The following is a 72,089-nucleotide window of genomic DNA, read 5'->3' as shown; positions in this document are numbered from 1 at the left end:
TGGGCATTGGTAGTGGTTCCAGTAGTAGTAAGGAGCCAGAAACACCTGACTTCTGATTAGGCACAGATGTAAGTTCAGGTGTTTCACAGAGCGGCAGGGACAGAATCACAGCACTCTACAGTGGCAACACCACCTAGTCTTATCTGCAGAGTAGGATCAGACAAGGTACTGGGGACAACTGAAGCAGGCATCACATGGATGCAGGAAAAGTTGTGTTATTCTCTGATGCTAACATGGGCATGCCTGCTGGGAGCAGGACTCTGATCCTTTCAGTGTGACGCATGCACGAATGGAGTGGGCATAGGTAACAGTTAAAGCCAGGTAAACTTCCTTTTGGCTGTATCTCACAGGGGAGAGTAGGAAGAGAACGTATCGGGTGCTAGCAGTTTATCTACAGACATCTGCATTAGTTATTTTCTGTTGCTGTGATAAGGCCACTTACAGAAGAAAGTTTACTTGGGCTTATGGTTCTAGAGAATTACACTTCAGCATGGCAGCCAGCAGTAAGCATAATAGTGGGAGCAGAAAGCCTGTGGCTCACATCTTGAGCTACAAGCGCCAAGCAGAGAGAGAGAGAGAGAGAGAGAGAGAGAGAGAGAGAGAGAGAGAGAGAGAGAGAGAGAGAGAGGGAGGGAGGGAGGGAGAGAGAGAAACTGGAAATGACATAGAATCTTTAAACTCTCAAAGCCTGCCTCCAGAGACATACATCCTCTAAAAGGACCACACCTTCCAAAGCTCCCCACACAGTACCCCAAATGGGGAATACAAATTTAAGTCTCTTAGCCTATGGGCTCATTAAATCCTCTACAGTGTTCTTGGAACGTGTGCCTGGTGGGCTTTTCCTCCTTGTCTATCATTTGTAGTTCACTAAGGATGGAATGGGTCACAGCTAAGCTGTGTAAAACTCTTCAGGTCTCTTCAGGAGCAAGGAAGAACAGAACATAGTCATCCCTGAACCAAAATTTTCTCTGAAGCTGGGCTCGTCACAAGGGTCACAATGGCATCTCTCACTTTAGTCTCTGCTTTGGCATTGAGCATTGCCTGTGGATGGCACTGGGAGAGAGGTGGTAGACAATGTGCACATTATCCATGGAAAGCCATGTGTGGCTTAGCCACTCCACCAGGTCAGGGAAGGCTCCCTCAGCCCTGGTCCTCTGCTCTGTCCCATGCAGTCCTCTCAGTGGTTTTGCAACAGTCACTCCATCCAGCCAAGCCTGGCCAGTGTAGTCTGTGGGGACTCAGAAATGGCACTATGCTGTCTGAATTCTCTTTAAGATGACTCCTGGCTACAGTACCCAGACTGTTGCTGGGATAAGTGAATTTCTTCTCCAAAGCCAGACTATTGGTCAGATTTCTGGCGTCTTAGGAATTTAGACTGTAGATGTATAAAAGGCCATGAGCTTCTCCACGGTTAGGGGTGCCAGTATCTGAACTGACAGTTTCCGGTTCTCTTCTCTCTATATCCCTTCACACTCAGTGTGGAGCTGCAGTGGCAGCAGCTACAATCTTGTTTCTCTTGCTGAGATGATATCCCAGGTCTCTGGATTTTTAAAACATTTCTGTTTCTGTACGGTAGAAGCCAAGAGCTCCCTGTGGCTTCTGAGCTGACTATAGTCATATCCTAGTTCTTTGGTTCTCTTTGTAAAGGAGCAGAGGAATGATGAGTTTGTCTTTGCGGACATCTTGCCTCCTCTAATATGGCAAACAGATAGTGTCAAATATCTTGTCCAAAACAATATGAGAGATTGTTGAATAAAGTCAGTGAGTTTCATATCAGCAAGATTAAGTACAAATCAAATATTTTCAACATTAGTGTAAAGTCATAGTACATTAAAACTTCCAGGGTCTCAACATCTGGATTGGTAGCAAACAGTGACACTAGTCTCAAGCCAAAACTATTATTATATGAAGATATTTTCTCATTTATGCATAGAATCTTGTCTTTATATAATGATAACTGCTTATACTCTCTTTGTCTCCTTCACTTGTCTTACTGCTCTAGCTAAGATTTCAAGCGTTATATTGTAGAGGAAAGAAGAGTGACTATCCATATCTTGTTCCTCATTCTGGTGGAGATGCTTTGTTTTTCTGGTTTAGCATGATGCTGACTGTGAGCTTGTAGTGCATTGCTTTTGCTGTGTTGAGATCTGTCTCCTGTATCCCTAGACTTGCCAGGGGTTTGTTCACATAGTGGATTACATTTGTTCATGCATGAACACTGAGCCATCAGTGCATCTGTGGTGTGAAGCTGATTTGATCATGGAGAATAAGCTTTTTGCTATGTTTTGGGATTCAGTTTTCAAGTATTATTTGAGAGAATTTGTATCTACGTTCATCAGAGATATTGCCCTATAATTTTCTTTGTTTTTTGTTTTTTTTTGTCTTTGTCTGATTTTGATATCAGGTTAATATTGGCTTTATAAAGGAACTTGGGAATGTTCCAAGACAGTTGCAGGCTTTCTGTAAAGTTAGAAGATTCTCACAGCCTCAGGGATCTGGAGAGGTACTTGGGATTTCCCAGGCAGCAAGAACTTGTAGAGTGGGTGATGGGAGTCTCGGGTCTAAGCCTATAGAGGGGGATGGGTGGGCTGCAGGGATGGGTAAGGTTTGTGGTGGTTGGATCTTTGCCTGATAAAGTGGAACTAGAGAGGGAGGCTGATGGAAGGCGTGAGATAGCTAGTCTTCTGTCAGGCCTTGGGGCTGGGTGGAGTTGATGGCATGAGCCCAGTGTCCCTACCTAACAGGGGTTGAGGGAGAGCCAGAAGGCAGGTGGGAGATGTGTGACCCACAGGCATGTTGAAGTGTATATATTTTTTTTTTTAGTGCTTTGTATTTTGTTTGGATTTTTATTCACTTTACATCCCAATATCAGTCCCCTCTCTCCCCTCCTCCTCTGAGAAGAGTGACTACCCATGCATCATCACCCCAATCACCCAGTGCTTTGTATTTCTATAGCTAAAGATTCATTTTTAATCAAGTTTCTAGAGTTACCATCATTTACAGAGCATGTGTAAGGGCATGGGTCATTTAAACAACCATGGGAAGCAATCAACATGCTCAAGACTGTAAGACTGTTCCCAAGAGAAGGGACATTCACTCATCACCATGAATGCAGTGGCTGAGGAGCAAAGGAGACGGGTACAGGGAACCCATATGCTAGAACAGACATAAGAGAATGTAAGCCCACCACAATTTATGATCCCATTTAACACTGATTCTAAGAGTCCCCCACTCCCCCCCCCAAAAAAAAACAAGAAAAAATGGGAAAGAAAATAATTGCTTTTCTGTTTCTGTTCTAAAACACCATGACTAAGGTGATTCATAAATGACAACATTTAATTGGGGCTCAGAGTTCCAGAGGCAGAGCAAAGGCATAGCGGCAGGAACAGCTGAGAGCTCACACCCCAGTCCAGAAGAAGGAAGCAGCTAACTCTGTAAAGGAGAGAGAGCCGACTTACAATGGTGCAAGTCTCTTAAAACTTCAAAACCTACCCCTGTGATATACTTCCTCCAACAAGGTCACACCTCCTAAATCATCCAAACAGCCACTAACTTGGCCCCAATATTTAAAATTAGACCCTTGTGGAGGGCATCTCCTCCCAACCACTACAGAAAATAAGGGAAATGGGTGTAAAAATTAGATATTTAATATTAAAATTATAATCTTTGGTGTGTGTCTTAGTTAGGGTTTCCATTGCTGTGAATAGACACCATGACCAAGGCAACTCTTATAAAGGACAACATTTAATTGGGGCTGGCTTACAGGTTCAGAGGTTCAGTCCATTATCATCAAGGCAGGAACATGGCAGCATCCAGATGTGGTGCAGGAGAAGGAGCTGAGGGTTGTACATCTTGATCCGAAGGCTGTCAAGAGAAAACTGACTCTGGCAAGACTTCAGCGTAAATGTGAGACTTCAAAGCCCACCCCTACATTTCCTCTCACAAGGCCACACCTCCTCCAATCAGGCCACACCTCCTGAGAGTGCTATTTCTCATGGGCCAAGCCTATGCAAACCACCACAGTATGACAATGAAATTTGAGGTTTCATTTAGAATAGGGTTTTCTTACCACAAGAATCAATTAATACTTAAAAACAAAAACCTTGCTAGTCATGGTGGCACATGTCTTTAATTCCAGCAAGAAGCAGAGACAGATGGATCTCTGAGTTTGAGGCCAGCCTGCCCTATAGAATGAGTTCTGGGACAATAAGGGCTACACAGAGAAACCCTGTCCCAGAAAAAAACAGACAAATACAAAACAAACAACAAAAAAGCCCTTAAAATAGTTCTCACCAACCTTCCTGAAGAAATGTACTACCAGATGGATGAGTGACTTATTTTTTAAATCTGTAAAAAGCCAAGGAAATAAAATCATAGCACAACAGAATGAAAAAGTCTATTCAGGGGACACCTGGAAAACTACATATTGCTCGAATTCTTTTAGTTTTCTTACACAGAGACAAAAGTACTGGTTCAAAGGACAAGTCATCCATTCTTCCTGGCTAGCATGCGTTTGAGCAAATGTGCGAACTCATACAAAAGGAACTGAAGGCAGCTTTTCTCTGAAGAACTTAGCAGTGTATACATCTCTCTTAGACAGAAACTCTCAAGCATAACCTCTCCCAGTTCTCTCCAGACATATTTCTGTTGGAACCTAGGTAAAATAGTAATGCCTAAGTAAAATGGTAAGGCCTAGGTAACAGTTACCTGGCTAGCCTGCCACTATAAGGAAACTTTCTCATTTGTTTCTACTGTTACCAGGAAACTTTCTAGTGCTAAGATTGATTCCATGTTCTGTTATGTTCTTTGCACTTGGGAACCAAGCATGATAGAAGTCAGTAGAACGGCTTTGTATAGTTACCCATACTAAGCTTGGACCCGAACCAGCCACACAACAGTACTTCCTGCACCTATGTATGAGCTTTTATGGTATTTACCTTTATAAGCTACCCCTGGGATGGACCCTAACATAAGAGAGATACCTGCACCAATATAAGAAACTATTTGATATATGACTTGCATTTTGAGTAGGGGTCGAGTAAAGTAGTTCCCAAGACCTCCCTGGGAACTGACATCCTGCTTGGCAGAAAGAGACATGTATGTGGGTAACAGACATCCTGGTTGGCAAGTTAAGACATGAATGTTAGACAAGTCCCATCCTGGTAGCCAAGTTAAGACGTGAATATCAGACAAAGCAAGTCCCTTGCTACAGTTAAATACCCCAACCAATGGGGGCAAGAAAAATGTACAACAAAGACAGGTTTCCAAAGAAATCCCCCTTCCCTAAATCCTGATTGATGAAATAACTTGGCACAGATATTTGTGGATTTTGGGCTTAAAAATCCTGGGTCTTAACTCAGGGTCATGGTTCAGTTCCCAGATTGATCATGGCCCTGGTCGACCAGTCTTGTGGTGTATGCTTGATAAACTATCCCTATCTGACTGAGATTGGAGTTCTCGTAGTTTGTGAGGTAATTCTTGGACCCCAACAGTTTTGTCTATCTCTCTATTCTACAATCTTTAAAACACTCCCTTAAGTAAAGCTGGATCAGATGTGATGCTGACTGAATAGCTCAGCAATAGTCACATGACTTCACGTATTCCACCTTAGAGGGCACAGTCCAATGGAGGGAGTTAGCTTGTGTAAGGCTGTCAGCATCACCAGAGAGTGAGTATGGCAGCTTCCCCAAGTTCAGGGCCTGACTGAATCCTCTCAGTGTCTTGCAGTTCTCAGACACCAGAAAGTCCCTGAGGGAAGGAAGCCTGGGAGGAAGCCACTGGCTGGCTCTTCTTACGTAGGTAGATGGCTTTGCTCCAGAGTCCAGGCAGACTGGCTAAGATGCACTTTCCTCCCTTGCTCGGTTCTTTGCTGCCCCGTTCTCCACAAGCTCAGATGAACCAGGAGCAGTCTGGTCCATTGTGTTCTCTTTGGCAAGTTGATTCTGTGGACGTATTTTCTGCCCTTGCTCAATGCTGTGGCCATCAACTGCCTGAGACATGGTTTGAGAGAGACCAATCAAGCCATCATATTGCCTCCTTCCAAACTGTCCAAGTCAGCAGCCAAAGAAACTAAAAATAACTGGAAATGCTTTGGCTAGTCTGTCTCAAGGGTGTGGGTCAGCTGAGGCTCCAGAAAAAGGAAACATGGAGCCTGGCAATCAAGAAATGCAGTTGCCTGTTCCCTAAAAGCTGTGTGTGACTTCAACAGAAGAGCAACAGATATGAACCCACTTAAACACTTACAACTGTGTGGTAATATGCAGACACGGCACACAGTGGCCAGGAATCTCATAGTAGGGCAGAAACTAAGTGACATCTGTCTATAGGTTCACAAACATGTTTCCTAGAAGGGACCTCCTGGAGGAAGTGACAAGAAAACCATATCTGGAGTGAGATGCTACATGTGGACAGTGAGGAGGAACCGTCTGCTCTGACCTGGCTGATGAATACAGTCAGGACCACAAGAGGCAGGCTAGGAGTCAAAGGGCCCTTCCTGACAAACTCTTTTCTAGGACAATAGGAGGAAACGTCAGTCTGGAATTTCCCACAATATGCAGATGAATGGCTGAGCAGTTGCTATTAATGTTATTGTTCTTGTTGTTGTTGAATTGTCTTAAAAAGCACCAGTTTTTGGTTTGATGAATGGGGACTTGGGGTGTACTGAGCAGAAATAGAGATTGAATCGTGGCTTGACAGTGCCAGGTGGGGAGGGGGTGGTGTGAGGCAGAGCTCTGAAGAATGAGCCTCCTCTGTCCAATATGTGACAGCTGAGTGGCTGTGTATGTCAAGCCCTAGCGTAGACCCCAGGGCACATGCTCTAAGGTAGCGGGCAGAACCGGGCAAGGGCTTGCCTAAGAAATAGTTCCAGCCAATGAGTTAGAAGTCTCACTCATCAAGTTAGTGACTCTTGGCTTAATAGCTCTGAAATAATAAACTATTCACAATGTCTGTTATGTGTACATATATAGTTTTCCAAAAATTTTAATAATTTTTCTGTCCTTTGTTTCAAAACCACCTGAGAGGAATGAAGTAAAACTACTCCTCCCATCCCTGTCCCCTCTACTGCAGTCTCATACACACAAAATATGAAATTCAGTTGTTTAGTTTGTTGCCTGTCCCCGCCCCACTCCCAAAGTGGGCAAGTAGCCCCAGATAACAGAAAGCCCAGCTCATCCAACACCAGCAATCAGAGACACTCCTCCTTCCCTGGGCATGCCATCATCCGACTCAGCACTTGCGCTTGGGCAATACTGTTTTCCTTGCTTGATACTAAAAGCGATTCTTTTAAAAAAGATATTATAGAGAATAAAAGTAACTCAGAAAAATCTAGAATTTTTTTAATGCATGTAAATTTTATGATATAACTGCCTTAGAGTCACTGCGAGCAAAAGACAGGACTGTGTTTGGACTGGTCAGCTTTGCAGTCTGGAAATCATGCGAGCTGTCTTTCTCAGTTATCCTCTTGCTTCCTGTAGGAAAAACACAGTGGCCTTTCCATCCACAGGCGGGCTAGGGTGTTGACAAGTTTTATGAGCCTCAGAGGACCATTCTTGGCCATCTCCTGCTGAGCCTTGTTCCCTAAGCAGGGCAGATAACATTGCTAACACAGGGGAAGACAGCATTGGTCCCAGGGGTAAAGTCCTGCCTTAGTGCTCGGGAAGCAGTAATCTGAGCATCCTTTTCCATCTCCCACCTATCAGTGAAAGACTAATACACCCCACACAAGTGTGCAAAAGGGACGGAGACTCAGACTGCAGAAGCATGAGACCCTAGAAAAATGGTGAAGATCAGGTGCTGTTTCTCAGAATGCATCTTTTCCTGCATTAACTACCCTCTGACATTTCCGAACATGGCTCACCGGAGAAGAGAGGGCATTGTCTGTGTAAGCTTTACTCTCCCCAAGGCTTGGTAAATACGCCACAGCCTGGTGTTGGAATGCTCTGTTCCTTTTGGGTGCCACACTTTGCTGGCACACTGTTCTGGGCATGAGTGACGTCAGCAACCCTGGACACATGAGACATCTGACCACAGGAAAAGTACAGCTACGACTGCAGCCAAGTGCTCCTTTAAAGATGTTTCTAGCTCCGTTTTGGATGTGGCTTCCATAAATGGCAGAGTTTTAAGACTTTATTTTGTAATGCGTTTAGGGGTAACATGGTTCACATTATGTACACTAAATTCATGATTAATCTTGCTTATTTGGCTAATTGTTCCACCTGCTTTTTCTCATTTATTTAAAAAAAGCATGCAGAATTTCAGCTTTTGGTGTTGTGATAGAACCCAGTTTATCCTTCTTCTTGAAACTGTTTTAGTGGGAACAAGGTTGTCTTAAGAATGACTTCCCTTTCAGACAATGGCACCTGCTGCATCTGCTGAAGTAGTCATGAACTCTTTCCTTAGAACACGTTATGTTTTGGCTTTCCCCAATATTTTTATTAGCAAATGTATGAAATAATGAGTTCCTACATTTCCATGTGCTCACCACTGTACTTTACTTAGATCTGCACACCCCATCCTGTGCCCTCAGACACCCTCTGCTCTTCCAGGTTCCCACTTTCACTCTTGTCTGGATATGACTTTATTTTGCTGAAGGTTCATTGAGATTTCATCTTTAGATAGCTGCTTCCTCCAGTTCAGGTGAATTCTGAAACCGTATGAAAAACAAGGTATGGCCTTGGAGTCTGTAAATGAGAAAGAACTTTCCTTATCTGTCCAAACCTGATCTATTTTACTTCACATAATGCTTTCCAGTTACATCCATCTTCCTGCTTGATGTCTGTTGCTCTTTATGGCTGAATCAAAAGCCATTGTGTATACACACATACCACATCTGTTGTGAAGGAACACCTAAGATCATTCCATAGCTGGGCTATTGTAAACAGTGCAGCAATAAACATAAGTGTGCAAGTACATTTTAATAATGATGGTGACTTTGATTATATACCTGACTGGTAATTTCTATTTAAAAATAAAAAAGTGTATAACTCCCACCCTGCCTTCCACAGTGGCAGCACTAACTTCTATTCCCTCCAACAGACTCCCCTCTTCTTTCCCAGCCCCGCCCCCCGCCATCTGTTAATGTATCTTTGCTAATAACCATTCTTCCTAGGATGAGATGGACTCTCACCATGGCTTCACTTTGTATTTCTCCAATGGCTGAGAACAATGTCTTTTCCCCTATGCATTTATTTATTGGCGATTTCCACTTCTTTTGAAAAATCTGTTCAATTCTTACTTTCTGGGGAGTTATTTTCTTGTTTGTTTTCTGAGTTCTTTGTATATTCTGGATATTCATCTCCCAATAGATGAACAGCAGAGAGCCCCATTTGTAGGTCCCATGCAATCCTTGCTATTTTTCTTGGGCTCCCAAGTCCTACTTAATGTCTGTGCCCGCACCGTCTAGTGTTTCATTTCTACTCTCTTACATGGAGGTCTTCAATCCATTAGTTTATTTCTATACAGTTAGGGAAATATGATTCCATTTTTTTCTACACTCGGGCATCCCATTTCCCAGCACGATTTGCTGTCTTCACTGTAGATCATGTACTGCATGGATTTATTTCTGGATTCTAAATTTTATCCTTAGTCTGTTGTGTCAGTATGTCTGCTGTTTGTATGTATGTGTATGTATGTATGTATGTATGTATGTATGTGTTGTTTGTGTATGTATGTATGTGTTGTTTGTGTATGTATGTATTGCCACCCCAGTTTTGCTGAAGTCTAAGTTTTTAATATCTTCTACTCTTCTTCCTGCTTCTAGAACATCCTTAAGACCAATGTTGGATCTTTTTCAGTCTGTTTGCTTTTTTTTGTTTGAAGTTAATTCCACCTCTTCCTATGCGGAACAATTCCTTCAGAACCGCGTCCTAAGTCATTGGTCTCTTCTATGGCATGTGCATTTTAAAACTCTCATATGCTACCAATCCTATTTTCAAATATTACATCATTTAAAGTCTCATTCCTAGCATCTGTTTCAAAGTAATTTTTTTTTTTTTTAATTTTAAAGAACATGGGCTGGAGAGATGGCTCAGTGGTTAGAGAGCACTGATTGCTCTTTCAGAGGTCCTGAGGTCAATTCCCGGCAACCACATGGTGGCTCACAACCATCTGTAATGGGATCCGATGCCCCCTTCTGGTGTGTCTGAAGACAGCTACAATGTACTCATTACATTGAATAAGTAAATAAATAAATCTTTTTTAAAAATTTAAAGAACAGAGTAGTCTGCCATCACTCTGTGTCTGAGGCCCCTGCTTTTGCTTGTGGTATTTTGAGGTTATTCTGAGCTGCTCATTATTTCTCAGAGCATTGCTTTTACAACTCACGAGGCTATGCTTTTATTCCTACCATCACATATGGGATTCTGCCCATCGAGGTTAACCTGTGTTCCTAGACTGATGTTCTCATAATATGCAAGAATGTGATTTGGACTACAGTGGCAACTTAAGTTTACTTATTATCAACCATCTATCTATCTATCTATCTATCTATCTATCTATCTATCTATCTATCTATCTATCTATCTATCCATCCATCCTTCTCTGAGTATAAGCAGCTTTCCTTGGAGTGCCCCAGGGGCTGAAGTGTCTACTGGCTCATCTTCATCCTGAAGAGGAGGGTAGAGTTCCAGGGATCCTGCTTTAGAGCAGTGTCGTCTCTCTATATCATATCCATCCTGGCCCTCAAGACTGACTTCACAGCCTCCACCTTGGTGAACATCCCTAGGCAAGAGTGCCTTTGCTGTCTGATAATCTTTCACCTATTACCTAGATTTTGACCTGGTAATTTCTTTCTTCTAGTTCAGTACTCAGAAAATCATGCAAAGCTTGGTTCCGCTTATTTGCACAGATGCCAGGTTTCTTGAGTCTCTCCACATCATTTGGTCAGATTTCTTTCCTTTCTCAAAGGGAGGTTTAGACAGGATTTCACTAGGTAGCCTTCCCACTCCACCTTTTTAGTGCTGAGATTCCAATGGATTGCTTCTAGATTTCTTTTTTCAACTCTTGACCTTGATTTCCGTCCCTAATGGCTATGATCTGAGGCATGTGTCAGTGAAATCAGGAAACTTGAGAGTTTGTAAATTGTGTTTATTCACAAATAAGAATTTTTTAAAAAGATTTATTTAATGTATATAAGTACACTGTCAATGTCTTTAGACACACCAGGAGGCATCAGATCTCATTATAGACGGTTGTGAGCCGTGATGTGGTTGCTGGGAATTGAACTCAGGATCTCTGGAAGAGCAGTCAGTAATCTTAACCTTTGAGTCATCTCTCCATCCCCAAGGATTTTTATGAGAGTCCACAGTTTCATCAAACCCAAACTTGTAACTTGTGAGAAGTTAAAAACTGCTGAACTTCATACAAAGTAATTATGGACATATAATCCCAGTTTTATTCCTCTTCTATATGCTTATGAAACTATTTCAGGAGCTTAAGAATGTAAAGCAAAGCGTCTCTAACCATGCTTGGAACTTCCTGACTATCTTGACTGGCAGGTTTATCCAGTTGATGTCATAAGCATGTGCCAAGCTTACCCAGCCTTTTCTGGGTGCTGAGGATTTGAACTCAGGTCCCCATGCTTGTGCAGCAAGCTCTTTCCTTACTACCCTTTTACCATCTCCCGAGATAGAACTTTCCTGGGATTACACTGACTTCCTTTCTCTTTAGCTGATGCTGATCAGTATCCTCTGCTTGCTTATGCTCTGCACTCGGCCTTCAAGAGTTCATCTCAAGGGCCCTTCTTTATTGGCTTGATATTCCTTTTCTAGAGCTGTAAAGTAGTACACTATCTCAGCTTTGCAGGCTCTGCTGCTATAGCATGAAAACAACGGTGACCACTACTAAGTGAATGGGTAGGGCTATGTTCCAATAAAACTATCTACAAACCAGATGTGGGCTGGACTTGGCAGCAGTGAGGGTGGGCTGTCTCCTCTAGCATGTCCCCAGGGTGTGCCAACCACACTCTAGAGCTGTCTCCTCCTGTGTGTCCCCAGTGAACACCTACACACACACACACACACACACACACACACACACACACACACACACACACCCCACACTGTACACGTCTGGAGGCCCCTCTGTATCCGACTCTGTATTCTGCAGATACCTATTTACTCTTTGCATTTAAATGACTCCCAAGTCCCCTAAACCTGTTATCCTCCCAGCACTCTTAGAAACTGGTACTGCCATCCAGAGCTGCTGAAGGTGGAAAACAGGAGCCATCTTCGCCACGCCCTCCTCTCATCCTGATTCTTTGGATACCTAGAAGAGGTAGGTCTGGAAATGGCATCTGACACACACAGTCAAATTTAACATTTCACTAACAGAACTAAACTTTATTTCCATGTTTATTACATGTTTGTCTTTGATGCTGAGTACATATTAGAATTGACTTAACATACAACTTGGGAGAAAGTCTGATAGTCTCTACTGAATGAGTTAAAAAGGAATGTAAAACTACAAAACGCTAGTTTAAGTGTGAGTTCTAAGGTATGGTAAATACAACATCAGACATCTTGCTATTTTTTTTTCTAATCTTCCAAGATGGATTTCACTATAAAAGCTTTTTTTTTTTTTTCATTTCAAGAAAGGAAGGGCTACTCATAAAAACCTTTTACTTTAAATAAGTATAGGGTACAAATAAGTCTCAACACAAAATTCTACCGCCTACTTAAAAGTTATGAATCGAGGGGACTAATGTCAACTGCAAATCTAGTGTCTTAAGGGTTAGTCCAATCTAAGGGTGACACGCAAATACAAATCCATTTGACATTCATGTTATCTGTTTAGTACGCAGAATGGGGATGGCCAAATACTGCTTAGTGACAGAAGTCCAAAATGAATCCGTTCCAAGGGGACCGGAGCCAAGACAGATGACTCATTCCATCTCTGGACCCACACTGTGCACAATCAGAAACTACTAGTTTATACTACATGTTTCAATACAAAGTTGGCATGTGCAGCTAGCTGGTGGAATTCACATAACACAAAAACACTGTCTGAAGTGTGACACCGATGAACTTTGTGTAGTACTCTACAAGCCTTTGTGAAGCAGTACCTGTCCTTTCTGTGAAGAAACACAAGGGTCTATATAGCTCAGGCTGGTTTTGAACTTAACAGACCTCTTGTGTATATATTCTCAAGTACTGACTACACCTACACCCACCCAGGACATGTCTCTGCAGTATTACTAATCTTAGGTACATTTTACTTTTCTGGAGCCAGGTAGCACAGGCTAGCCTAAAATTTGCTATGTAGTCAAGTATGATGTTGGTTTGCAATCCCTCTGTGTCTGCATCATTTCTGGGATTATAGGCATGTAGTACACCATGACCACACTACTCAAGTTCCATTTTTAAAAATCAGTTTAAGACATGATTTTTCATGTGTTACTGAATAAACATACTAAAAATGAGTAATGCTTATTGTTCTAAGTTTTAGGATCACCTGCAAACCCCTCTAATTCACCTCATATATTTCCTCACAAAATTGTTTTACATGATTTATGGCTTTTAATATTCTAGCTTAATGTCAAGTTGTTAAAACTTTTCTAAATCAGTTTTCTAGTATCAGATTCTTAAATGAGAAAGAACAAGAGAAACTCCATAAAATTCAACTTACTTCCTTCCCAGAAAAACATCTCTCTTAAAATGCAAGAGCACGCTCCCTTTCTTAGACACAGGCTAGCGAGCTCTCTGTGACTGTGTTTAGTGAACATTCTAGGCTTTGAGAACTATTTGGTCTCTATTGCAACTACTTAATTTCTGCCACCAAAGTGGGAAGCAGCCTTAGACAGTGTGTAACTAAAAGTGAAGAAGCAGTGTGAAGTTGGCCAGCCCTGGCTTAGAACTGTGTAGTGTCACCTACAGGTGACATAGGAGTCACCTCAAAGAGACTTGTGTCTTGTTGAGTGCAATGGCTGACTTAGGACCTAGCAGTAAGTCACGATAAACATTTTGAGGATGAGTATTTTAAATTTAGCTAAATTTCTGCATTAAGTAAGATTCTTCTATTATGAATCATGCGTTCCATTGGGGATAACATTAAGAACTTGCTTAAGTATTAGTTACTGAGGGTTTAATTTGAAATTAATAAATGATGTCCATACAGTTTAATATCCAATTTAATTTTTAAAAAAACTTAATGAAAATATAACAGAATCAAAACATTTAAAATAAGCACACTCACTACCCACTCCAGCAATTCATCTAAGTCATACCAACGATAGAATAGGAAAAATAAATTCAGAAGTGTAATTACTTTAAAATACACTACTTCCACTTTCAATATTTTACATTTATGTATATATTCTATAGTGGAAGCAGAAATTCTCTCTAAAAACATTATCTTCTTAAAATCTTGAGGTGCATATTAGAGCCACAGGCAATATCCGACATATAAAATTTCAGAACAGGCCTTTGGGATTTGGCATCACTGGTACAATACAATGACCAGGGCACAGAACTGTACAATGCCTAAACATTCGAGTAAGAACCATTATTCTCTTCAATGGAGAATGATTCCTGCATCTCTACAAGGGCAGTGATGTTAGTAATTCTGTTGGGTATATGTCCTGACATAATTTCCAAATGTACAACAACACAAACAACTTTGTTAAGGCCATGTTTTATTTGCTGATTAATGGACAAAAGGCAATGTAATTTATTTCAAGTATTTTCTTGAAAGTCTGTGCTCATAAAAATCATGAAAAGTTGGAAACAGACTGTTAAATCACTGAAACTTTAAATATATCTTACACAATCTCGTTTGTACAAAAATACAAGTTAAATATAAACATAAAGCAGGCATGGTAATTTTATGCAAATCTGTTTTATGTGATCTGTAGTTATATATAAAAGTTTCTTGGTTCTGTTATTTGTGAAAAGATCAACACCAGATTGAGTTACTATCTATTAGCAAAGGACCCTAAAAAGCTCACTTCAGCATTAATCTTGTACATGGTTCTAAGTGTTTCCTAATTGGAGATCATCTAAACACTGGGGAAAAAATAAAAAGGGCAGTATGTCCATAAACCAACAAATAATCTGGCTGCGGTGTATCATAAACACAAACCCACACATCTGTACAATGAACATGTTAGTCCATACGCACAGGCGCACACATACGCACATGTTTGTACACACACTGCACACGTAACGACCCAGCCACAGAAAGCCTAACGAGGCGCCGTGGCCTGCTCGATGTTCAGCTGCGCATTTTTTCTGACTTCATCAAACGAGTAGCTTTTTGTCACCTTCCCATTCTTGAAAACCGTATGGAGAAGATCCTGCAGAATGTAAATTTTGTTATTAAAAAGACCATCTACCAAATATTCAGATCATGATTGGCCAATTTACTTAAGAGGTCAAATACACAGAGCTGTCGAGATGTCAACTTACGACAGTGAGATTATGATAAACACTCTTAGACTCGAAGCCAAACACCAGACTCCTGATCTTTTCTACTGCTGAAGAAACATGTCTGCTTGGGAGAACTGCAAGTAGTCCTGGTAATTATTACTCAGAGTCTGGTCAGACGCCTCAATATTGCTTAGACCCTCCAATCTACAAGTTTAATAAATTTGTTAGCCATTAAATTTCGGCCTTAAAAACAGATAAAATCTAAAAAAAATCCAACCCAAGACAGAAACAGCAGGTATTGATTTTTGTCTCCTTTATAGTGACCAATTACATACAGACTGTAACTGCAAAGCCACAGACAAGACTCAACAGAGGATGAGGACTCACTTTCCCTAAGGCCCTTACAGTCTAGTTCCTATAGGAAAATTCTACTTTATTTCATCTTAATTTTCTTTCTTATAGTACACATGATGTTAGCTGGCATCGTGTGTGCTCCAAATTAGTGTTCTAGATGTAGCATTTTCTTTTCTAAGTTTCAATGTAAACTACCAGAAAATGCTGGGTTTTATGAGTTAGCCAAACTGTCTTGATGATCGCAGAGACGACCATCAAGCTTACGACTGGACACTAGGTTGGACAGATACTCTCGAGCACTGTTCAATCAATGTTTCCTTTGACTTAGTCTCAATTGGTTTTGCTTCATTTGAGGTGGCCCAATACAGCAGAGCCTTGGTAGTCCCAATTGCTTTGTAAAATCTACTCGAAGAATTCCTCATGGACTACAAAGAGATTTAATTCTAAAAGCCTGATCTACCAGTTCACATGGGTTTCACAGAAGGATTATTTTATTCCAGTCCCAAGTCTTAAAAGACATAATGAAATAAAGGTAACTGCTGTAAGCAGTCAGATTTGCACAGTATCAAAGCACAATAATAGCAGTAAATGTGTACTTATATTTGAAGAGTATACTCATGAAAAGTTCTTCCTCTTAACTGAAGCCTTCCTCCCATCTAGTGGCTTGGAGATCAGTAATCTTTTAACCTTTTAGCAAACAAACGTTAAGTGTACTCATGCTGAAAACCATCAGATCACATGGCCTATTTCACCAGACATACTATGTTCTTTCCAGTTTGGCTAACTAGGATCAGAAAACTCAGTTATGTAATCTGAACAAAACACTCCATTTCTATGATACTAAGACAATTTCCTTTATCTATTTATTTTTTAAGCTCAGAATTCCCTGAGAATCAATTAAGACTAAAGAAACACTTCCCTTCAAAATGTTTGGAATTTAACTAGTTAGTCTATTATGAAGTTACAATATTTTACTATAATACAGTAAGTTACGTGAAGTCCAAGAGTAACATCTAATCGTATTCTTTGCTATGCTTCTCCAGAAATTAGTCACTGCTAACTGACAGTAAGAGTAAGACCAAATATACAAAACCCTGTTAAAGGCTATCAGTATCTATCATGATGGTCACTGTGGAAAAAAAATTATTTCACCGTTACAACTGTTCTTAAAACAATTTGAAAGAATAACACAAACCTCCCTTTTCTTAATTTGCAAAGCCCCTTCACTGCTGTCAAATCCCCATCAATAGACACTTACATGGCCATACTCCTCAAGGTCGCCTTTCCCTTCTTCAAGTGTAACAAAGGTCCCCGCTGGTGTCCTATGTAAAGAGAGCCGGCCCTTTTTCGACCTTTTGTTGGGATCAGCAACTGGGTCCTTAAAGACATTAACCTGAGAAATCCAAATTAGGAGAAAAATGATAAAGAATGTCTCTAAAAACACGGATACAGCTCAATGTGGGGACTCTCACCGGCACACACAAAGCCTTGGCTTGGACCACTAGCTAGACTCAAGTTTTGTTGTTTTTTTTTTTAAAGTGTATTATATACAGGTTTTAGAAGTCTATAGTGTTGAATATGTAACTACATCAGTCTACAACTGGCTGTTAGAAACACGAATCATTAATTAGCCTGTTTCCTTCAAAACAGTCATGCTGTGGAAACCCAAATCTTGGTTATCTTTTATAGGACGATTTAGAGAAATGTATCAAGTTGCCCTTACATAACAGATGTTCACAAACTTAGAGAGAACTAGGGTGTTTAAGATAAAGATACCTTGTCGTATAATCTTCCTCTTTCATTACCTCTTACCTTTAACCTAGTAAGAGGCTGGGATACAGCTCAGAGGTGGGGTGCTGGCTTAACATGAATGAGGCAATGTAAATGTGTATACACATAGACACGCACACAGACACACATACACACACAGCTGGAGAATCTGCTGGACATGGCGGCACAGACGTGTGAAGCACAGACAAAGGGGCTGCTATAAATTCTAACCCACCTGGGGTCACACCATGAGACCCTGACTCACTAGCCCACCCAGGGTCACACTGCAAGACCCTGACACAGAACAGTTACAAAAATGACTTCAAGAATCTGAAGACAGTACAATGTGTACTTTAGGACCAGAAAGGTAGGGGGTAAACTAAGCAGATGGCACCAGCAATGGAAGAGCAAGAAATAAGACCATCTTGGGACTCTCCAAAGGAAGGCAGATGTAGCACAAAGGGCTTCTTCAGGAGTTACTTATATTTACTGTTTACGTATGTGAAGGTGCTCAAAGCACAACTCTGTGGAGCTGGTTTCTCCTCCACCTCTATGTGGGTCCTGGGGATTGAACTAGCATGGGAAGAAAAGCCATCTCTGTTCTTCAGGACTCTTAAGTTTCCCTGACCCTTACTCCAGACTCCTCACTCAGCCTTTAAGAGGTGATGAAAGATGAAAGGAGTGGCTGCCCAGCTACACTTCAGCCACTGAACATGATTCTGGTATCGAAACCAGAAGCTCAAACTCCACCCTCATAATAGGGTCTTGACAGTGACATACTTGATCTTCTTTAGTATGTGATGACCATGTGGGCTGACAATCTTAATCTTACCCAAACAGAACCAACTTTTCATACAAAGGTATATATAATACCCTGGGACTGACTATCAACATCCTGTCCCTTAAATCATTCAGTTTATTGGTTCCCTTTCTCTTTGCTACTAGTTGACCTTTCTTCCCTGTTTCTAAGTTAGGTAGTGCCCATCAACATCTGACAGCCCTCTGACTGTGGCCCTCACTGCACTCTTCCTAGATACACACAAGCAAGGAGAAGGAAAGCTGAAGGACGTACCCCAAGGCCGTTGGTTACAACATAGCTGCACTTGAAGGAGCAATTCAAGAGGTCTCTGGTTAACTTCTGTAGCAGAGCACCGCCGGAACCAAAGGAGACATTCTCAATACTCCACTTCTTTTGTTTCATTCCCTCTACAATCTAGAAGGTTGAAAACAAAGATGCTGGAGGTTATTCTCAAAGGCCAATACTGTGAAACTCTTACAGCTGTTCTGTATCACTCAATACTTAGATACTTACAGGCCTTGGTTAGATAACATAACACGTTCTCTTTCTAAAGTCCCATTCAAAAGAGAAAGGCGTTAACATGGGTGCATGGAAAGAGGGGACTTCACTTGCAGTGGCCACTGTGGTTGGGATGTGGGGGTGAAGAGGTATGAGAAGACTGGCTGTATACACTTAAGGCTCTGTAAGCTCTTTCCTAGCCGCCTCAAAAATCACTGCCCAACACCGTAAACAAGGCTGAAATAGTTGTCCCAAATTACTATACACACTAGGGATTTCTAATCATCACAAGTAAATCCCAGTGCATTGTGTTACTATGTCTAACAACTATTATAAGCCACGGTAATGGATGTGTAACTGGCAAGAGCATGTAATACTTGCTTGTAGGTAATAGTACTGACAATCACCAAGTCATTTCAACTTGCCTGGTGGTCCAGTTATAGCCTTAAAATGAACCATTTTCACATTCTCCCCACATGTCATTTATATGTTTTCCAAACATACTAAGTCTCAAATTGATCTTTTCTCTTGATTTTCAACATCGTAAAAGGAATGAAAATCGCAAATAACATCATGTGTTACTACTAGTCCAACACAGAAGCATAATCATTTTTAAAATTCCAACCATCTATTTTTTTCTGTGGGTTTTAAAAAAAACTCAATGTTTTCCAGTTAAAAATTAAGGTAAATACATAGTTGATTTTACTGAAGTGATTCCTTTAGCTTTAGCTTTATACAAATTTGGTCTTGTGTCTATTTATTACTGTGCTCTGCAGGAGGCATGGAGGGCCTGTGCTCACAGAGAAGCACTAGAGAACCAGGCATGGAAACACACAGGGTTGTCTCTTCAAAGGGAGAGAAGTACATCACCTCATTTCTGCCCAGAGGCCAGGAGCAGATGTGGCTCATAGCCTAGTGACCTCTGCACTTCCTGTAGGGCTGAGACCACATTGGATCCTCTCTCAGACCCTTATAAGCCTGACAATCTACAGAATTTCTTTATGACAATTTATAGATCCCATCTTTATGGAAGATGTCACAAGCACTTTACAAACAGTGTCTTAAGCGTTATTGTACACACAAGACTGAGTTAGTATCGCCAGAAAAAAATTCCCCAAATTGTGCTGTACTTAAATAAGGCCTAAAATACTCAGAGTCAGACTCTTGAAGTTTGAATCAACAACTACTTAGTTGTGCTGAACTGATCTAGCTTCTTGCCTCCTGAGTTACTGTAAGCTGTGGTGGTCACAAACACCCTTCACCCCATTACCCAAACCCAAAGGTATCAAGGCCTCTAAACAGAGTTTGCACTGAGATGACCATGAAAGAAGTGAATTTCAATACAAAAGAAATGCAAGCAGAAAAGGGAGAAGACTGCTTCCCATGGAGAGGCAGGAGGAGAGTAAACGGCTTAAGACTCACCACCCAGCGTACAGCCATGAAAAGGAGAGCTGGATTTCACATCACTGTATGCCAGCTAAAGTTTCTCCACTCAAAGTTATAAAAAGTCAAAAAACACCCACAAATAAGTCAAAAGGAAAAAAAAACCAAAACAAAACAAAGTGTAAGTAAATGGGCAAATTATCAGTCTTATTTCATAACCCATTTTCGTATTTCATACAGAACTTTCATACATATTTAGGTTGGCTCAGGAACCCTTAGGATTTACTTATCATTCACGTAAGTTTTACTCCATTGTATAAGTGCTTTTCACATGTTATGTATTTATGTATGTCAAAAAAGTAACTGTTCTTAGCATTTATATCAAAGTTGTAATGCATAGGAACATCCAAGAGATGTAGGCAGAAGGGTTCCAAGATAAGCACTCGGGACCGCTGAAGGGAAGGGAAAGCCACACTGACCCGATAGTGCAGTAACAACAGAGAATAAAAGCCTTGGGAAACTCTTAGACTTCAAGGAAATCTAGGAAAAGGAGGCTTTTATGAGCTTTGAGGAGTCAGTACTATTTTAATGACATTAGGAAGTCATTCTAGTGGAGAGAACCTGAGGGCAGCCAAGGAGATCCAGTCCCAAGAACAGAAACAGGACACTGTATTTTGTCTACTAAAATGTGATTTTTGGCTTCTTTACAGTAGAAGCTAGAGCAGGATGCTGCAGGAAGAGATGACTGTTGACAGGGAACCTAAGGGTGAGGCTGGCAGTCCAGGAAAGGCCACCATTTGTTAGATAAAGCACCCCTCCCCATTTTTACCAAAACTAAAGAATCTCTTTAGCATATGTTGAGAGAAACCTGTTAAGATGAATACCATTTCCTGTGTCTAAAAACACGAGACTTAGTTCCAACATGAAAACCTCAGGCATTACCCTCTACATGTGGATTTCTTCCACCTGCTTTGCTTTGAGAACCAATTTAAGATATTCTTCCTGTACCTGTAAATGTATTAGCATCAACAGAAAACAACTTGTCACAACCTTCAGTTGTCATCCTGACACAAGCCTAGAGTTACAGGGAGAAGGAACTTCAACTGAAGAATTGCCTATGGCCAGGTCTATGGGACATTTTCTTAATTGCTAACTGACGCAGGAGGGCCCATCACACTGTGAACAGTACCATTCACAGAGAGATTGGCCCAGGCTATGCTGAGAAAGGTAGCTGAAGAAGGGGTTTAGAACAAGTAAATGTGGCAGCCCCAATTTCTATACTCAAGGTTCTCCGCCATTCCCTGTAGGCTGTCCTACCAATACTTAGTCCTTCTCACACAACAGCGTCTAATGTCCAAAGACCCAGTGCCTTGAAGCAGAGGGAGTTCCCATTTAAGCAAGGTAGTCTAGTCTGGGAGAATAGGGAGAAGCATTTTCATTCTGTTCCTGCAAAACTCCAGAGACCTCACTCTGGAACATAGGAGTCCGTAGAAATATCATTATACATCAAAGCTCTCATTTTCAAATCAATCTTTTGAAATTGATGTAATCTGGATACTGACTTGAAGTCACACTACCTTACAGTTTCTTTGTCTGCTGTAATAAAAGAACCTGAGAAAGCAACTAAAGGAGACAGGTTTATTTGGCTCACAATTCCAAGTTACCGTTCCTCACCTTGGGAAGTCAAGAAAGTACAGGACCTAAAACCAGAGAATTGTCCACAACGGGTAGGTCTTCCCACCTCAATGAATGTGATCAAAATACCACCCCACCAGTCCATACACAAACCTGACCTGGATAATCCCTCACTGGGACCCTGTTCCCAAGTCAATCTAGCTAGATTCTGTCATTCTAGCAATGAACACCAATTCTCATACATACTCTGGGCTCTTCAAACTAAAGCCTTTATTTTTCTTTAGAATCCTGTCAGAAGGTAGCTAGTGAGGCCTGGAGAAACAGGCTTTGGCTGCTGTTTAGTATTTTAAGCTAATATTATTTCTAAACCTTAAATACTACACCAAAAGTATTACCATTATAAATATTTAAATAAGACAATTGCATTTAAAATGTAATGGGCTGTTTATGAATAAAGAGCTGTTTCAAGAATGGGGATTTCGTTATTGGGACATTCGTGTAAAACACAAACCTCCTGTAAAGTGTTGATATCCACTCCATCTCCTTGAATGACTCTAAGATACGGTGGCAGCAACTTGTAGCCTTTTGAGTTCTCCGTAACAGGAAACTTCTTGCCTAAAATATCTAAGACCTGTGTGAGAAAAACCCATGACATAAGTAACTAAAATTGGGGCAGGCTAGGGGGTGCTCCCCAAGCTAAAAGAAATATTTTTCCTTGTTAAAACAATTTTGAGAAGTAAAAAAATTCTATTATTTAATCTTAAACCATGTATAAAATTATTATATAAAGTTTGTTCCCAATACTTCTCTTCCCTAGTTAATTTATGCCATTGAAGTTGCACAAAATCCTTTCCATCTTTCAAATTATGATTCAAGAAAGAAAATCTGTAATATTAAACCAACATATATTTAAAGAAGAATGTAGGGAATGACACAACAAATTCATAATTATGCCTTTGATTTGGGTTTATTCTGCTTGGCTGACATGTGTCTGACATTTGGGTCACAGTGCTGAGAGAAATGCAACCGTCACGTTAAGAACGAACAAAGTGTATATAATGTGTAGTTGCCTCCCTCATGCTAACTCATGTAGTGTTTAAGTCACTTCTCAAGCCGATGACTGCTGCTTAAGACTGGACAGCAGCTCAAACACGTAACACACATTTGAACTTGTTCAGGAAAACTTGGTCAGACGGAGAAGACCTATTGGACACACTCCTTTCAGACAATAACTACTCCCTGACATAAATTGCTTAAAGATCCTAATAATAAAAAAAAGTCCAGGTAAGTGGCTTTATTTATTCTATGCCTATCACAGTGGAAATGTAAAAGCTGTTTTGTTTGTCAAAAGTGAAATACTTCAGGCTAAGGCATTGACACTGGGCTGTTTACAGAATATAAAAAGACCTCCGGTAATCTATGCTTTCACGTCCTACAAGTGAACAGTGACATACCATCTGCTCAGCTGACGGGCCTCACTGGATACTACGACTCCACTCCACGTTCCTCAACCTTGTCAGGTCATTTCCTCCTTTACAACAGAGATGGTGAAAGCTACCAGAGGCAGGTAGGCTGGCTTGCTTCCTTTCTTTCTTTCTTTTTCCTTCCTTCCTTCCTTCCTTCCTTTTTTTTTTTGATAAGATTAAAGCTAACATTTTGGTGTAAAGCACCGCACAGTTCTCTAACAGAAGGCATCAATCAACTCCTGCTGTGAATACTCTGTAAAAGGGAAATCAGGCCCTGAACACCAAGGCCTTTCTCTCCTTATTAAGAAGCAGTGTTATCTCCAGTCACATATAACTTGAAAAGCAGTTTTGAATCATCTGTATTCCTTGGTACCCGGAAGATGCTTCTGTTCTAACAATGACTTCTAATAAACGGAATGAGCCACGAGCAGTCTGACTGACGGCGATGCTGCCAATTCTGAAGGCACGTAAGGAAGTAGTAAGCAGCCCTTAATTGTCTACTTGACAATATATAAATAAACTAACCTATCCTTTCTCTGCAATTAATGTGTGACCTTGGGCAAATCTTTTGCTCTCAGTCTCTTGAGTTAAAACTCTGAAAACTTGAAGACTTTTCCAGAGAGCCTTGAAACAATGTATATATAAACGAGTAGTAAAGCAGCTGGTGTCCAGGCGTCCTAATAATATACATTACAATTTACCTTCAATACAGTGTCAAGCGGATTTCCAGAATCAGGTCTGATGATTAGCGGTGCCTCTGTACTTCTCGATACGATTAGATGTCTCAGGTCTTCACCCCATATTTTCTCACACGCATTATAAATGTCATAGCTATCACTGACCACAGACACAGGCACTGATGAGAACTGCGTTACTATGTGTTCAAAAGCATCTTTTTCATGGTCTTTCCCCCAAGCTGTTATGGTACTAGAAGACAAAATGAAGAGACAGACTTACTGAGGCAGACATATGATCTATTTCTGAAACATCATTAACCACTTGTTCCTTCTACCACATCTCCAGTGTTACAGGGAAGGAGCTCCCGTGCAGTAAGTGTACATCAGAAGGCAAATGAGATATTTGGGCCAAAGCACTCCTTGGCCAATTTGTTTTTAATACTAAAAGTTGATTATATTCAGCTTAGTAGTTAGTATTGCTTAGTTCTTAAATCAATAGTTAATCAGTAATAAACTGGTTTTTGTTTCAGAATCCTTCAATCGACTCAATAAAAAGCATGTGGAGCTAGCCCTCTGTACTTCATGCCAGATGGTGAACAGGATGATACACACTTCCAGTTTTGCTTGGCAATGCTAGCACTTGGTTCTTTTCTATGAATTTCTGAAACGGTATACCAAAAGACATATATGTTTTTTCTTTTTAACCTTGCAAAATCTTGTATTTAAAAGCAATTATCTAATACTTTATCACAGTATATACATTCAAATAACTCTAACTATACCTGTTATATCTTAAAATGTACAGTAACAGGCAGCGATGTAGTTAACCTATAGGTTTTTTGCTTATTAGTTGTGCTCAAGGAGCGAGAATCTTAACAGTTGGTTTGAACATAATGTAATTTAAGAAAGAAAAGAAAATGTAAAAGTTTCTACTAGGAAGCCGTATTTCGTTCATCCTTAAGTTGATTTTCTCAGGCACTCCTTGGTGAGGATGGAAAGCCAACTAACAGAACTAACTACATCATTTAACTCAGAAGTTGATATTTTATATTATTCTTTTTATCCTTAAAGAGCTAACTAAGGTAAATGCCTTTTTTTTTCCTGTGAACAGCTGTTAGGAGTAGCTGGAATGTGCATTTGAAGACTGTAAGACTACACTCGTTGAAACTGAGAAAGGCCTGTTTATACAAGTCATGTCATAAAGAATGCTCTTCTTAACAAACCAGGAACCATATCACATCTCTACTTCATGCAGTTGTCTGCACGCTACAGGGACGACACAGATGAGAAGCCTGCTTTCATCAGAACTGCTCTGTCCTAGGACATTTACGTCAGAGAATTAAGCTCAGTGATCACCAGCCTTGGAGAGATTCACAGCGCAAGAAGCAACTCCTACAGTCCGGCATCACTGCTTATGTAGCTCAACTTGACTGACTCAGTCTCAACAGTATAAGACTGCTATTCATGTGTACAGGCCTTTTACCCTGTCAATCTCAGTCACTCTCACCAGGAGGAGTTTGGGAATTTCTTCATCTCCCTGCTGCTCTCCGTTCTCCTTTATCCTCTCAGGAACCTGGCTCTGTTACAGACTGGAACTCTTTATCTACTCCACAGACCTGCTGTGTGGACAGCACTTCTATGATCACAGCCCTGTGTTACTGATGGCATTTCCCCAGACTCCTGTCATCAGATTAGGCTGACACTGTTCCAGGATCCGAGGGGAGAAGGTGCGTAACTGAATCACAGTTTACAGTAGCAGTAATGCTTTAGAGCTATTTTAGATGTTAGATCATTTATTCTAAACGGCCTTCTGTTGTAAAACAGTAGCTTCTCCTTTTGTGTGGTTGAATAGAGGAACGGAAGGAAAGAGAGATAAATTGTGCGCCCAAGGCTACCTACCCACTGTGTCAGCTGTTAAGTCAAGCAGGCTTTTAGTCAAATACAGAAAATATTACAGGATCATAAACCACACCAGACTTCCATCCTGTGCATGCATGCATCCTTTTCATTTAACCCAGAAAGAAGCCCTAGGAGACTAGACCCATGATATACTCATATGCTTATTACTTCTAAACTTACTTACTAGATAGCCAACTATATGATTACTACATTAAAAATTTAAGAAACATGAGTATAGATAAATAAAAACACAAATAAGTTTCATCAGCTAACACCCATAATTTTCTGTGGCTTAATCTTAAAACTTTTATGAAAAAGGACTCAACGTGCCTTCCTATACAGCAATGTCCTTAATGTTAGCCAAGAATCTATTCTGTGTCACAATTCAAGTAATCTATTTTAGTAATTTTATCTTGATTATCAACTTCTTTGTATTCATTTAACCACTTAGCTCCAGACCTAATCTTAGACTGTTTCCTACACTACACTTCCTAGAAATCCTAGCTTCTAGTGTTTCTATTTTCCTGCTACCCAAATGACCTAAAATCTATCTCTAATATATCATTTGCTCAAAACTTCAAGATCTACTTCTTTTTGAAAATGTCTAATTAATAGTAAGCTAGAGCTGAATATAATCACAGCACTTTGGAAATGGAGACAGGAGATTCAGGGGATCAAGTGACATAACAAGTTCAAGGCCAGCCTGGGCTACAGGAGACCCTGCATTAACAAACAAACAAACAAACAAACAAACAAACAAGCATGAGGTGCACAGTTAACATTCAGCATTAAGGTTCCTAACAAATCAACTCTCACTCAACTTCTCAACCTCTTTCAATATACTTGTTTCAGCCCTTAGTCCCTAAAGCATGCATACACTCCATCATAATGCTTGGCAGACAGTAAAACATGAAAAAGTATTACTCAGAAAATGTTCAACCAAATTTTATTATTCCCTTATGAAGTCAAGATTCTACATATTGTCCCTATAAAAGCTCTTTTGATCCGGACAATGGATATGAACCTTTCTCAACTTGTTTGAGACTACTACACCCTAATTGTGCTTCTTTAAATAAAAATGCTTAGCAAACAGAGCAGACTGTTAGCAGTGTACTATTTTTATCTTGAGAGGGTCAGCTTTGTATCTTTCTGTCCCTAGCAGCACCAAGCAGACTGCCTTGTACATGAGAGCCAGTGAGTTAATATGTATCAGTGATAAAGCTCAGTATGTAAGATATACTAAGTATATATACTGGGTATATAATAACTTCCTTTTAAATTATTATTAGTAAAATGGTTTTTTTATCTAGAATTGAAGATATAGGGTCTAGATGACAATTTCCCGGGCAGAGATAAGTGAGATCACATAGAAAAGCAGGGAAAGTAAACAGTACTCATGGTGGTCCCAGGTTCTAGTTAATGAAGAAAAATCTACCTGCATACTCAGTATAGCAAATGAACAACCATTCCTTAAAATAAAACCTATATGGCAACTGTTAAGTGTTACGAAAGGTCTTCAATTCTTTTACTGGAAAGGTTTGAAATTCCTGCCCTGCTGGATACTAATCTTTGTAAAAAAATGTGTGCATCCAATTTGTACTGTCTGTGAAAGTTTATTTAGCATCTGGCTGTGTTGTCAAGTAAGGTGTTGCTGAGTTACAAATAACAAATTCAAACAAGTTTCAGAAAGCAATTTTTGTTTGTAGGGACAGAGATAGAACCCAGAGCCCTGTGCATGCAAGGCAAGTGTTCACACAGCAAACAGGAGGACGAGAACAAACTCAGTTTTACCTGTGCTCTGCCGCTGGGACAGAATAGCCGGGAACAGGGTCTTTTGTCCCATAGTACTTTTTAATTAGAGCAATTCCCGCCACAGTATCTGTTCCTTTGAAGTTAACCAAATGAGCAGAGGCCCCTATGCCAGCAGTCTGGAAGATCAACCACAAACTGAAATTCAGAAAAGGAACGTAACATCCCATTTGCCTCATCCCACTTCTGGACCTCTCCCAGGGTCTTTACCCTTGCGTCAGCATCTGCTGCACCTGTGTCTACCCCTCCATCTAATACATAAAAACTGGAACATGTGCTGAGAGGTATATTCCATGTACCAGGAACAGGATGACACACAATAGGTATGCAGCTATCTGTTGCTATGCCTCCAGAACTGGAAAAAATGGCCTACTTAAAAGCAAGCTCGGTCCCAGTGATAATTCTAGAAGTTGAAAATGGCCTCTCACTGCAGTGATTTAGATAAGAATGTTCCATATAGGGTCAGATATTTGAACACTTGGTCTCCAATTGGTGGTGAGCTTGGGAAGGTTTAGGAGGTACAGCCTTGCTGGAGGAAGTGCATCACTGCAGGAGGCTTCCAGGCCTCATGGTATTTCCAGTTTTCTCACTCTGCTTCATGCTTGTATTTGAAGCTGTACGCTCTTGGCTCCTGTTCCTGCTGTTCCACCTCCTGCCACGAAGGCTCTCCTACCTTTCTTCCATCTGTTGCTTCTGGTACTGATACTTTCTCATAGCAACAGAAGTAGCTAATACACCACTGACAATTGGCATCGTATTCCATGAGGCTCACTGGTTCCTTACCTCTTGTGAAGAGACTCCTCTGTAACCAAAGTCATGTAACTTGTATTCCAGACCATCTAAGTTACCAGAAGTTTCTAACAAATATTTGGCCAGTATTTTCTTCTGCTCTCTTGAATTTGTGGCCACTGTAATTGGATACCAGGACTGAACAAGAATAGTCTGTAACAAAAAATAACCACATTGTTAACACAAAATATTGGGCCCCTTCTGGGGGAATCATAGCTTTCTTAGAAGGTACATCCTGTACATCCAGACTCTTAGAAACTTCACTGGGCTCTGAGGCAACAGATAGGATGTGCACTACAGATGTAGCCATCTGAGGAGATAGGATATATATTACAGATGTAGCCATCTGAGGAGATAGGATGTGCACTACAGATGTAGCCATCTGAGGAGATAGGATATACATTACAGATGTAGCCATCTGAGGAGACAGGATGTGCACTACAGATGTAGTTCATTGCTCAGTTACTGTAAGCAGAGACAAGTGAACTCTCTAAGCCTTGAGGAGACAACTCCAAACAAAAGTTTTGATTCAAAGCTCCACAGAAGCAAATCATATTTTGAACGTCTGATGAGGAATCAGTTAATACTGAGGCAATATCACATTGTCCTACCGTCCCTAATGCTTGTTCTTGATTTCTTTACTTGTGTGGACCTGCACCAAATAGGGCCACAAACCAGCTGTGACTTATGCACTAGACTCTACTAAGTAATCATTTAAAGTAGTCATGTCTTTACTCCTTTAGACTGACTTGGTTCTAACAGGGCTACTGATATTAGACAATTCTACTTAGAGACCCATGCTTAGCTTTTATCAAAGCTTGTTATAAGAAAGCTGTGTGAAACGTTTATGTGAGGAAGTGTTAGAATTCTTAGGTTCTTACTTTCTAGTAAGAACTATTCTTCAGTTTCACATTTTTTCTTGACTGCCAGGAAACTAATTCCAAATTCAGGCTGATGTGTAACCACTGGAATCATACTAGTGAATTTGGCTTGGGAACTTATTACACTTCATTCTAGAATGATAAATTTCCATTTTTATGTTCTAAGCCTGATAGTATACTATCAGATGCAGCCTCCAATCTACTTTAGAAGAAGCTAGAATATTACTAAAATGGTAATGATTTCTGAGCTGGATAAAAAAAAAAAGAGTTCATTTCTGATATAAATTTTATAAACCAAACTTACTAAATATAAGTTAAGTGATCAGTAAACAAATGGAAAGAGATTATTTCATCTTAGACACGACAATCTACTCATCTAAAACAAACAAACAAACAAACAAACAAACAACAAAACAACCTACTCCGGCTTTCGACTCCTATGGTTAAACCAGCATGGCCCTCCAGGCTCTTCCCATTTGAAGCTCATTCCTTGATTCTTGGGCTATGCTGTGATCAATCATGTCTACCTCTTGTCTCTGTCCATCCCTCCGTCCCTTCTGTCCCTAGGCCTGTCTGCCTGAGAGGCTGCCTGGCTTAGCTGAATGCAGGTGTTTACATCCAAGCAAGACCCGAGGAACATCTGGGGATCATAAAACCACATGGAGCACTAGTTGTGTAAAACTACTAAGTCTGGGAAACTTTGCTAGACAACGAAGCTGAAGCAACGCTCACCTCTGACCCATCTGCTCTCAGAATGGCTCTTCTGATCCCACTGCCAATCATGACCTTCCTAACTCCAGGTGCTAGCCTCTGTGGCCTGGGCTTCACACTGTCACTGGATATCATTCCAACGTGAGCTTAGGCAGGTTTTATCATGCTTGACCCTTATGGTCTGACTCCCCCTCCACAACACCCTCACCCAATACCTGTAGCCATTTTGTCCCTGTCTGCCAGCTATTTCATATAGATGGTGTAACATGCCTGCCAGTCATTGACAGAGAGAAGTGACTTGGCTTAGAGCAAGGACATCCTGACCACATATCCTGTCTTGTTCCGTACGAATGTTCTGTATGAGATTTGCTAATCTTAAGAAATTCCACAAAGCTTTATGTAGGACCCATCAAATCAAAGGTCAATATGAACCGTTATGTCTAAATATCTTGAGTCAGAGCTGACTACCGGGCAGCACTTCCTACACCTATGTATGAGCTCACTGTGGTTCTTGTGGCTGACACTGAAGAATGCTACTAATAAGCCAAAAGGTTATGATTACAATACTCATGCTCTGTTATCTCAATGTTCTGCTATTCCCCTGTCCACCACCCATCCACCACCCCCTTCCTTACTCAGGACCAACCAGTTTAAAGGTTAGCTGATAAGACTTTGCCTAGTAAGCCAACTGCTCCCCTCCTTGCTCTTTAAACTTTTGAACCTGTTTTGTCCTATAGAAAGCTAACCCCGAGAACTGACTAGTAGCACAATTAGTCCTTTTTGCGGTCCTGAACATTCAGTATTATTATGGTGTGTGTTCAGTAACTATTTTCATTTAACTGAGATCAGTGTTATATGGTTGAGTGGTGATTCCTGAACCTCAACATTTACTAACTAGTTACTTTCAATTAAGACAGGATCTCCCTGTGTTGTCTAAGTTGGCCTTGAGCTTGTTACAGTCCTGCTTCTGCCACCATGTCCACTCCTCACAAGGGTTAACTACCATTTGCCTGCTTTCTACGAGGTATGGGAAGGGATGACAATTCAAATGGACGGAGGTCTTCTGGTCTTGCCATTTTACTGCCATAAGCATTCCTCTCACCGTAGCTTTCATTACACCGCCGCCTTGGCTGAACTATGTCCCTCAGCTCTGCCCCCCCCCTTATTAAAAGCCACCCCCCAATTTTATAATTCCTAGGACAGAACTACCCATTCTTCTAGTACCAACTCAGCAGACATTTTCCATGAGACTCATATTCGTGGTTAACTAACAAGCTGCAACTCTCCCATAAAGGACCTGTATAAGGTATATCTTCCTCTAATTTTTGTGCCAAGCATTGTGTTGAGTGATAGGTGGACAGATGGATTTAATTTACTTCTTGGATCAAATTTAATCAGCTCTACATTTGTTTGTTTTTTTCCTAGAGTCTTGTGATGTAGCCCTGGCTGGCCTTGAACTCAGAGGCCTGAGTGCTGGGATTAAAGGCACACCTGGCTCACCTCTGTATTTTAATTAAGCTCAGTAGTCAGTTCTCTCCAGAAATATGACAAAGATAAATAAAGCACAACCTGAAAAACTCTAGCTGAGTTATCCCACAAAGACTGACCTTAGCCCTGAAAGGAGAGAAATTACTATCATACAGTGATCCTGCACGGAACCAGCTTAGTACACTGCTGTGAAACCACCCCCTTTACAAAAGACCCTGTAGGGAAGAAGCAGAGGGGGTGAGGAAGGAAGTTAGTTTGGGCTAATCCAAGTCTACTAAGTAGGCAGGCCTTGATGGCAGCTTCTGCAAATAGCAACATCCTCACACAGATCAAGACTGTTTGATAACTTTTCCTTTAGTGCTTATTACCATGTCACTTACATTAACTGAAATGGTGTGGCTGTTCTACCTGGTCACCTAGCAGGCCTCGGTTTCTCCATCTTTGAAATTATCTTTTAGTAGCAGAAACGATTCATTATGGGTTTTTTTTTTTGGGTTTTTTTTTTTTTTTTGTCAGCAGGGAGTATCTGGCCTAATGTGCTCGTTCCTCAGCCCCTCTGTATGCCTGAGATGGTTTGCAGAGCTCCCAGCTTCTCTTAAACTAAGCTGGACATCTGGTCTGAAAGGATTAAGGCTTCTCCTGGTACCAACGCTCATGCAGGTGAGTAGCCGTCATGAGGTTATTCATGATTTCACATACATACTCCAAAACAGAATTGAACCTCTTTGGTGTTCTGTTAAATGTTTTAAAGGAAGAGCATATTCAAGTTCGTAAGTAGTGTTTGCTGTGTCTGGCAACAGATTTTAAGTACACAGTGGGAAACTATGCTGAGGACTGGTGAGAGTAGGGATGAATTTCTTCAAAGATACAGTGACTTCACGTCTGTTTAGCAATGTGGGTGCCTTTGTGGAGGCTGGCTGTTCTCTTCTATCCTCTGCTTTGTCCCCTTGAAGAGATGGAAATTTCTCTTTTGAAGTTGGAACCCATTGATTTTTGGTGAGGCTGACTGTCAACAAGCTCTAGCAATTTCCCTGTCCATCCTCCCTACCCCCACCTCTAGCCAGCACTGGTGTTGCAGGTGTGCATAGCCTTGCCAGCTATTTGTGTGGTTACTGGACAATGGGCTTTAGATTCACACTGGTGCAACAGCAGATACTCTTATTAACCACCACTCTAAGCTGACTGATTTTTTTTCTTTCCATCTTCACACTGTAGTTTCTTTGTAAAATACACCAAACAGTCATTCTCAGAAGACGATAAAGCAAAGCTCTAAAGGGCAAGGTGCACTATTTAGTCATGTTCCTCCCCGTTTCAAGTTTTCAAGTATGTGGAGTATGTGTGTGTAGGGTACCTGAGCTCCATGTTGGGAATCATCCAGGATTGCTCTTCCATCTTATCCACTGAGACAGGGTCTCTCAATCAAACTCAGAGCTAGTCTTCCTGACTAACTTGCTCTGTGGATTCCCTATATCTGCCTTCCAAGGCTGAAATTACAGGTGGGCTCTCAATCCCACCTAGCATTTACACGGGGTCTTAGGATCTGAACTCCCATGTTTTGAAGATCGTGAGGCAACCACTTTAACCACTAAGCCCCTCCAGCTCCCATTCCCCTACTCTTTACCTACCTTTGGGGAAGTCCACGTCATCCCAGGACTTACTGATGGACTACTCAGTTGCAAACTAAAAGTGATCCTTGTGCTTGGTTGGCTTTGAAAATGAAATGCTCATCTGAATGTACAAGCTGAGATAGTGGTTGAGAACCATTCTACTATAAGGTGGGGGGACACAGTTTAATGCAACAAGTATATGTTTAGCAGGTACAAGGCCCTGTGCTCTGGGTTCCATCTCTGTACCACCAAAACCAAATCTCCCAAACCTTTCTCTTATTTTTGTGGTTTTATAGTCTTTCAAAATCAAAATCTCTGAGCACAAACTAAGATTCTCTGTCATTGACTTGCAGATCACAGTTCATTCCAAGTTTTACTATATAGTATAGACATTACTTTCATCAATACTGAAATGCTGGTGTTAACTGTGTAAACACCATTTAGCAATGTGGTGGGGTTTTTTTGGTTTGTTTGTTCTTGTTTTAAAGAATTATTTTTCATATATAAGAGTAGTGCACTGTAGCTGTCTTCAGACACACCAGAAGAGGGTGTCCAGATCTCATTACAGATGGTTGTGAGCTACCACGTGGTTGCTGGGAATCAAACTCAGGACCTATAGAGAACAGTCAGTGCTCTTAACTGCTGAGCCATCTCTCCAGTCCCCAGCAATGTGGTGTTTTATTGTTGCTTGCTGGGTTATTTCCCCCACAGATAACTTTATAGTAATCCATCTCAAGAAGCCAGTATTATCATCACCAAAACTAAACCGTGGCAATGTAGAACCACTTAAGGAACAGCCTCCCCCCCCCAAAAAAAATACACACACACACACACACACACACACACACACACACGACTACATATATGCCCCTCTCTTAGATTTAGAAGTTAAACAGTATCATGTCTATATTTAGAAGCTGAATCCCCCCCCCCCGTCTCTCTCTCAAAATCAGTGAATGAATTTACTCTAATTGGAATAGAATGGCCACCAGAAGTCTGTAGTTATTAAGCTAGTATACATGGAGAATGACAAGGGGTTAGCTGGCCTGGTGTAGCAGCTGCTCGTGAGGCAGAGGAAGGAAGACAGTCAATTCAAGGTCTGCCTTAACTGCCACTTAAGGTAACAGAGAAACCTTGCCTCAAAAAACTTTTTGAATACAGAGATGGACATGTAGTTTCCTGGGAGAGTTGCCTAGTGTGCAGTAAGCCCTGGATTCCAGCTCTAGCAGTGCCAAAAGAAACATGAAAAATGTAAGTAGATGCCAACTGAGCTTTAAGCAACCAATCAGTCATCTGATTTAGACAGAATCTCCTAAGATCAGAGTTCATTCAAGGACCTCAAAGTATCATTTCGTGACGAGGAAGCTGAAACAGGAGATGACTATAGATTACACAGCTTTACAAGTAGAGGCAAACTCACCAGATTCCTACTTCAGTGATTGATCTCTTATCTTTAGTCACACACACAAAAACAACAACCAACTCAAACCAACCAACCAAAAAACAACAAATCAGAATTCTGAAAAATTCTGGAAAAAAGCAAAACCCTACTCACCTCAATCCAATTGGTAAGCCAGTAGCACTCTGGGTCTGTGTTTTCCACTGTGAACAGCACGTTCCCTCTGGGGATGACAGAGCCCTCGGGAACAGCTTTTACTTCAATTGGGAGATGACCATCGTATTTCTGGCAGGAGGCAACAACGCATTCATTCATTCATTCGATAGGTGATATTCAGCTGCCTGTTATATTGAGGTTTTTTTTTTTCTTTACATTTTATGGAAACTAAATTTTGGCACTTCAGAAAGTATAGATGTTGATAAATCATTAGCAGTAATAATCTAGTTAGTGAGTGTATCCTGCAGCTTCTAAAGTGAGTTAGAATGATTAACAACTTAGGCACCAATCCAGCTCTTTAAATTCACGCTGCTTCTGCTAAGAACACCTAACATTTACAACCAACATGGATCAAAACAGCATTTCCCCCACTTGTTCGGAAAAGTAAGAATAAGTTCATTCTAACATACTCTAAAATTATCCTACCAAACAACATGCTCAGCCTAGGTCCTTTCCATAGATGAAAAAAGGAAGAAAGACTACAGACTAGTGTTAGAGAATACATACAGAAGAGGAATCACTAACCATAGAAAAATTTTTTAAGTTATAGCCCCCATAACCTCATGTATTTGATACTTGGGCCCCAGATGGTGGAACTGTTTGGGAAGGATCAGGAGGTGTGGCCTTGTTGGAGGTGTGTCACTTAGGGGTGGGATGGACATTTCTGCCTTGTGGAGAAGGATTTCCTGCATACATAATCAAGACTGGCCACTAGAAATTACAGACTCATCACTGCATGCTATCTTCACAGAGACCCTTTTAGAAGGGAATGATGGCAAACACACGTTAGCTCAGTAGGCATGCTTACTTAGATATGCAATATGGTATGGTTCTGACTTTATCAAAGACCCACACGTACCACATTTTAACATAAAAACACAAAACTCATTTTACTACAAGCTACAAGTATTTCTAATGCTATGGGTTTGCTATGCTGTACAGCATATTCTAATTTTAGTGTACTGCAGTAATACAGAAAACACTAGACTAAGAATTGCTTTTATAAATAATTCAATTTCCAGTATCTGGAAGTTCAGGACATTATGGTAAAGTGGAGAACAAGCATCACCTCCAAGGACCCACAGCAAACGATTCTGACTACTTGCTGAGAGACAATTCCCAGAATTATGTTGTAATAAATTTACAGTATCTATTCTGAAACTGCCAAGTAACCATATCCTTTAAAAATTATTAGTCAATTTCCATTTCCATTTCTAAGGTATGTTTTCTAGAAATGTATTAAATTATCTTTCAAAAAATGAGTCATTTAAAATTTAAGTCACACAGCATGTTACTTAGGTCTACTGTAAACTATTGGTTAGTGATTCATACTATAAGAGAGAACCAAATGTTACCTACAGATTATATATCTAAAAATAACCATTATATTGAGATCATCAACAAAAAGCTTTATAGTTGAATTTTCTATTCAAATTCCATGGCAAGAAATTTTGAATTAAATCAAAACCAAAACAAATAAAAACTGACAGCCACTTTTACCTCAAGGATGTAGTTCCATCCTTTTTCATTAAAGACATCATCTTGGAAATGTTCTCGGTACACTTCTTTGGCCTCCTGGATTTTCTCTTTGGTCACTACTTTACCTGGAAGCATACAAAGGTTGTGTTTACGTTCTGAACTGCTGAGTCACTACAGAACGTTTTCAGCTCTCTCACCCCTGTCATGACTGAAAGGTACTGGGAGGATGAACCAATTCCACCAGGTCAAGAGCAGATGCAGAAAAGGAACTGTACTTCCAGGAGTTTACCCTAAGCACAAATCTTCATTTATTTTAAAAGCACAGGGGCAGATACGCATAGTGATTCAGGCTCATAAATGAAGTACTCAGGAAGCCAGGGCAGGAGGATCATGAGTTTTGAGGCCAGCTTGGGTTACATGGTGAGATTATGTCTTGGAAAACTAAAACCAGCAAGTGAAGAATGGAAAACCGTTACATAGTATCAAAACAAAATAAACAATGCTCTTAGAGATCCTGAAACCTAAGACAAGTACCAGCTTTCTTTCCAGGTGCACTTTCTTCAGAGATGTCTCTGAGGTGGGGAAAAATCAGTCATTTTCACAATTGGTAAATGTCTGCCCAGTCTCAGTTTTAGCCAGCTTTTCCATCCGTACAATGAGGATGGGGTACAGTACCTACTTAAAGGACGGTGAGAAGAAATACATGGCTTAAGATACACAGCTACTTAGAACACTGTCCTGGAGCAATTTCTTCAAGTACAGATAGGGGTGGGAAACTAAATGGGAGGTAGGCAGTTTTATAAAGATTTGACAACAGTAAAATCTTCTGAATGTACAAGCACCAGAAGTTAATTTAAAACCAAATCATGAATTTAAGGTGGTCTTTGGCAGTGTTCACCTGTGTTGGATCATGCAGCTTTATCCAGTGGGGCCTAAACACATGTGCACTTTGCAGTGTGCATGCTGTCACACCATACAATGTTAACAAATGCTGCCTAAAATATCTTCCTCAGCTTTGAAACAAACTGCAGTATTTTTACTGCATATACAACATTCTCTGCCCTTACAGAAACACAATGGTTTAAGCACAGAAAATAGATTTTTAGTGTTTTCCTACTGCATCCCCTTAGTATGCAGTTTAAGCTAGTGTATGTTTCTACTGTACTGTGTTACAGTGTTTGATTTTAGAACTGTTGTTTAAGTTGCTGATCTGAGTTTCATAAAAAAATTCTTTATGCATTTGACTTGGGATTAGGACAGAACTCCCATCAATTTATGAAATGGCCCTAAAACACCCTTCTGCCATTTGTACTACATATTTACATGGAGTGGCAGTCTTAGCACTGGTGATTAGAAAATCAAAATACTGACTTTAAAATATGTTAAAGATTCTCTATATTCTTCATCATCAACTATTCAGCTAAGACTGAAATCTTTAGGTAAAAATAAGCACAGGCACATTAATGTTTAGTCCTTATTAAAAGGTAACATCAGATGTATTATCAAGTCTTTTATTTTTTTAAATCAGCTAAATGTTTGCTTTGTGTATCTGTTTTATATACTTGTAAACATTCCTTGGGTTAAGGAGGAATTGCCAATGGTAGAAGTTTGAGAAGCAGCATTCTAAAGTAGGCAACTAATGGAGCACCTGTGCACATGCGTGTGCATATGTCTGTGTACACATGCAAAGTAGGCAATGCAGCATGTATTGCAGCATGTATCCACGTGTGGGCAAAGCAGGCAATGAATGGAGCACATGTGCATGCAGAGCACGCAATCGATGGAGCACATATGTGCAGTTGTGTGCAAAGTCGCAATCAATGTAGCATGTGTGCACATGTGTAAACGAAGTATGCAATCAACGAAGCATGTGTGCAGAGTAGGCAATACAGCATGTGTGCATGTGTGTATACAAAATAGGCAATCAATACAGCGTGTGTGCAGAGTATGCAATGTAGCATGTGTGTATACAAAGTAGGCAATCAGTGCAGCACACATATGAATACTATTTATACGTAATAACCTAAAGTTACAAAACTGAATAGAAATTCACAATCTAGAAACAAATATAAACTACTGCATTTACTTAAACTATCCTGTGTCGTCTCTTTTTCATACAGTTTAACTTTTACACTTAGCTGGGTTTTCAGTAATGCAGCATGTCTAACCTTCTGACCTTAAAATAGCTATCATTTGCAGAAAAATTAAACTTAAATCTGTACTCAATTGAAATTATTCTAGATGTGTAAGGTCTTTGGATCTGATTCTCTGCCTAGAAACTCCATTACATAATATGTTGTAAATGGCCTCAACAAACAGACAAACCACCCCTGAAAATTACCTGAAAGGGGGGGGGATTTTTCTGTTTTAAAATGCACTTAGAAATAAACCCACTATTATAAATAGTTTGGAAAAAATGAAACTTTAGGGTATATCTGAAGCAATATAAAATTATTCTAGTTAAACCTACTGTAATTCAAAACGAGTTTCTGGATTAACAGTAAATCCCTTAGTGAATAGTAAATAGCTTAGAGAATGGTTAAGTTATCAGTAAACAAGAATGACTGATGAATGACTGCCCTAAACTTCCTTTGGAAACGTATGTTTCAGAAAACCTTTCTCCATCTTAAATCACACACACACACACACACACACACACACACACACACACACACTCACTCACTTTCCCCCTCTCTCTCCAAATTCTAAGATTTAATGCATTTAAATTAACAGATCAAAGAAACTTTACAAAAGGCGTTAAGTATGATGATAGCTCAACACTATAATGTTAACATTTGGAAGGCTGAGGGAGGAGACGGCTGTAAACTTGAGGGCAGCCTGAGCTACTTACCAAATTTAAGGCCATCCTGGGCTACAGAGTAAGGTGTTTTAATTAAACAAAACAAAACAAAAAAACCCACCCAAACAAACAAACCAACAACCCAACCAGAACCAAACCTTCCAAAATAACACCTAAAGAGGTAATTAAATGTAATTAAATATCAAAATTAGATTACTCAAAAAGTTATTTCAAATAACAGAACATAGCAATACAGAAAGATATGAAGTCACATAAAAGCAGTGTTTTAAATGTACTGGGAAAAGCAATACCTTTTAAGTACTTATTAAGAATGTACTGCAACCCATAAAATACTGTTTCCTCGTATTTCACCTTCCTTACTTTGGAGTTTTCTGTCTTCTTTTCACGGCATTCAAAGTAGGAATAAACTTTGCTTGTGTTGGGTGGGTATTGTTTATAGTGAGTAACCTATATAAAGAAAAATACTTTCATTAGGAAACACTGAGAGTAGAATAAAGCACAACAGACAACCCTTCACATTATTTCCAAATCAGAAACTCTGCTTGTTTTCACTAGCTACTGGTCAACCTCCCACCCTGGCTACACAGAGCAAGACACAAGTACATCACCAAAATCCTTCTAATGATACCTTATCTTACAGTCAAACAAGTGACTAAGATTATATAAGTGAGCTTAAAACCCTTCGGGTGGAAAGGACCTCACTTGGTCTTAGGGTGCAGCCTTTCTTGTGGTCTGAGGTGCACAACCATTATCAAACGGACCAGGGCAGCCAACTCAGACAGGCTGTGTACTTGTTTGCTTTCGGTGAAATGCTTGAGACTGGGGTCACTTCAGACTTGGGCCTTTGGAATACTTGACTGCTTGTGTTTGGGGGTAAGAGCTTTGTGCATGTCTGTGTGGTGGGTGTGCATGTGCATACAGGTGTGTGGAGGTCAGGTGACTTCAGGTCTTCCTCAGTTACTCACTACTTTACTTTTAAGACAGTATCTCTTTCTCATCATCAATTCAGCTGCATCAGCTGGCCAGCACGCCCGGGTCTCCTCTCTCTGCTTTGCCAGCACTGGCATTGTAAGCAGGTGCCAACATGCCTAACTTTTCATGTCAGGTGCTGAAGGTCAAACTCAGGTCCCCAGGCTTGTGCAGCAAGCACTTTACTGACTGGGCCATCTTCCTGGCCTCCATATTTTGACTGTGACTTGTTTTATGAGGTCAAGCTTGGAATTTTGCCCCTTGGACATCCATGCTCAAGACAATTTGAGGTTTGGATCAAGAATGTCCAACCTATACCATTACTATGTAATGTGTCAAGTCTATGTCTCCTTGTGACCCACCTCTTTATGCAACTATAAGGCACCAAGGATGCTCTTGACAATGTTCTACAGACACCTGGATGAAGGCAACAGCAGCAGCAAAAATAATGAAAAGCAAATAGAAAGCTTCTTTTAGGAGTTGTTGAAGACGGCTCAGTAGATAAAGGTACTTGCTGTTGATAAACCTGATGGCCTAAATTAGATCCATAGAACACATGTGGTAGGTGAGAACAGATTCCTGCAGGTCATTCTCTGATCTCCACATGAGCACCATGGCACACACGTCCCTTCACATACATAAATATAAAGTCTAGTAAAACATCTAAAAACAAACCCAGAACCTCCCATTTTGTTATTTCTCAAATTGCTTTTGAATAGTAAGCTTCTATATGATCTTAACCCTTATGAGTTTAAAAGCAGGAAAGCCTTCTAACTAACAGCTTCTAGTCTATGAATTTGGTAAAGGCCGCTGTTAAAAACTTACCAACTTCCATTTGAAGAAAAAAGTTATTCACTAGACTTTCAGTTTTATATTAGTGTTTTTTCACACTAAAGCAATTAATTGAATAAATAAATGTACAAAGTGACTGGAAAACAAACAACTAGAGTAATGTTTGTTTGCACAGTGGTAAGAACAAAAAGAGGAACTTTAAAATTTAAGGTACAGGTAAGTGACAGCCACGGTGGACCAAGTTTCATGAGTGAATGTAGTTCACACCAAATTCCCTGTCAGCTATGATTTCAGGTTTAGGGAAGCCAGGGTTTCTTTGGCTGCACAATCTCAATCTCAGTGAAGCTTGACTCTATTCTAGAGATTCTTTGTAACTCAGCACTAGCCTTCTAAAATAAATGCATTTCCACTGTCATTTCTGAACAACAGTCCTCTGTGCTTCCTCCTCAGTGAGGCATGCTGGCAGCCTCCCTTTTGCTGCATACAAAGGTGTGTGTGGGTAAATCTCTACAGAAACGTGGACTTTGAGAACCTGGGTTCTGCAGCTCCATTTTGTTTAGGCACAGCAAAAAACCATAATAAAAGGATAATAAAAGGCTCAGGAGCCCATGGCCTGATACCACCGTCAGTTTACGGAAAGCTACAAAAACCAAGTGAGAAAGCTAATACAGAACCAGTAATTAAGCCCACTAATCTATCACAATGCAAACCAACCAACCAACCAACCAACCAACCAACCAACCAACCAACCAAAAAGCCCAAGGTAAGTATATTTATAAATGACATTTCAGTAACAGTTGAGCTCACTAGGGAAAAAGACAACCCACACTTAAAATATACCCAAGATATATGTAAACTACAATGTCCTCCAAGCTGCAACTCTGTAACACAGTACTGAAGTAGAAGAAAAGGAAAAATGAAATGATGGTCTGGATCACACAGTACATGCTTTATAAAACTTAGGGTTATAGCAGTATTTCACAGGATCTACCCTGGCCTGAGTTTAGTAGTCCATATACTACCCAACAATGTATCTCTCTCCTACCAGATTTTACAAAGTGTAAGGCAGGCTGGGGGATAGGTCAGTAGGCCAACACTTGCTGGACAGGCACTAGGACCATTTGAGGGCCCGGCACGTATACAAATGCAAGCAGGTGGGGTGGCCCAACTGCAATCCCATTACGAGGTGCAGACAGGGTCCACAGAACAAACTGGCTAGCTGGGCTAACCAAACTGTGGAGCTCTGGGTTCAAGGGAGACCCCCACTTCAATGCTATTTTGGAGAACAACTGAGGAAGATATCCAACATTAATCTCTGGCTGCTGCACATATTCATACACCACGTTTGTACAAACAGAATAGCCCAGAAGCATGCAATCAAGCACACACATACCACATACATAAAAATATACAAGGCAACTTAATTACTTTTCTGCTAAGCCAAGAGACAAAAGTTGAATGGAAATATCTCTAACTCGTTTAGCTCCATCAGGGTCTAAAAGTGTAACAAAACTTCTCATCATAGTTACACTTTTATTTAAAAAAAAAACTTAATTAAAAAAAAAAGATTATTTTTAGCCAGGCAGTGGTGGCACATGCCTTTAAGGCCAGCACTTGGGAGGCAGAGGCAGGTGGATTTCTGAGTTCGAGGCTAGCCTGGTCTACAGAGTGAGTTCCAGGACAGCCAGGGCTACACAGAGAAACCCTGTCTCAAAAAAACAAAACAAACAAACAAAAATGATTATTTTATGTGCATGAGTGTTACCACATTCATGCAGTGCCTGAGGAGGCCAGAAGAGGGCATCAGACCAGAGGGTTGAGTCACCATGTGGATGCTGGGAACTTAACTGCTTCCCAAGAGCAGCCAGTGCTCTTAACTGCTGAGCCATGTCTTCGTCCACAAGTACTTATTTTTTAAAGCTTTATTTAGGATGCTTTTTTTTATAGTGCTTTATAACCCACTTTGCCTAAATATTCAGAATGTTTCCTAAGATAAAAAAAAAAAGATGTCATTATTTCAAAGTTGCACAGGCTGTTGAAGTAGAAATGATTCATATTTTACAATCTTAAGAGAAAAAGATTTTAAAAGAATGCAGGTTAAGGATTTAAAATGTCTACACAAACTGACAGGTAATTAACCGAAAGAGAACTTTTAACCTATGAACAGTCAACATGCTATTATTAGAATATACAGTAATGATTAGATCTAGTTATATAGGAATACAATGCTTGAAGGGTACTATTCTTTAAAAGCAAAACAAGTTTCTCAGTAACTATTACTCCAAGAATAAAGTCTATAGGCAGCAACTCTAGCTTTACTAGTTTGCTGCCTTCTTTACTTTCAGCTAAAGTGGTCACTGAACTACATCACAAACAGGGACATGACATAACTAATCAGTTCATTCACAAACACATAACCTGTTTGTTCTATGTGCCAGGCCTTACGGTGGTTTCAGATGCTGAGGGGAGGAAGGAAAATAGGCTGACATGGTCTGAGTTCTTACAGTGCTAATGAGAAGGCGAGAGAAAAACAATACTCAGACAAAGTAACTCCAGATTAAGATGGATGCTATGAAAAAAACGGGACCTGGCAATTATCTTTAAGGGGATTCAGAGAGATTTCTCCAAGGTGTTGACATGTGAACAAGATTCAAACGGCAAGACAGGAAACTCTTGGCATAAGGAAGAGTACAGAATAATGGCCAGTGTTGTTGGCTCTTGAGACTGGTAGGGTCAGTATAGGTAAGATCACACACAGGCACAGGTGCTAGAAGGAGCTCCCATTGGGTATTAAGTGCAATGCAAGCTGCTATGTCTTAAGCTGGGGTAACTGTAACCTGATTCACTTTTTTCTTTTTTTTTTAAATGCTGGGATTGAATCTAGGCTCTTACATGTGGTAAGTCCATGCCATGACACTGAGCTACAACTCCTAGCCCCTCCTCACAATTTACCAGTCTGGAGGTTGGGGGAAGAGAGAGAGCATAGCTGGAAGTGTGTGACACACACACACACCAGCATAAAACAATCAGTCTTGCAGAAAAAGATAATAAGGATTACAGGATGCTCAGAGCAGAGTCAGGAGTTAAGTAGTTACTGCCCACAGCTAAGTCAGATAAGGAGAAGACCTATCTAGTATTTCTGGAGGTAAAGGAGGGTTAGAACTGGATGAGGAGAGTGATGAGACATTACAGAGATCTCCTAGAGTTTGGCTTCAGCAACTGGGTTAACAATGGTGCCATTTAAACTAGGAGTACTGGCACATACCTGAAATCTCAGCACTCAGGTAAGGCAGGAAGATGGCCTTGAGTTGGAAGGCCAGCCTGGGCTACCTAGTGAGTACCAGATCAACCACAGGCACATAGCAAACCCTACTTCAGCTCTTCTCAAAGAAAGGGTTCATTTACTGAATCCATGAAGACTGTGGGAGAAATAAGTGAGAAAACCAAAGCTCAGTCTTCAACAAAGTGATACCAATCAGTTTCATGTGCTCAGAACACATGAGTGTATGAACAGGAAGACCTTGACTCCTGTTAATTTTTCCACTGCCTTGATTTCTACTGCTAGATACAATGGTTCTGGGAAGTACAAAATTCTTCACATTCCTAGGCAACCTTACTATAGTCAATGTTCCCTGACCTGGCAGAGCCCTCCTGTGGCTAACAGCACTGTGAAGAACACAGGAGCCTGTGAATCTAGTCTTTAACAGAACTGCAGTGCACTTGCTTACCTGATGAAAAGATAAGCTCAGGGCCGAGAGATGGCTCGGCGATTGTTCCGAGCACTGACATGGCAGCTCACAACCGTCACAACAATGTAATTCCAGTTCCAGGGAATCTAGAGGTACCTGGCACACACGTGGTACACGGACATGCATAGAGGCAACAGATCCATACACAGCTTTTTTTTTAGTTAAAAACAAACAAACAAAACCCACCTACAACGATTCTAAAAAAAATTAGGTGCTAGATAGTAGCTTTCAATGCCTAGAATAAAAAGGTTCTAGCCCCATGTTTTAACGGGGAGCTTTCTCTAAGGTGGGCTGTTAGCCAAGCAACTTCATGAATACATTCCATTTTCTACCACTGCCCCACTATGACAGTGGGGTCAAAGATAAAGGCATACTGAAGGTTAGCACGATCCTCCTGGGGGAATGTAGTGGTTTGAATAAGAATGGCCCCCAAAGGCTCTTGTATTTAAATGCTTAGTCACAGGGAGTGGCACTATCAGGAAGTGTGGCCTTGTTGGAGTAGGTGAGGTCTTATTGGAGGAAGTGTGTCACTGTGAGTGAGGGCTCTGAGATCTCCTATGCTCAAGCTCTGTCCTGTGTGACGAAGTCTCCTTTTGCTGCCTCTGGATCAAGACGTAGAACTCTCTGCTCCTCCAGCACCATGCCTGCCTCTCTGTTGCAATGCTTCCCGCCATGATGATAATGGCTTAAACCTATGAACTGGAAGGCAGCTCAATGAAATGTTTCCTGAGATTCGCCACAGTCACAGTGTCTCTTCATAGCAACAGAACACTGACTAAGATATTGAATTAGGTGTAATTTTCTCTAGGCACTCCTTTAAGATGTTCCACAGGTTGGCCTGAGATAGTGTCTCAAGATCCTTCCTCCTAAACTGATATCCTATCACCAAAAGCAACTGGTACTTGCCCACTTTTTCAGTATTCTTAACTGGTAAGAAATAAGAATTAAGAGCCAAAGTCTAAAATGCAATGGGCTAGCATACTCAAGGTCACAGAATAAGTGACATTATATGGGCAATACCAACAGAATCAGACAGGCTCTACTATCCCTATCCTGGGTGACCTCTGTCTTACTACAGCTAATGTATGGAAAAAAAAAAAAACAGCAAAAAACATCTGTTTTTCAGGATTTTTTAAAGTTTGTGAAGCCCTGGAAATTTGTTGCCACAAAAGATAATTTGTTGCTATTTATCTCCGAAGCATAAACTGCTTGCAGAAGTTGGTTCTCTCCTTGCACCACATGGGCCCCCACCCCCACCCCGCCTGAGAGCAAACACCTTTCTTTACCTAATGTTGCCAGCTTTACTGTCTTATTTCAATCATCCAAGTTTTCCCTACCAACTTATAAAACTTACTTGAAGAAATATATTTAAAATATCACCCTCTTTTTTAAGACAAGGTCTCATGTAGCCCAGGCTAGCCCATATTTCCTATGTAACCAAGGGTGGCCTCCCACCTCTACTTTTTCAGTGCTAGGATTACAGAGGTATGTCAATGATTGCTATATACATGTCTTTAAGGACATGAGAAAAAAACCACAGAGTCCTAGCACTACCCCTCCTCACTGATAAGTGCTGGTGCCATGGGTCCATGTTCCTGTAGTGTTTACTCAGAAGCATGGACAAGGCCATTACACAAAGTGGGAACCAGTGAGTGAGAGGAAAAGCTTGAAAGTTCCAGTCAGAACCAACCTGGTCATATGATTTTCATCGCTCCAAATCTCTTCTGCAATAATTCTCAACTTCCTGTGTTCCTTAGCCATTGGAGAACACATGTCTGACGGCTTCATTGCTACAAGGAAGTTAAGCAGCTCTTGGAGGCGTCCCTAAAACCAACCTTTCTCCACCCTGGATTGTAACACAGTGTTGTTCCCCTCTGGGTTCCTTCACTATGTATTAAGGAATAACAGAAAGAGTGCCTAACTCTACATCACCGGTCTAGGAAGCCTCTGAGAAGCAAGTCACCCTGGTGGCACACTTCTCAGTGGTGTGAAGGACTGCTTTTGTGTATTCTGTCTTTTCCAGCCATAGCACAATGACAGTGTCTTCTGCTAATCTTCTAAAGATAAAATGTTGAAAAAATGTTAAAACTATTCTCTGCTGTAGGCGTTTATTTAAAAAAAGAATGTATAAAGTTTTGTGGAATCCAAAAGAAAATGATCTTTGACTGCTTCTGTTTAGTTGTTTGGAAATTGATTATTCCAGAGGTAAGCTTAAAAGAAAAACCGTGTCTCCTTTACAGGAATGTCCCGGAATACAATCCAACCACCGAAATGGCTGGAGTGGCTCACACCCATCTTCCCTAGCTGGGTTAGTGCAAGGTCACTAAAGCTGGGTAGGAAATGTGCCCTAAGCGATTCTGAAAATATAAATGATTGAAGACATAAGAGCGGGCCCTTTTTATTTGGAAAATGAACTCAAGATGAAACTGAAGAGCTGCATTTGCCTGTGCTCTCAGCTCCTTATTACACAGAATGAAATACGAGATCCCAGAAATGCAAGTGTGTTTCAAACACTCCTCCACTAGCCCAGAGTGTCCTGCCCTTTCTTAAGGACACTGTGAAAATGTATCCCACATGTTGCTATATGTTTGGCCACCACCTTCTCTGCTCTGTGGAGTTTAGGAAACGATTTTCCCTCTAATTTTAGAAGAAATCTCTTCATCATCCAGCCACTCTCTTCTAAACAGCCATGAATTTCTGAGAACTGACAAGAATAAATAATTGCCAAATAAAAGAATTTTCATTACTTGTAATCTTGGGTTTAGCATTCTTGCTACCTCTCTACCTAGGATTAAGAAAAGACAAAAAGTAAAGGACAAATACTTTGTATTAGCCTGATGAGACTGGTCAGGAATAACATTTATTACATACAAATGAAATTCATGCAGAGAAACATGGCTTGCTAGGACATTAGAAAGCTCTAAGATTACTTATTAACTAGAAGCATCTCCAAAACCCTGCCGCAACCTGCTGCAGCAGCTTCACAACGGCTGGGAAGAGCTGCTGCTTTCTTCTTAATACAGCTCCAGCTGCTCCCTATCCGCTATGTAGAGCGTGCTAACCTGGACCTCACAGAAACCTGCCTCTCTGGTTTCTTGAGTGTTGGGATTAAATCAAAGATGTGCCCTCCTAAGCCTGGCCTGTATTTCCCATTTACATCCAACCACTTACACATAATGCAGTAAAATATAGGAAAATTATTTTGGGATATTTACTTATATTTTACTTTTACAAAATGAGACTTTTCTAAAATCACTAAGGATTCCCAAAACACCTCATGGAACTAAATCAAGCAGAGATTTTAAGAGCCTCCAGTACCACAACAGGAATGGTAATAACCTTGCAAAGGTGATTTCCACTTTAAAATCCCATCTGAAGTAGGGTATGGAGGCACAGGCCTTTAACTCCAGGACTCAGGAGGCAGAGGCAGGCAGATCCCTCCGAGTTCACGGCCAGTCTGGTCTACAAAGCCAAGTTCTAGGATAGCCAAGACTGCTACACAGAAACTCTGCCTTGAAAAACCAAAATGGAATAAAATAAAATTCCATGTGAAAGACCACCTGTTGATAAATCTTGGATCTTTTAAAATGAAAATTTATCTACTTACAATAGTTCACACACAAAAAAAAGGACCAACTAGTATATAAGCAAAATGGGACTCTGACACATTCAGATTACAGGGTTAAAAAAGTAAAAAGCAAAGAAGCAAAACAAAAACACCGGAGTACTACGACTAAATTGCTACACTCAAAACTATCACGATGTTCAAGTAAATACTAAACTCGAAAGCTAAAATTTAATCTGTTCTAGTCAGAGTCTGACATTTTACCTTTTAAGCATCTTGGCTAACAAACTTAGTTTACGATCAGTGCAGTTCATTTCTTCATCACTCCTCTCTTTGCTAAGGTGCATTTCAATTAATGCAAGAGTGAAATCAATAGGCACTTTAAAGCAACGTGCCATTTTACGCTCCCCACAAGTTCTCCAGGGTTAGAACTCCAGTTCCTTTACCTCTTGGGTGTTTCACTTTCCATTTCACAGAAATCACGCAGTGATCCTGAAGAGCCAGAGCACACTGGCCTCTGACCAGGGGCCAGGCACGTGAATGATCCTTAGGTGCAAGGGAGTTTGAAATGCAGCCCCACTGAGTGGGACGGCTGAATCAGACCCGGCTCCCGGGGGCCGGGTTCATCCTCCGCGCTGGGACCACTGGCTGGGTGAGGGGCACACCGCCAGGACCTCTCCCCGAGCTCCCCAGGGCAGGACCGTACCTGCCGAGCCAGGGGCTGTTACCTAACCAGCCCGATCGTCCCATGGTCTCATCCAGTCCACCCTGTCCAGGAGCCAAGGCCGCCGGCGGCTACGGTAGCTGCAGCGTGCGCCCATCCCGCCGAGCCTCCAGCCGCGCCCCCGCCGCGCCGCAGGCCCCGCCTCCGGCCCGCGCCTCCATCCTTCAGCCACCGCGTTGCGGCTCCTCCACCTGCCCCATCCCGCCGCCCTAGCTCCCGCCGCCTCTGGCCCTGAGACCCCCCCATCGCAACTCCACCTTGTACGAGTCGGTGGCCAGCAGGATGTTGAACTCGGCTTCTGCCGCAGCATTCATCTCGGGCCGGAGCGGAGGCACCGCGCCACGAGCTGCCCGGCGCGGCTGCGAGCAAGGAGAAAAATGGGCTTCGCTGCGCTCCGTTGCTTAAGTCACCGCTCGCTCGCAGGGGGCGGGAGAGCAGGGAACGGAGCGCGGGGAGGGGCCGGGAGGGCGGGCAGGTCCGTGACGCGGCGGCGGAGGCTAGCGCGTTACCCTGCCCAGCGCGCTCCAGCGGCTTTCCCGGCCGCTCCGCGCCCCGCCCATCCCGGGGACAAGGGGCGGGGCACGGCCGCGCGTGCGCAACGCAGGGGCGGGGGAACTGAGGAGGACGTGAGGCACGCGCTGTGTCTCGGCGGCGCCCGCCCCAGGCCTAAAGCCGACCGTCACCCCAGCGCGTGACCTGGGCGCCTGCCTCTCAGGGGCGTGGCTTGTTGCAGGGGCGTGGCCTAGGCGTTCCTAGCCTCGCCCCTCCTGCCGTGAGCCTCTTTGCCCGCCCCAACCCGGACCTTCCTCTTGTCCTACCCAGTCCCTGCTCGTCCAGAGAGTCTTGTTGGAGTCACGCCACCAGCCAAGGCCAAGGAGCCACCCACTGTCGTCTCCCTGTTCCCGCACGCGCTGAATTACCTTTGTCTCCGGCTTGGACTATGGATGGACCCTTTGGTTCCCATCCGTCTGGTTGATCCTGATCCTCTAGATTTTCCTTTAAAATCAGAGTTGCTGCTCGAGGTCTGAGTTCCTCTGGTGCGTGGACTTGCTTTTCTCCCCGCTCTGTCTGTAGCTGAGCTCTTTGATCCTTTGAAGGCTGTTTGACTTCTCCTGGGGAAAAGCCTGAACAGTCCTTTGAGTCTTAAGAGGAAGGTTAAATTCAACCCTCTCAGACAATGTAGGGACAAGACCAAATTGAATCTAATATTGTTGGGAAGTAAAAGGCATCCAGCCAAGTCTTATACAGAGGATCTGGTTTTTCCTTTAAATCATTAAATCGTGGGGAAAGAGCTAGTAACCTCCCAAATACGCGAAATGACGTCTGATGACGTCATCCAACTTCCATGAGCCTGTTCTCTCGTTCAGTTTTCACATACACAGTGAAAAAAAATTTTTTTTGCATAAAACTTAAATTCCCTTTGCATGTTTAATAGCATTTAAGAATTCTAAGATTTAGGTTTTGTTGTTTTGATTTTATAGAATACAAGTAGCAGGGAAAAATTGGTAAAACTAAACTGGCATAGACTGCATCAAGTTAGTAGCTTCTTTTTTGCCTTTTACTTCCCAACAAAATTAGATTGAGTTTGGTCTTGTCCCTTCATTGTCTGAGAGGGTTGAACTTAAACTTCCCCTTAAGACACAAAGGACTGTTTAGGCTTTTCTTCAGGAAAAGTCAAACAGCCTTCAATGGATCAAAGAACTCAGCCACAGAATCCATTCATCTACAACTGAACGCTATATTAGGCTGTTTTATGCAGAAAAAAATTAAGATTCTAATTACAAAGTTGTCTTTGTTCACGGTAGTGCTTTTAAAAACAAAATTTGATCTTGCAATCTGAGTTTTTTTTCCATTATAAAAAATAAAAAGTCCAAAATGTAAAAATGCTAACGTACTACGCATACAGACATAGCTAGATAAGTTCAAGAATAGTGTCTGCAGAACTGTTACTGGCTCAACCCCACAGCAATCTTTAGAGGAAAAGGTGGCAATTGAAGTTGTTAAGAGTTTGGCTCTTAAATGCTGTCCCCCCAGAGACCTATATGCTAGCGTGGAGTGACAAGTGGGAAGCAGGTCAACTTTTAAGAGTTGGGGTCTGAATAGAGGTCGTTCCATAATTGAGGAGATGGGGGATACTGGAACACGTACCTCATTCCCTCCTCTTTCTCTTTGGATGAGATGTGCCATGCCACCACAAGCACAAAGCGACAGGGCCGAGCAACTGTGAACTGAAACTCTGAGCCAGAATCAACCTTTTCCTTCTTCAGAGTTGATTTTATCAGGTATTTTGTCAAAGTGATGAGAGCTGACTAGCACATAAATCATGTTACCAATAGAAAGCTGCATTGCCAAAGGTAGAATCTGGCATGTTCTTGTACAACTATATCTTTAAACCAGGCAGGTTTTGAGTGAATTGGGGTTTAGAACTGTGATATGAAATTATTACCAGGTAGAAAAAACCAAGATTTCATTTTGAAATAGTATCTACTGAAAGATAACTTGAAAGAAGAATTTACTTGGCACCTTTAGTAGTGTGTAAAAGATCTAACAAACTGATTCTCGTGGATTACCACATCACAAATACCCAGATTCAAGTAGGTCCTGGTCAGCCAATCACGTAGAAGAGATTGGGAATCAGGATCTTACTATGATCAAAGTGGGTGATGCTGAGTTCCTCTTGTTTTTCAGTCAACCTGTGCTAGATATGCTCTTATATTTCAAGATATTCCAACCTAATGTGATTTCACTTCATTAAATCAACAAAACCAGCAGTGGAGAAGTAAGTGTAGGTAGACCTGTCCCATCTCCAGCCCCTGAGAAGGGTGCTCTCCTTTCTCTCCATCATCTCCAGATTCATCACTTAGCAACAACTCTCACAGAGGCAGATGTACAACAGGAGCTTCATGAATACAACTTAGATCTTTCCCTTATTCAAGGTGCTTAGGTCCCTGGGTAAAGGTTTTTGACAGAATAATTCCTTTGTCAGATTTCAAGACAGACTGACATTGTCTCTGTCGCATGGTTATTAGTAATCACACTTACGCAGATCTATAATGGGAGAGAGCAATTGGGGTAGAAAAGAACCACAACATGTAGGGTTTGAAAGCCGAGTGTGGTGGTGCACATCTTTAATCCTAACCTCAGGAGGCAGAGGCAGGCAGACCTCGGAGTCTGAGGCCAGACTAGTCTACAAGGTGAGTTCCAAGACAGCCAGAGCTACATAGAGAAACCTTGTCTGGGGAGGAGAGGTGGGGTACAGTTTTAAGAGGAAAGGAACAAGAGGAAATGTAATATTTGAGTCATGGTTTATTCTGAGTTTGGGAGAAACGGAATAAACCAAATCATGCCCTTCAGGGGGAGAGACCCTGTCCCCAGCTAATTCTGCAGTTTGTGAACAGGCCTAAGGAATTATCTGGGTCTACAAAGCTTCAACAAATCAAAAGCTAGGCAAATGTATTTTAAGGAGGGGTTCAGGTTCCATCCCGAACGGGTAGAGGAATTTGACAGCATTAGTTGCATAATCCTGGTTTTAGTCTTGAAGGATACAGGAGTAAAGGGGATGTGGGATCTTCTTTTGAGGTTAAGAGGTTAGGGAAAGCTGCTGAAGCCAGATGTGTGGCCAGGGAATCCTTATATGGAGGCCTAAAGAGGCCATTTCATGAAACTGTGAAAGTCAAGCCTGGATTGTGTTAGAGATCCCATAGTATTAGAGATGCCAGATGTCTTAGTTAGGGTTTTACTGCTGTGAACAGACACTATAACCAAGATAAATCTTATAAAGGACAATATTTAATTGGGACTGGCTTACAGGTTCAGAGGTTCAGTCCATTATCATCAAGGCAGGAACATGGCAGCATCCAGGCAGGCACGGTACAGGAGGAGCTGAGAGTTCTACATCTTCATCTGAAGGCTGCAAGTGGAATACTGGCTCTCAGGCAGGTAGGATGGGGTCTTAAAGCCCATGCCCACAGTGACACACCTACTCCAACAAGGCCACACCTACTCCAACAGGGCCACACCTTCAAATAGTGCCACTCCCTGGGCTGAGCATATACAAACCATCACACCAGAGGAGTGGGATATCTGCCAAGAAGAGCTGCAGACATGGTGTAGAACCAGCCCAAAAGAGAAAAGTGTGGTGCAGTCATCAAAGGAAGAGTCATTTCAGGCCTTTGACTTCAGATGTGGAGCTACAGGAGTTAGAGTTTGCCCTGCTTGGTTTCTGTGGTGCTCAGTTCCAGTATTTGCTCACAGTGCTTACTGTTCCTCCTTTTTGGAATGGTAATGTATATTCTGTGCCATCAGTTGTTGGAAGTATATAATTTGCCTTGATATTGCTCAGAGTCTCAAAACAGACTTTGGACTTTTAACTGCTCTGAATCTTTGAAAGACTATCTGAAGTTGGATCATGGGGACATCTGAAGTTGAACTAAATACATTTTGCATCTTAATATAGAGTAGAATATTGTGGTTTGAATGAGAATGGGCTGTCTAAGTTAGGGTTTCATTGCTGCGAAGAGATACCACGACCAAGGCAACTTTTATAAAGGACAACATTTAATTAGGGCTGGCTTACAATTTCAGAGGTTCAGTCCATTATCATCATGGCGGAAGTTATCACATGACAGTGTGCAGGTAGACATGGTGCTGGAGGAGCTGAGAGTTCTACATCTTGATGAGAGGGCAGTGAGGAGGCTCTCTTCCATACTTTGCAGAGCTTGAGCACTAGGAGCCCTCAAAGCCATCCCTACAGTGACACACAACAGGCTAACAAGGCCACACCTACTCCAACAAGGCCATACCTCCTAATATTGCCACTTCCCATGGGCCAAGCACACTCAAGCCATTCCAGCCTCCATAGGCCCATGGTTCCCTAGTTGGCAGAACTGTTTGGGAAATTAGGAGGTATAGCCTTGTTGAAGAAGGTGTGTCCCTGGGGATGGGCTTTGAGGTTTCAAAAGCCCATGTTACTTCCATGAGCTCTCTTTGACTTGTATTTGCTATAAGCTCTCAGCTATTGCTCCAATGGCATTCCTGTCTACCTCCTGCCATGCGCCCTACCATGATGGGGTGTTCTAGCCTTCTGGGACTGTGAGCCCTCAATGAAATGCTTTCTTTTATAAGTTTCCTTGGTCATGGCGTTTTGTCACTACAATAACTAAGGCAACGGGAATAGCTAAAATGTTTAGGCTCATCTTTAAAGGAAAGGTAAACATGCACATGTTGTAATGTTATATGGGGTTCAGTTGTCATCGTTACTTAGATTGTAAATCCAAATCAATGACTGAGAAAATAAACCTGTTAGGATTATTAGAGGATGCCAAGATCTTCTGAATTTAGTATTTTCCTAAGTGAGGTATGTTCATCGCTTATGCTATGGCAGATGTATATCAGTGTTATTTAGAGACACATTCTTAATTTTAATAATTATTTTAAGGGATATTAGAGAAAATATAATATTGCACATAGACTCTGGTTTTCTTCAGGAGTTTTTACATAGGCTGAATCCAAATGAAGGACACTCAGATGGTAAGGCATATTTTCTTTGATGTTTCCTAGCTTATATTTGACATACGAAGGATAGTCTTAAGAAACTGAACATGACAGATTACATGTTATATGAATACTATATGAGAGTCTAGAAAAGGTAAAACTATGGTGAAAGAAAGCAGATTAATGGCTATAAAGGCTGAGGTTAAGGGAAGTAGAATCACTAGATTCTACACTAAAATTTGTGAACCATAGATAAGTTCTATGTCTAAAACTGAACTAAGAACACCTTCTGTTTTGAAATGATTCTGAATTCTGTCTCCTCTTCTCATGTCGTGGGATTTTATGTATTCATTTTCATGTCTCATTGTTCGCAGCTTAGTTTGCATGATTAGGCAATGGACACCATTTTGTCCTGAACATATAAAAGATATTCTTGAATACTTATAATGTCCCAATACCAAAAGAGTGAATATTCCTACTAATAAATAGAGATCAGGACAATAAAAACCCTAATATGGTCAACCCAAAAGGAATGTGTCAGCACCTAGCACAGACACCACATTGTACACTGAAGCACTAGGGGTGTCAAAAGCAGACCTTCTTTCTATTAGCTTGGACTCTTTTACTTAGCAGCTGTAAAGCAGATGGTATCTGCAGTGGAGGGAGACAGAATCAGAGGTAGTTGATTTGATTTGATTGACAGATCAATATAAAATTGAATATAACCCTTCTCTGCAGGAACAACTTTTGCGGACCGATTAAGGCCTGGATAATGTTCACTTGATCAGTTTCTACGTTCTCTACTTTTCCAGATAAAAGAGTTCCTACCAGTGAAAGCATAAACTTCAGGAGTCTGGTTTTTGATCACTAAATCCTTGCTTTGTATCTTACCCATTCCCCTCTCAGTACACTGCCTCTGGGTCTCAAGACCTTTGCCCCAGACCCCAACTTGCCCCATCTGACTTGCTATTTTTACCACATGTGTTAGATTTTTGGCAATGTGGAAATACCTTAGAGAAACAGTTTTAAAAGAGGAAACAGCGATTTGGCTCATAATTTTAGAGTTTAGTTCATATCACCTGGTCTTGTGTTTTTGGACTTGAGTGGGGGAGGCGGAATGTGTTCTAACTAGAGGAAAGGTTCTAACTTGATGGAAGTCAGAAATAGGGGTGGTAAGGAGAAAGAAGGGATGGAGACAAGGTATAGTCCCAAGAATATACCCTGGTTACCTTCTTCTAGCAAGGTTCCAAATCATAACATTTCTGTCATCTCACAAAATATTACCATCAGCTGACAAGTTTTCAACACATGAGCCAGCAGAGGGCATTTCATATTCAAACCATAATGTTCCATTTCTCGTCTCAAGGATTCATGACCATCTGATGTATAAAATGCATTTAGTTCATCTTCAAGAATACTTAACATCTCAAAACTTCAAGTCCAAGTTCTCTGCAGAGCTCAAAACAAAATTTTAGCTTTCAAGATATAAGGGCACAGAAAAGTATTCCTATTCTGCAAAGGAGAAATGGGAACACAGAGATGAGGGATAGAAACAAAGAAAATCAGAAACACAGAAGGACACAAATCAAATCCTACAGCTGCATGGCTTCATGTCTGGCAACTGAGGTTGCATGCAGACAGGATGTAAACTCTGAGACTTGGATAGCCAGTTTTTTGGATATGAAATAAATTTTATTAAATAGTACAAGGTTAAAAACCTTAGCTTTCATCAGGCCATGTTTATAAAATATCTATTTATATAGTTTGACATGTACATTAAATTAAAACATATATTTACCTTAAGACTAATGAAGGCTCAGTTTTGACCACATTTGTACCCACAGTAACCAAAAGTATAGGCTATGTGTCAGTTATTATTTGGTTCTTCCTACAGGACTGAAGGCCTACAGACTATATAGAACAGACTGTATAGATTGATTATGATTTGTTTGTTTGCTCAGTTGATGGTTATGTACCAATCATAGCCTACCTCTGTTATCACATGTGATTCTCACTTATGTTTAATTTCTAATCCTGCCTTGAAAATCTCTGAAGACACATTTTGTTCTGTTTCCTTGGAAATGAACTGGTAAGAGTCCTGAAATCACTCTTTGATGTTTGTCACTGACCTAAGAGGAAACAGTGTCATCATGTTATAAGTAAGTGTACATGCCACAATTGGTCTAACACAGTTTAAATATTTTTAAAAAATAGCTGTTTCAACTATATGCTTAAATTAATTTATGTAAGCACAGTTAATCAAAGCAATTATATGTAAATATTAATAGTATGAAATCTTTATACTGATTTACAAGACATCTCACATGATATACATATGCAAAATAACTCATTGTTTCTCATAATTTTATAAAATCATGATTTATCCATGAATATAATATTAAAAAGAATAAACTTACAATAGCGAATATCAAGGATAGTAGTGACATGATCATCTACACAAGATTTTTTTCTTTTTTTTTTTTTTTACTAATTGAACTTAGATAGCCATTCTTATTGTGGCCCATAAGGTTTCTTTGTTGTGCCGGCTCTTGTGCTTTTTGCCTGAAGCTTTTCGTGGAAATGTCCCATGTACCTAGCATCTCTCTACTATATCTTCAGTTTTACTCTTACGGTTTCACATGTCATCCTCACAGGATTATCTGTGGGATCCCAACCAAAGGATACATTGACCAACTTCTCAGGCTTGGTTTGGTGGAAGCCTCTGGATCCTGTAATTGTTGCATTCTGCTCACCTATAAACAAACCAGCATCATGTGGGCAACACCAAGGTCTGCCCTATGCTCTACTGCATCTGGTTTCCTTTGACCATGGTAGCAGCAGCCTCTAAATACCTGGATAACTAAGCAAAGTGAAGAGAATCCAGGGAAAACAACTTCCTATCTGAGAAGTGAGGAGAGTGCCCACTGGTGCTCCCCTCCCAAGTGGAATCGTTTAAAATGATTTTATATTTTTATACCCAGGAATTCAGGTTGAGGTGAATCCTCATGCCTGAGATGTTCTCAAGACATAGTTCTATTGCCCCATTGCAGAATGTCCGGCTTCTTTATAATATCACAATTCCTTTAACAACCACATCTTCCTGTCAACAGCTTTGAATTTGTTCCTTTTTTTTTTTTTTTTCGAGACAGGGTTTCTCTGTGTAGTCCTGGCTGTCCTGGAACTCACTCTGTAGACCAGGCTGGTCTTGAATTCAGAAATCCACCTGCCTCTGCCTCCCAAGTGCTGGGATTAAAGGCGTGTGCCACCACCGCCCGGCTTTGTTCCCTTTCTTGAAAGAGTACATGTTTTAAAATATTTCTGATCTGCATTGTGCTTCTTATTCTCAGTGTAAATGTTACTAAAAGTGTCCAGTAGTGACAATGCAAAGAATGTGAATGCTGGAACACCGTGTCATTTCTGCCATCACATTAATTATTGCATTATTTTTAAGCTTAGTTCTATATAGGTCTTATCACAGTGTGGACAAAATGTAGAAGAATTCCTTGTCACAGTGTAACATGAGTGCCTCTAATTCAAATCCTAATAGATTTCTTATCCCCATAGGAAACTTTGTAAGTCCACTATTTGCCTTTCTTTTTAAACCACTATTCAGTTCTCTTTAGCTCCAGAAAGAATGGGTCTTAAACTTTTATTGCATGGTCAGGCTTTACATTTTTCCAAATTCCTTTCATAAACTAATTCCAAACGCTTGTGAACTGTCTTGGCAGTAGAAGTCACAGTGTTCAGTAGCCTTGAAGACCACTGAAGATGGATATTAGGACTTCATTGAAACTATTTCCTCCTGGTCAAAAGAATGGAATCTACTTCTGGACCTGGATGGAGACATGACATTCTGAACTGCTCTAAAACCTGAAATATTACCTATGACTGTCTCTTTTCATAAGCGTTAGTCTAACTGGACCTGTTACTCTCCTGGCCAAGAGCCCACCCCACCCTTCCCCAGAAAGGCTAAGAAGTGGAAGAATAATTATTTCCTTAATGAAGATACTGTACATATCTTCCCTAGAAACCCTACCCTTGTGCAGTGGCTGGCAATCACCACCAAGAAGCTCTGCAAAGCCTGCCTGATTTTTCTGAGTTATTCAGAAAAGCTGAACATTTCTTTTTTTCTTTTCTTTCCAAAACATGGGCATGCTTTCTATGATACCCATGGTCCTTCACACTCTTTCTGTGAAGCTACCCCTACACTTTGACTATTAGGATGCTGACAAAAGGTAGGACCTTTTCTCTTTCTTTTCTCTGTCTCTGGCCTCCAACTGCCAAGATTTTCAGCTTTTCTGTCTTGTTGGTGGTAGTGTTTTCCCCCTCAAACTCTAATAGGTTGTTTTCAAGTTTTACTTTTGATTTGGGGTTTTATAAATGAGACTAAGAATCTACAAAAGGGAGTCCCAGATTCTCCAGTAATATGTGGTACCCAATGTGGGACTCCCTAAAGCTTCTGATAACAACAGCAATGATTCTATCATCAAGGGGTGTGTGTGTTTGTGTGCGCGCGCGCTAGTCATTCATTGCTACAGCTATATCATGTAGCAAATGCCTCAAAGAAATACCTGATGAGAGTGCCATCTTGGCTCATTATTTGAAAGTTTTCAGTTCATGATCACTTGCTTCATTCTATGTTTCTTGGCCTTCATCATGGTTAAAGGGTAGAACAAAGCTTGTCCCATATGAAAAATAGGAAGCAGAGTGAGGCAGGAGGAATGGGTTGGGGACAAGATACGGGATAAGGATTTTAAAAAACTCCTGCTAATGACTTGTTTCCTCAACATAAGCTCCACTTCATAGTTTCCAGGGCCTCCCAACATTGTCCCAGCAGCTGGGGATTAAACTTTTATCACATAAGCCTATGGGCACATTTATATTCAACATATAACACCACCTACCTTGGACTCCATCCTTTATATTATGGAGATCACCTTAACGTAGGCTGTCTGTTATACATTCATAGAGAACATCACATAGGTATGAGCTAGCCATCCAAAGCAGTCACATTGTTTCATCTGGAAATCTGGTATCTACCCCACTCCTCACCCCAGCTTCGTTTCCCATTTTGCTTAGCAGTTACTAAAAAACATACCCTTCTCAAATCATTACCTCTAAATCCATCCCCTTCTCTTGGAAGATGAGGTAGTTACCTATAGTTTAAGTAAAACAAAGGCTATCAGGTAGAAACTCCTTAAATATCTGTGATAGCAGAGATTACTTAGCAGGTTACTAAAAAACATACCCTTCTCCTCAAATCATTACCTCTAAATCCATCCCCTTCTCTTGGAAGATGAAGTAGTTACCTATAGTTTAACTAGTAAAACAAAGGCTATCAGGTAGAAACTCCTTAAATATCTGTGATAGCAGAGATATACTCTATGTACAGATCTGTTCCCAGAGGAAAGTATAGTACTAGATACATCTTGGGGAGGGAGTGTAAATAAATGTTTACTGAATCAACAAAGATGGCTGTGTAGCACATGGTGCTGTTCACTCAGATCAGACATCCCTTTTTACTTCTTTGCTTGTTTATATGCACAGCCCCTCTTCTACAATCACATTCGGTTGAACTGGACTTAGTTATGATCCTGTCAGTGGCTTTAGCCAAAATATTGGGGCCCAAGATGATGTGGGAGGAACATTATAAGCTGGGGTGTGATTTTTCCATCTCTCTCTTCTTTCTGCCACAGAGACTGTGGCATTCCAGACAGGGGCTGATGGAGTCACCTAAGTCCTGCCACAGGAAGAGCAGAGATGAATCAGAGACACTGACATTGGATATGTAGTGAGAGAAACAAGCCTTCATAGAAGCCTTAGAGACTCCATAGACGTCACTGCAGTGGAACTGATGAGTCCCAACAGATACCACACACTTTCTTTTTCCTCTAGGCTCAGAAAAGTAGAGTTAGTCCCAGGTTAATCTCCCATTCCTTCACTTCACCTTAACTCGCCACCTCTTGTTACCTCTGGGCTTTCAAATGCTAAGCTACTGTAGAGTATTTATTTATTTATTTATTTATTTATTTATTTATTTATTTGACAGGGAAGGCTTAAAGACAGGACTTCTCTACGCAACAGCCCTGGGTGTTCAGGAACTTGCTTTGTAGACTAGGTTGGCTTTGAACTCACAGAGATACACTGGCCTCTGGCTCAATTTTTTTTTTTTTTTGACTGAGAATTATACACCTGAGCCACTGTACCTGAATAACTGTATAGCTAATGAGAGACCTTCTGTTCAATAGATTTTTATGGCCACCACCTGAAAGCATTAATTATGCACTTAATTTCATTTAGTATTATAGTAGCAGACATGTAAATAATCAATGTAACTAATTTGGTAAAATATTTGGGTTAGGCTTTCTATTGCTATGAAGAGACACCATGAATGTGGCAACTCTTTTTGGAGATGTGTGTGCAGCAAACGTTTATTGATGGTATTCAAGAGAGTAGGGAGGGCTCCGTAGGCCCCTCCTGCTATTACGGGGGTCTAGGAAGGAAATTGTGAGGGAGATGCTCAGTGTTGGGGACAGGGACTCCTCAGCAACCGAGGGCCTCTCTCTTGCTCTCAGTGTCCTTGCTGGGGTGGGTGGTCCAGGGTTTCTTACTCCTTGGAGGCCATGTAGGCCATGAGGTCCACACTCTGTTGCTGTAGTGGTATTCATTGTCATACCAGGAAATGAGCTTTACAAAGTTGTCATTGAGAGCAATGCCAGCCCCAGCATCAAAGGTGGAAGAGTGAGAGTTGCTGTTGAAGTTTCAGGGGACAACCTGGTCCTCAGTGTAGCCAAGGATGCCCTTCAGAGGGCCCTTGGATGCCTGCTTCATCACCTTCTTGATGCCATAATACCTGGCAGGTTTCTCCAGGTGGCATGTCAGATCCACAATGGATACATTGGGGGTAGGAACACGGAAGGCCATGCCAGTGAGCTTCCTGTTCAGCTCTGGGATGACCTTGCCCACAGCCTTGGCAGCACCAGTGAATGTAGGGATGATGTTCTAGGCAGCCCCATGGCCATCAGACTACAGCTTTCCAGAGGGACAGTCTTCTGAGTGGCAGTGATAGCAAGGACTGTGACCACGAGCCCTCCCATGATGCCAAAGTTGTCATGGATGACCTTGGCCAGGGGGGCTAAGCAGTTGGTGGTACAGGATGTATTGCTGACAATCTTGAGTGAGTTGTCATATTTCTCGTGGTTCACACCCATCACAAACATGGGGACATCAGCAGAAGGGGTGGAGATGATGACCCTTCTGGCTCCACCCTTCAAGTGGGCCCCAGCCTTCTCCACGGTGGTGAAGACGCCAGTGGACTCCACAACATACTCAGCACCAGCATCATCCCATTTTATGTTAGCGGGATCTCGCTCCTGGAAGATGGTGATGGGCTTCCCATTGATGACAAGCTTCTCATTCTCAACCTTGACTATGCCATTGAAGTTGCCATGGATGCAGTCATACTGGAACATGTAGACCATGTGGTTGAGGTTGATGGAGGAGTCACTGATGGCAATAATCTCCACTGCCAAGAGCAGAAGACAGTCCTGGTAACCAGGCACCCAATATGGCCAAGTTAGTTTACACCAACCTTCACCATTTTGTCTATGGGACGAGGCTGGCACTGCATAAGAAGATTCAGCTTTCTCTGGAACAGGGAGGAGCAGAGAGCTGTGGCAACTTTTATAAAGGAAAAAATTTTGTTAGGGCTGCCTTACAGTTCAGAAGTTTAGTTCATTATCATCATATCCAGAAGCATGGTGGCATGCAGACAGACATGGTACTGAAGAGGTAGCTGAGAGTTCTGCATCTGGATCAGCAGGCAGGAGGATATGATAGTGGGACACTAGGCGTTGCTTGAGTTTCTAGACTTCAAAGCCTGCCCCCAGTGACACATCTACCCCTACAAGGCCACACCTACTACAACAAGGCCACACCTCCTAATAGTGTGGCTCTCTATGGGCCTAAGGGGGCCATCTTTTATTCAAACCACCACATTTCATTTCCTGGCCTCCATAGGCTTGTAGCTATATCATAATGCAAAATGAATTTAGTCCATCTTAAAAAAATCCTCATTGTCTATAAGTCTTAAACTTGCTTTAAAAGTCCAAAGTTCAAAGTCTCTTCTGAGACTCGTGCAGTCTCTTAACTATAATCCTCTGTAAAATCAAAATGAAAAAGCAGATCACATACTTCCAACAAGCAATGGCACAGGATATATATTACCAATTCCAAAAGGGAGCATAGTAAGAAAATACTGGACCAAAGCAAGACAGAAAACCAGTTGGGCAAACTCCAAACTCTGCATCTTTCTGTCTGATGTCAAAATGCTCTTCATATCTCTAACTCTTTTCAGCTTTGTTGACTACAACACACTTTGTTCTCTTGGGCTGGTTCCACTTCCTGTTAGCAACTCTCCCTGGCAGGTATCCCATGGTTTCAGCATCTTTAATATTTGGGATCTCCAAGGTGATACAGGCTTCATCTTTACAGCTTCACACAATAGACTCTCTGGGCGTCCATGCAAGGCCAACCCTGACATCCCTGCTTGGTGGCTTGCTTTAGTAGTGGTGAAAGATTTTATAACCCCTTCCTTCTATTCTTGACTCTAAAGCCAGAGCCACATGTCAGAAGCTATCTCATTTTGCTGCTTGCTGGAACTGGAATATCACCTTCTTATTCTATTTCATCTTCACCAGTTTTCTTGTTTTGATGGTTTCAATGCCTAAGCTTAACTGTCCTGGACCTCAGTCTCTAGACCCAATCCAACTAATCCAAAACTCTTCAATTTAGGGTAAGGCAGAGTTTTTGGACAAGGGAAAAAATAAACAAAAAACCTAACCAACCAACCAATCACCCCCCCCCCCCCAAATAACTACACCAAACCTAGCCACATTCCCCACAAAAATATCACAAAAACGGTCTCTAGGCCACATACTAACATTCTTCTCAGACATCTTAAGCCAGCCACCCTGATTTCAAATCACTCTCAGCACCACTGTCTTCCATGCTCCGACAAGGATGGTCCATTAATCTCCACTTAAAGCATCCAACTGCTTTTCTAGTCTGAAGTCACTAAATCCACACTCCTCCAAACAAAAGCATGGTCAGGCCTATCACAGCTATACCACAGTCCATGGTACCAACTTCTATCTTAGTTAGCGTTTTATTGCTAACCATGGCCATGGTAACTCTTATAAAGACAAACTTTTAACTGAAGGTAATTAACAGTTCAGAGATTTAGTTCATTATCATCATGGTGGGAAACATGGTGGCAGCATGCAAGCAGTTGTGCTGCTGGAGAAGGAGCTGAGAGTTCTACATCTGGATCTGCAGGCCGCAGAAGTGAACGCCACACTAGGCGTAGCTTAAGCTTCTGAGCCTCAAAGTCTACCTCAGTGACACAGCTTTAAGAAAGGCACACTCACTCCAACAAGGCCATAGATCCTAATAGTACCACTCCCAAAGGTCCACAACATCTCCAGACAGTGCTGCCAGCTGGGGACACTTATCTAAGTCTTTGGGGTTCATTTCTAATGCATATCACTACACAAGTCCCAAAAGTTGCCTCTCAACTGTGCGTCCATCTGGTAGGTACAGAGTAAAATGTGGGCATTATAAAGCAAGCATGGGCCCCTTTGGTAGCGGGCAAAGAGACACCTTGTTGGTGGTGATGCTTTTATATCAGTCAGGAACAGAGCAGATGGCAGTCCTTTGTTCATCCTAGCTTGATGCCTAGCTTGGGGCCAAAGCTGTGTTATGACTAGGACACATAAAAATCAAATTAAATTAAATCAAATCAAATCCAGACAGTGTGATGGCAAAAGGAGTAAAACAGAGACCCACGTTTCTCCAAGCCACTCAGCACAGGATGGGAAAAATGTCCACAGACCTGCACTTTGTCCCACAGCACAGGTGGGCCATAGACACACAGAGCACTCTCTACCACCAAGTAGTGCAGCAGCAAAGGAGGAGGAAAGCAGAAACCTTCAGAATGCCATGCCACCCACAGACCTGCCCTCTTGCATCCAGCACAGGTAGGACATAGGACAGAGGATGTCACCTACGGGCTGGCTGTTCAGCTGTGTGGCAGTCCTGCAGGAGGAGCCACCACAATGTGCAAATATGTGGTGGTCAGACTGGAGAGAAAGAAAAGGGGAGGAGCTTGAGCCTCATGAAGAGAGATGGAACTGGAGACTCAAGGGTGGAGAGGTGTTGTGAGTGGCTAGCCCGGCCCACTGGGGCCATGGTGAGGTCCCAGCCTAAGCTGTCAATAAAGGCCATGTCTGGGTCCATTGCTATGTAGCGGCAGAAGTCAGTGTCAATGTCTATGGCTGACATTACTACTAGAGAACGTGGGGATGTCCTTGGTCGGGGCAGCCGCTGAGATCATCTGGATGTCCAGGGGCTGTGCAGAACTGGCCCTACCCCTCACTGGCTGTGCCACTCTGGAGAGCTGGCTTCATCTCTCACCTGTGCCAGCACTAGGAGAGCAGACCTTTTACCTCACTTGGATGAGAGGTCTTGAGTCAACCCTGAGGGTGAGAGTGACGGTGAGCTGGCCTCACCACAACTCTGCTGTAAGATGGTTTGGCTGCAAGAAGTGATTCTCCTCTCCTCCCCTCTTCACCAACTGAGGCAGTCTGGAGAGATGGCCCTGGAGTCATGAGAAGGGGTGACCTAGCCCTGGCCCGTGCCAGCTGACCAGCTCAGCTACCACCCACGCCCAGATCCAGAGCTCTGAGTTGGCTAGTCCCGCTGATCCAAAGCTACAGAATTTTGATGACACAGGACAGCAACAGGATTATTAGGTGGAGTCCTGGTGAGAATCCAGTATTGATGGTGTCACAGGAGCCAGAAACCTCAAACCAGACCAATGACTCATTGCAATGAACATTTGCAAGTGAAGATGTGTAGACGGAGGGCTGTACTGTGGGACACACTGTGACACACTATAGCTTCTTGATGTTTTTCTATGCTTTTTTAAAATTTGTTTTTATTGTTTTAGTTTTTTGGGGCAGGGGGATTGAGTAAAGGGTAGATATAAGGGGATGGGGAGATGAGAGAGGGACGGGGTGGATGAAGTGAAACTCACAAAGAATCAATAAAGAGTTAAAAAAAATACCCTAAGAGAAAACAAAAAACAAAAAGAAGAACAGCTCAGTGCTCATTGTAGTCTGTGTAGGAAATAATGTGGCTTGGACCAAGGAAGTGCGAACGGGAAGAGTGAGAGGCGATCAGAAGTATCTGGAAGCAGAGGAAACAGGACACATTGGGAAGAGAGATGTGTGTGGTAGAGGAATGGGAGATTTGTGGAGGGATATCTGGAGGGGGGTGATGATTCTCACGCTCTGGCTTTAAATACTGCACAGTTCCCTTAAGAGAGTTACGGACAATGTGATTAGAGGAGCTAATCAGAAGTTTAGTTTGTACAGTATAAGCTTGAAGTTCCTACTAGACAGCTGTGAGACTGCCTTTTGCCTTAGACTTTTAGATGGTTATCTGGATTTTGTCATTCTCTGCCCGACGTCTAAATGGGTATCTGTAGCAGGAGGTATTATTGGAAATGAGGCATCTGGCTGGCTCCAGGCATAGCCGCCATGTTCCCACACTAATGCTGGCTACTGGCGGGCCACTTTGTCCCTGCTGGGTGATCTCCAGGTTATTCTCTCTAGCTAGCCCCTGTTGTGACCAGTCACTGTGCTTCCAGCTCCAGTTTGTTCATCCCTGGAGCCACTCGTTCCTTCACAGCCATAACCACCCAGTTGTTGGCGGATCCACCTCAAAACTCTTGATGCCTAAGGTTAACCAATGGAGACTGAGAGATTGTGAAAATATATATATATAAATATATATATATATATATATATATATATATATATATATATATATATTAAAATCTCAATGCACAAGATGCCCACACAGATTAGAAAGCTATCCCAATTACCCTAACCTTTAGATTTCACATCTTCCTATTTACTTGAATCACGTGGTCCACACTCGTAGCCATTTCAACTTTCTCACTCTCTTCTTTGTGTCTCTCTGCCTCTCTGTCTCTCTGCCACCCTTAGCTCTGCCTCCTTTTTTCCTGTCCAATCATAGGCCTCCTGCTGCAAATAGATTGGACAGGGAAATTTCTGCCACAGGTACTCAACTTCAAAAGTGTCTATATTAATAATCAGGAATAAATCTGTATTCCTTCTAGTCTTCAGTCTCACTTCTGAAATGTGGCCATTTGTTTCTTCAGTAGCATTTGTAACACTCAGTTTCTCCAGCTCCACTCTGCCTAGTGCTGACAACATGGTGGTTCCTCCCCATGTTTCTGAAATCATAGGCTACCTTGGGACCAAGTCTGTTGGGGGTAGACCAATGGGCTACTTTCAGATGAATGACTTTTGAAGAAATTTATCTTATGCAACTTTCTTTCTTCCTTTGCTATTGTCCATTTATTCAGGAATTATACACAGAAATAAATATTTTATTAAACAACCACTAAACAAATATTCACTTAAATAGGGCATTTATTATTGGTATTTTCTATGTTGTGAATAGGGTTAGGATGTACATTTAGTTGGTAGGGTGCTTGCCTAACATACATAAAACCCCGAGTATGACCCCAGCACTACACAGATGCATAGTGGTGCTTGTCTGTAATCTCAGGGCTTGGGAGGAAGCCGTAGGAGGATCAGGGATTCAAGGCCACTGCCTTAGGGTTTTATTGCTATGAAGAGACACCATAACCATAGCAACTTTTATACAGGAAAACACTTCATTGAGGCTGGCTTACATCTCAGAGGTTTAGTCCTTTATTGTCATGGTAGGAAATATGGTAGCATTCAGGCCACCAAGGTGCTGGAGAGGTAGCTGAAAGTTCTACATCTTGATCCATAAGCAGCAGGAAAAGGCTGAGTCATTAGGCCTTGCTTGAGCTTCTAAAACCTCAAAGCCCATCCCCACAGTGACATACTTCTTTCAACAAGGCCATACCTCCTTTTATAAGGCTACACCACCTAATAGTGCTGATCTCTATGGGCCAAGCATTCAAATACATGAGTCTATGGAGGCCATTCCTATTGAAACCGCTACAGCTGTCTTTGACTACTTACAGAGTTCCAGGTTTGCCTGGGCTATATGCAGCTCTGCCAAATAAATAAAAATATAAAAATATAAAAATAAATAAATAAATAAATAAATAAATAAATGTGGTAGTAGAAGGAACAAAAAGAAGATAAGAAGAAGAAGAAAGAGGAGGAGGAGGAGGAAAAGGAGGAAGGAGAGGAGATAGAGGAGAAGAGAGAAAAAACCTAATAAATAATATGTATGGAAAACAAAGATAGAAAACAAAGAAAAATCCCACCATATTTCTTTTTATGTGAAGATAGTTCAAGAGCACCTCACAGCATTAGATCCAATCTTCAGCATGTCAGGTTCAGAAATGATACCAACCAGGTCCCTCAAAGTTGATCTGGCTAAGGAGGATTGAGAATCTCTAAACAGGAAACCAACTGATCTAGTCTCTCTGACAAAAGATATAATAGTATGAAAAAAAATCAGACTTGACAATGAGATCCTGGTATCTGCACAGCAGGTTTCCTCTATGACCTGTCTGTCCATCACAGATTTGCTTGGCAGGTACAGAGAAAGATGTACCATGTGAGATGTCCTAAAAAATATGTATTTGTTAAGTCAAATCTGGGAAATATGTTTTCTGTACTTCAGAGGAATTCCTGTCAAAGTTAGCCCCACTGGTTTTCTAGAATCAGAGATTCCTACTTCTGCACAAATCAGATAAACACTGATGAATTCCAGAGGCCCCATTTCCATGTGTCACACAGTTGGAAAGCAACTGGACAGGAGGTTTTGGTCTAAGGAACAGTTGAGCCCTATCTTCTCAACACAAGTGTTGGCCAATTTCCTACTGAACCAACGAGTTTGTTAACCATCTCTTCAATATTTTATGCTACAATCATATTGCTTTCTGTTTTCTCTAGGAAGATAAGCTAGTATCAGACAACAAAATCCCTGTGCCAACAACATTCAAGTTCTAATAATGGCTCTAAAGCTGTGTGCTGGAACCATTACATCTATATAGAATCTACAGCTTCTTTTCTCCCCACAAAGCAATGGTTTAAGCTGATTAGAAAGGAAGCCAGACTTAAAGGATGGGCCAACAGAGACTAGACTACACCTCTACCCACTTGACTACATCTTTTAAAGGTCTATAGCTTTCAGTGTTTCTGATATGTGGATGGAGCCTCTATTACGAAGGACAAACCATACCCATATCAACACCACTCTACTTCCTGTCACATGGATTATCCAATATACTTCTTGTTTCCTCAAAGCCAGCAAAGGCTATTTCTATCAAAATGCATTGCCGTTAATGTAATACAAGGAAACAACCCTGCTCATTGCCATATATTTTTCCTATTTAGTTATCTTTGTGTGCACATATGCTCATGTACTTGGAGGCCAGACAACAATTTGAGAGAGTGGATTGTCTCCTTCCACCATGTGGGGCATGAGCACTGAACTCATGTCATCAGGTTTGGCAGCAAGGACCTTTACCTGCTAGGCTGTCTTGATGATCCCTTGTTTTATTGGTCAGAAGCAAACTCAGGTTCACTTTTACTAAGGGTTACAGATCATACAAGGCACTTTGGTTTTCTTTCAGTTCCTAGAATATGCTATGTTTTTATCTGACTTGGGCCACTGACACAAGTGATTCTTCTTCCCTATGTTCTCCTATCTTCACCTTTATCTAGTTAATTTCTCCTCCTCCATTGGATTCAGTTCAATACTTCTTCAGGGAAGCTGCCTCAGGACTGTCAACTTAAGTTTAAGCCACCTTTAGATGTTAAAGTAACTTCTGGTAACTTTTATTCATATTACTGTTATGGCCTGCTATTCAAAAGATGATGGATTCCATTTCCTTCTAGATGATTCCTCTGTGGCACAGCCTCCCCACCGCAGCCTTAGCACTGACTATAGCACTTGGCATAGAGCAAATGCTAAATAAATAATAAGTCAGTGATGGTTGGACTGTTGAGGAGACCCGCAGAAATAAAGAACACTATTAATTCTATGCCTCAGGCATAGCAAAAGGACTCAGAGAAAGGAAAAAAATTAATAAGAATAAAATTTATAATGACGTATTTATGAATGTCTTAGGAACTAGACCAAAAGGTATTTGGGAGTTCTATGCTGAGTCCTCTGTATTATCAGATTTAGTCCTCAAAACACAAATTTCCAGGAACACATGGAAGGTAAAATTTCTAATAAGAGATGCTACAGGGAAACTGGGGTGAGGGAGGTGGGAGAATGGAGTAAAAGAACAACAGTCTATTAGGACAAAGAAATGTAGTCCTTTAAATTAAACTGTTAGGGCTCAGTAAAGCAGAGCTACTTGCTTCCCTTCTTCAAATACTTAGAAAAAAAGTGTGAAAATAATAAACCATAACAGGAAAAATGAGTTTGAGCTGATAGAGAAAGGTGGAAAATCATGGTTTGTAGCATGAACGAGAAAATTTCCTTAGACATACATAGGATATCAGAGACAGTGTAAGTTTGGTACTGGAGAACAATGTCAATTAAGGGTCACATGGTGAATCTACAGCTGAGGATGCCCTTGAACTTCTGATATTCTAGCTTTTGTCTCAGCTGTACACCATGTTGGAAGAGTTTAAAAGACTCCTTCCTATTCAGATGAAGCAGCAATCTTGACTGAGGTATGTGCTTTTGTGGCATTTAAGTGTCTCAAAGGATGTAATTTACAACCAGATTGAAATCTTGAGCCAAGTTGAAACCATGTAAGAAAACATGCTATGGTTTACTTGTTTCCCTTGAAGAGTTTCCTGTAGTAAGTGAAGTAGCTGTTTAAGGAGCTGCATTGTACAGAGCCACAAAGGGGCAAAGTGATAAATTCAAGATCATACACAGCTTGGTGTCAAACATGGCTCATCTGCTGTTTTAAGACTTTTGTTTGTCATCTCCCAGAAAGGGGAATGTGGTCTCCATATCAGCAATGTCAATTTTGTCAGTTATGCTGAAATTCTTAACTATCTGCCAGAAAAACACAAAACAGTTCCCCAAGGGCAGGGGTCTCCTCTTCCTTCCCACCTCTCCTTTATTCTCTGTCTTCATGCATGGTCTCCAGCCTCAGACGAGGTTGCTGGAAAGCCCTTGATCCCATAGAATGAAAAAGTGCTCCAAATGTCTTCTTTTCCTTAAACAACTTGTCTGAGTAATGAGATTTGACCCAGCTTCTCAAGGAACACATTAAATACCTGTACTCCATCAAACTGAAAAATCTAAAAGAAACATATAGTTGTTTTGATAGATACCACTTACCAAAGTTAAATCAATTTAAATAAACCTATAACCCCTAGTGAAATAGAAGTCATTAAAAAGTCTCCCAACCAGAAAAAGCCCAGGGTGAGATTGTCATAGCATAGAATTCTATCAGACTTTCAAAGAAGAGCTAATATCAATACTCTCCAAATTATTTCACTAGTAGAAACAAAAAGAACATTGCTTAATTCACTTTATGAAGACACAGCCACCAATATACCATAACTACATAAAGACACAACAAAGAAAGAGAATTATGGATCAATTTTCTTTATAAACATAGATGCAAAATACTCAATAAAATACTTGAAAACAGAATCTAAGAACACATTAAAAAGATGATTCACCATGATCAAGTAAGTAGGCTTCACTCAAGAGATACAGGGATGGTTCCACATACAGAAATGTATTCTACCATGTAAACAAACTAAAGTAAAAGAAAATATGGCCATCTAATGAAAAAAAAAAAAGAACACAACCCAACACCCCTTCATCATAAAGGTATTGGAGAGATCAGGGGCACAAAGGACATACCTAAACATATCAAAAGCAACTTACAGCAAGCCTATAGCCAATATCAAATTAAACTCAAAGGAATTCCACTAAAATCAGGGATAACACAAAGCTGCCTACTCTTTCCATATCTCTTTAACATAGTACTTAAAGTTTTAGCTAGAGCAATAAGTCAACTGAAGGAGACCAAGGGAAATATAGTTTAGAAGGTAAGAAGTCAAAGTATTGCTATTTGTAGATGATATAATAGTGTATATGAGTGACCCTAGAAATTCTATTATGAAACTCCTTCAGCAAAGTGGCTGGATACAAGATTAACTTTAAAAAAAAAATGTCAGCTCTTCTCTATACAAATGACAAATGGACTGGGGGAAAATCAGGGAAACAACGCCTTTCACAATAGCCTCAAATAATATTAAATATCTTGGGATAACTCTAACCAAGCAATTAAAGACTTGTATGCTAAAAACTCCAAGTCTTTTAAGAAAGAAATTGAAGAAGATATTAGAAGGTGGAAAGATTTCCCATGCTCTTAAATCAGTAGGATTAATATAGTAAAACTGTCCATTCTACCAGAAGCAATCTACAGATTCAATGCAATCTCCATTAAAATTTCAACACAATTCTTTATAGACCTTGAAAGGACAATTCTCAACTTTTATGAAAAAAACAAAAAGCCTAGGGTAGCTAAAAAAAAAAAAATCTTGAACAACAACAAAAACTGCCAGAAGAATCACCATCCCCAATTTCAAGTTGAGTTACAGAGCTGAAGTAATAAAAACTCACATGATATTGGCATTAAAAACAGACACAATGATGAATGGAATGAAATTGAAGACTCAGACATAAATTCACAAACCTATGGACACCTGATTTTTAAAAAAGAAGTCA

General features: G+C 41.2%; 1 protein-coding gene, 1 non-coding gene and 1 pseudogene across 2 annotated transcripts; 1 reads left to right on the top strand and 2 right to left on the bottom strand.

Moving 5' to 3' along the window:
* Positions 1–12,317: 12,317 nt before the first annotated feature.
* Nampt (nicotinamide phosphoribosyltransferase) lies at positions 12,318–49,390 on the bottom strand. The gene is made up of 11 exons (XM_028768789.1): positions 49,100–49,390; positions 39,334–39,490; positions 36,244–36,347; positions 34,684–34,812; positions 28,436–28,594; positions 27,635–27,771; positions 23,969–24,194; positions 22,313–22,432; positions 18,559–18,699; positions 16,975–17,109; positions 12,318–15,289 (listed from the first exon to the last, which is right to left on the bottom strand). Exons 1-11 carry the CDS (start codon positions 49,154–49,156, stop codon positions 15,179–15,181), a joined length of 1,476 nt encoding a protein of 491 aa, XP_028624622.1. The 5' UTR covers positions 49,157–49,390; the 3' UTR covers positions 12,318–15,178.
* An 11,552-nt stretch (positions 49,391–60,942) lies between these two features.
* LOC114622338 lies at positions 60,943–61,935 on the bottom strand (annotated as a pseudogene).
* A 2,031-nt stretch (positions 61,936–63,966) lies between these two features.
* On the top strand, positions 63,967–64,111 carry LOC114622479. Its single transcript, XR_003711604.1, has one exon. It is a non-coding gene; the product is annotated as a small nucleolar RNA SNORA48 (small nucleolar RNA).
* Positions 64,112–72,089: the final 7,978 nt, after the last annotated feature.

Source organism: Grammomys surdaster, unplaced genomic scaffold, assembly GCF_004785775.1.
Source record: "Grammomys surdaster isolate TR1022 unplaced genomic scaffold, NIH_TR_1.0 188, whole genome shotgun sequence".
Lineage (NCBI taxonomy): Eukaryota > Metazoa > Chordata > Mammalia > Rodentia > Muridae > Grammomys > Grammomys surdaster.
This window is presented reverse-complemented; position numbering and strand designations above follow the sequence as displayed.

What these genes read in the sequence shown, in the direction of transcription:
- Nampt (XM_028768789.1), bottom strand. Translation starts at nt 49,156, where the DNA reads ATGAATGCTGCGGCAGAAGCCGAGTTCAACATCCTGCTGGCCACCGAC. An exon ending in GAGGAGTCTCTTCACAAGAG is followed by an intron (nt 27,772 to 28,435) that starts GTAAGGAACCAG and finishes TTGATCTTCCAG; the next exon opens with ACTGCTGGCATAGGGGCCTC. An exon ending in TTGTAACCAACGGCCTTGGG is followed by an intron (nt 17,110 to 18,558) that starts GTACGTCCTTCA and finishes TGGATTTCTCAG; the next exon opens with GTTAATGTCTTTAAGGACCC.